Raw genomic sequence first — 62,640 nt, 5'->3', positions numbered from 1 at the left:
GACTCTGAGGAATGGCTGCTGAGTGAGCGGAGCGGATCTTGTTCTCGTCACAGAGCAATGGAGGTAAGTTAACGTTAGGAACCCACTGATTATTCAGCCAAATTTATCAAATGAAACCATAACACATGCTTCTGTGATTTCAGAAGCAGACTAGAGAGAAGAGCAAGCCCCATGCAGTTCTGCAACAACGTCTGCTGGCAGAAAAAGAGGTAAGAAAAAAACCCTTTATTATAGATTATATATATATATATATATAATATATATAACATATTATATATTATACTACTTCTATAATTTACAGGCAGTGCCAGGGGACACGCAAGCAGGAGAGGACATGGGCGTATCGGGGCTCCCGTGGCGGAGCTGTCCGGTTGTATTGTGCTGTATTTTGTATTTATTTTACAATATAATAACATTTGTAATACAATTTCCAGATGTTTTTTTATGTCATTGAAGGCTAAATTATAAAATTCAAATCACAGTTTTGCTTGACAGACTCTCTTTCACAAAAAAAAAGCATTTTTCTCAGCTTTCTAGAAAAAAAGTGGTCTTTTTGGTGAAACTAGCCTCTATTCAACTTCAGATAAATTAAGAACGGAACAAGGTGCAAACCAACGGTTATTTCCATGATGAAATAGAGAGATTCTTCTTTCATTTGAGCTATTTGGTGTTTTCCGAGTCATAGTACAAAATATTCTGTGGGTCTTGAAAGATGACTCAAAACGGCAAAAAAAACGCTGGCACAAGCCACTTCCCATTTTATAAAAGGGCTGGCGCTCACTGAGCTCATAGAAAAACAACACAAAAGCTAAAATTAGATACACATACACACTTTTCTTACACACACACACACACACACCATCATCCAACATCAAAAGTAACACACTTGTTTCAGAGGCATAGTAATGAGTTTGAAATCTTGGGGCATGCTTTGATTGAGAAAAAGTAGCACCATCTGGTGGACAAATATAAAAATTAAAAATTGAAATATAGTAGTCAGAAATTTAATCTTAACATAAGGGAATGCATTAGTTAATGTTAAGATAAATGTGTAATCAAAAATGGCATTTTTAATGGTTTTCAATGGGACATTTTTGTCTTTGGGGACAAATGTGTTGTTTTTTTGTGTAGGTCAGGCAAATTTAGGCTAATTAAAGGAACAGACAATTCTTAATTTTATTTAGAAAATAATATCCTCTGGCAAGTTTGAGTGATATTTATTCAAAACAACCAATGTGTGTTCTTTGGCACTTGGAGTGAACCCCGATGAATGATGCCTGAATGATTAGAATTTAAAGGCAAAAAGTCTACTGTAGTTTCAGTTTACTGGAAATGAACAAGAAAAAACATTATATATTATTTATTTTATTATTTGATAACATTATAAGTTAGACCAACATGAATTGAGGAGAAAAAGGGAACAGTGTAACAATGAGGAAGTAACACATCACTGAGTGGTTATTTTCACTGCAAAGACAGAAAGAAGAAGTAGAGACACGATGGCTGAGTCCAGAAGGAATAAGACGACTTTCTCTCTGATACTGATGCTTCAGTTCACAGGTGAGAGCAATGAAATTAAATATTACATTTACTAAATATAGTTCATTCAACTGGTCCTATCTATTAAGAAGTCCCACATCTATTAAGATGGATTTTAGATCTACCAGTGTGGTTCTATTCTAGGAAAATGCTGGTTTTAGGGGAACTTGAAACTGTTCAGATCATGTTTGTGTGTGTTTTTATGGGACAGTGGTGACTAGTGTTGTCGTTTGTGAACAAGGCGGTTCAAAGAGCCGGCTCTTTGTCGTGAGGTAAAAGATGCTTCAGAGAGCGGTTTTACATCATTATTACTGTTTCTGTTATTATAATTGTGTGTCTGGGCACAGATCGATGTGGTGAAAGCAAGCCAGCAGGGGGAGGAGGGAGGGGGAGGAATCATGCCGCAGTTTGAATTTTTATTAGACATAGTGTTCTAATATGACAAGGACCCAGAGCAGAGCATTAGATGAGGTAGAAGGGTTAAATAAGTTTATTTGAAAACATAAATGCAAATGATGATGAGCTGGCTGGTGATTGGCAGAAGGACTGGCAAAAAAAAAGAGGACAAACTGGAGTTAGACAAGGTCAAAAAACTAGACTCAAAAGTTGAAGAGGAGCCAGGTCACCTGATTAGAAGCTGTAGAACACAGGTGTCTGAAAGTTTAACACCAGGTCTTGATTAACAAGGATTAGCTGCAGCTGGGACAGCTAACGATCTGCAGCCTTGACTGTCTGTGAGTGATGGAGCTGAAGTAAAACTTAAGTGGGCGTGGTTAAAGTTTTATTCCAGCAGAATTTCATCTGTTTTTACTCCAACTCTGGTGGTGGCTGGTGATAAACGCACTAAAAAAAAGAGTAAATTTTACTGCTTTTGAGTAAAATAAATTCTACCCCCTTTCTAAAGTTGCACCTTCAAGTCATTACGATGGCTCAGCAGTTACTTCTTGATAAAACAACATATTTAACTGCGATGGAACAACCTTCTATTATTTATTTAAGTTCAGTCAACAAGATATTTCTAAAGTAGTTCTACACTCTTCTGTTAAGACATCAGCGCTGAACATGCAGTACAAATTTCAACCAAAACAACAGACATCATTTACATAGCTCTGTGCAGCATTTCAACACTCTGATATAGATTTATGAATCGGAAGTTAGTGGTGTTGAAATACCACAGAAATAACTGTTTATTTTGCAATAGATCCGTATTTGCAGAAATTGACAAATACAGTTTGTTGCAACAGCTGCACACGCTTGACTGTGTTCAACCTAAGGTTTCCCTCTGATGAAGACGCTCTGTTACACATGAAGATGTTTGTACAATAGGTCAGTGCTTGCCAAAGAGTGGGCCGGGCTACAGCTTCTGCAGGTGGGCCTCAAAAAGTCATTTACAATAACTACAGTTAATAGAACTGTTAATATAGTAGATTGTATTTTAAATGATCAGGAGACACTTGATTGCATTATCAACTACAACATGTTCAAAATTATTATGCACAACAGAGTTTCAAAACATTTATTGGGTTATAAAGAACTGAAAATGGTCATTTGTTGAATCTGCAGCATTAAAAGGTCATATTTACTGAAATCAAAGCTATTTCAATCAAAATCATCTTAACAGGCAAAGTTCCATGTTAACATAGGAGCCCTTCTTTGATATCACCTTCACTATTCTTGCATCCATCGAACTTGTGAGTTTTTGGTGAGTTTCTGCTTGAATTTCTTTGCAAAATGTTGGAAAATCCTCCCAGAGCTGCTGTTTTGATGTGAACTGCCTCCCACCCTCATAGATCTTTAGCTTGAGGATGCTCCAAAGGTTCTCAACAGGGTTGAGGTCAGGGGAGGATGGGGGCCACACCATGAGTTTCTCTCCTTTTATGCCCATAGCAGCCAATGACACAGAGGGATTCTTAGTAGCATGAGATGGTTCATTGTCATGCATGAAGATAATTTTGCTACAGAAGGCATGGTTCTCTTTTTGTACCATGGAAGAAAGTGGTCAGTCAGAAACTCTATATACTTTGCTGAGGTCATTTTTGACACCTTCAGGTACCCTAAAGGGACCTAGCGACTCTCTCCCCATGATTTCAGCACAAATCATGGCTCCGCCCCCTCCTTGCTAATGTCACAGTCTTGTTGGGACATGGTGGCCATCCACCAACTATTCACTACCCCTTCATCTGGACCATTCAGGGTTTCACGGCCCTCATCAGTAAACAAGACTGTTTGAAAATGAGTCTTCATGTATTTCTGGGCCCACTGCAACCGTTTCTGCTTGTGAGCATTGGTTAGGGGTGACTGAATAGTAGGTTTATACACAACTTCAAGCCTCTGGAGGATCCTACACCTTGAGGTTGGTGAGACTCCAGAGGCACCAGCAGCTTCAAATACATGTTTGTTGCTTTGTAATGGCATTTTAGTAGCTACTGTCTTAATCCGATGAATTTGTCTGTCAGAAACTTTCCTCATGCCTTTATCTGCATAAACCCGTCTGTGCTCTGAATCAGCCACAAATTCACAGTATGATGATCATGCTTACATTTTTGTAAAGTATCTAATATTTTCATATTCTAGGCATTACACTATTTGACGCTTTTAGCAGCAGAGATCCTTTTTCGTTCCCATATTGCTGGAACCTGTGGCCTGCTTAATAATGTGGAACGTCCTTCTTATGTAGTTTTCCTTTAATTGGGCTCACCTGGCAAACTAATGAGCACAGGTGTCTGAGATTGATTTCAGTGATCCAAAGAGCCCTGAGACACAACACCATCCATGAGTTTCATTGAAAACAACAACTTTAATGTTTCCAATCTTAAACTGTCCTGAAGGTGATCGTACACCACAGCAGTAGAACACATTTACAGTTTTATCTGTTTTGTCTTTTAAACAGCAGTGACTGGAGAACATTTACTCCTCATCGTCAGGGATGGAGTCAACGTCACTTTACCTTCAGGACATGCGGTGGATGATGGGAGCAGATGTGTTGGTATTGACTGGTTCTGGAGAAGTAAGAAAAAACAAGCAGATCTGGTGAGAAACGGGCAGATTCTCCCGGATCCTCCATACTCAGACAGACTGGGTCTGGCAGAGAACTGTTCTCTGGTTCTAAAGACAGTCACAGAGGCAGATGTTGGTGTTTACTACTCTCAACTGAACAGTTCAAGACAAGAAAATCAAGTGGAACTCTCCATGCTTCAGAGTGGGTTTTTATTTAATGACAGCAGATCAAACTCTAGTTTCACACAAACAATAAAATAAAATGTACGTGTTTTTGTTCTTTATCAGTGACCAAACATGAAGATGGCGATCAGGTGGTCCTCAACTGCTCAGTGTCAGCGTTTCACCAGTGTCACCACAAAGTGAGGTGGATTTATGAGGGCACAGATAAAAGGGAAACTAAGACGTCACAGACTGAAGTGTGTGTGGATTCTGTGTCGATTCCCTCAGAGAAACTCGGTTTGCTCAAATGTGAAGTGACGGATGGTTACAAACATGTAAAACATCTGTTCAGATTCAGCCCCCAGCCCTTCACTGGTAAACACGGTATGATTATGAAAACCACCTTAAATCGTTTGAATAATCACTGATTTAGAACTATAAACTGTTACATTTTTTCTCACAGCAGTTTTTTGTTTTTCAGAGTTTCAGCAGGAGAATGCTACAACATCGCCACCACCAGCACCGCCATCAACAACCAAGAAAATCCTAAACACAAGCACCGACTCAGAAAAGCCTGATGTGAAAGGTACTTCTAACCGCAGACACAAGCCAGAGGTTTCACATTATAACTACATGAAATATATTTAACACCATCAGAAGGCAGAAAAGGAAACTCAGAGGGAGATTGAATAAAAACAGGCAGCTCTTTTCATGTCCTTACATGAGTTTAAGCTAAATCAAACTCCTACTGAAGCCATGAGAGACGAGCAAAAACATGTTTTAAAATTCAGAACAGTGATACTCAACGTGTGGCTCTGGAGCAGCATGTGGCTCTTTTGTGGTTATTTGTGGCTCTTTCATGTCTTAATTTTGAAAGTTATTCTCCAAAAACACCTTAAAAAGGGAAACTTTTTTGCCCTTTTTTACCTTTTTTTGGCCACTTTTCATCCATTTAAGCTACCTCTTGCCACTAAATACCACATTTTCCTACTTTTTTGTCAATTTTTGCCACGTTTTTCAACTTTTTACCCATTTTTTTACCACTTTAATCCCATTTTTTCACCATTTCTTCTCCCAAGTTTCACAAATTAAAGCTACATTTTGCCATTAAATACCACTTTTTCCCTATATTTTGCCAATTTTGCCACTTTTTTTGCAACTTTTTACTCATTTTTTTGCCACTATTATCCCAATTTTTGACACTTTTCTCCCAAATTTGCTTTTTCTAGTTTTTGCCCATTTTATCTGCTTCTTTTAGCCACTTTTATCCCATTTTTGCCCTTTTTTATCATTTTTTTGACAATTCACTCATTTAAGCTACCTTTTGCCATTAAATACCACTTGCTTTCTCTTTTTTTGCCCATTTTGCCATTCTTGCCTGCTTTTTGCTGATTTTAGTTCTTTACACTCATTTTTTGCCACATTTTTGCAACTATTGGACCATTTTTTGACATCTGTGACTCATTTTTTGCCACTTCTCACCCATTTTTGCTACTTTCTGACCCTTTTCCACTTTTGTCCTCCCAATTTTAGCCTCTTTTCACCCATTTTTGTTGCTCTTTGACCATTTTTGCCACCTTTAACTTATTGTTATTACCACTTCAAGCTGTTTTTGCTACTTTTCACCACTTTGATTGTGGCTCTTGCAAAAGTATTTTTCAACAATTTGGCTCTTCAGTTGAGCAGGGTTGAGTAACACTGATTTAGAATTATAATTTTATAATCTATAGAGTTTTATGATTTATAATTTGTAGAACTTTCACTCTCCAATATCTACAAGAAATAATAACTACCCCTGTATTACATATATTGCAGATAAGGTCTGAAAACCCCAGTTCCAAAAAAGCTGATGCACAAAAGTTGTGTAAAATGTCAATACAATTGAAATGCAATTATTTGCTAATCATAAACCCACATTTTATTCATAACAGAACACAAAAACATATCAGATGTTAAAAATGAGACATCTTAATGTTTCATTTAAAAATCAGCTCATTTTGAATTTGATGACAGCAACACATCTCAATAAAGTAGGGACAGGACCATGTTTAGCATTCTGTAGCATCTCTTCAGTCTGTAAACGCCTGGGAAGTGAGGAGACACAGTTGCTGGAGTTTTTAGAGAGGACCGTTGTCCCATTCTTGTCTGATGTAGCTACTCAACAGTCCTGGGTCTTCTTTGTCAGATTGTTTCCTTTTAACACTGCAAGCAGGCCAGTTCAGCAGTTCTCTTCTACTGTTAAGCTGGAAAATGGGTTTGCTCTATTAGACTGACACTGGGCTGCACTGATCTTCATGTTAGAAAAAGATCAAGCTGAGTCTTTTTTTAACTAGAGGATTTTAAATGAATAAATGCAGCGAAGATGATTTTAATGTTTGTATTTTAATTTCCAGGTTGGCTCAGGTTTACCATCGTGTCTGTAGGATTGACAGTTCTCATAATAACTGTTGTGACGGTCAACATACAGACCAGAACCAAAGGTGGGGGAATGTTCACATTATTCCTTATTTGTTTAGCCTGGATTTATGTTGTTGAACCCTTTTGTCTTCACAGGGAACCAAACACAGACGGATAACAATGCTGTGAGTTAATTAACTGGATTTACAAGCTTGTTCTTTAATGCCTGATGAATAAAGAAAATTCTTTTACATGGGAATCTAAAGTTTGACATTTTTCTTTTCACAGGAACAAAATGGAGATGAAGATGAAGCTTCAGTCATCTATGAAAACTTAAGAGGCCCTGACGCTTCTGTCAGAATCCAGAGAAGATCAGGAGCACTATCATCCTAACCCTCTGAGCTCTCAGCTTGTTTTTTGTAACTATTATGTCTCGCCTGGACTTTTTCTCTTAAAAAGCTTGTCAAACATCAACCCTGCGGTGCACAGTCAAGCTCTAAACAGCCTTTTTTTCAGGACAACATAGGCTTTAAGGATATGTGAGCTGCAGTAATATCACCAGAATTTTCAAAGAAAGGAAAAGTTAAACAATGTTAAATCTGTGGCTGTATTACATTGTTGTATTGTACTGCTGTTCTGCTTTGTGTTCTTCTTTTGTGTCTGAGTGAGTGCTCTGTTGGTGTGTGAATCTTTGTTTTTTTCCTAGGTCGTGGTAGGTGATTGGTCATCGGCATTCTTACGGCCACATCTGTACTCCCTCTACTGAGGTGTGACTAACCTTGCAAAGCAGATGGATACGCCCCTTTCCTTGTTTCTTACTGGCGAATCCATCTTGCAGGTCGAACTAAGGCAGAACTTTAAACTCTGCTTTAGTTGCTCTTATTTGTCATTAATGTAATCAGCACCCGCAGGCCCTCTCGGTCACAATTTGCCTCACCTTTTTGATTTGTAGATATTTTTTTTTACTTCGTTGTTAATAAATAACTTTTGATAAACCACACAATCTGTTGTTTATGTTACCTCCCTTTCCCCTCATGAGCTGGGTCATAACTGAATCAATGGATGCATCTGAAAAGTAAATAAAAAAAAAACACTCAAGTCCTTTACTATCCACTTCTCCTTAACCTTGGTGGGAACTGTCAAAGGGTTGTGTGTGTGTATATATATATATATATAGCTATACAGTACTGTGTGGGAGTTTTAGGCATGTAGAGCACTATCTGTTCTTCACAGGTCCAGGTTCCACAACCCCGGGCTAGAGAGAGGAGGGAGGGTGGCCAGAGTCAGTGTCGACACATTTGACATGTACTTTGCATTCCTGGTAACACGCCCAGCAACCACCAACAGTTTTCAGGTGCTCAGAACATACACATGACAACCGGGGAGTTGTGGCAACCCTCCTACCGGCCCTAACAGTACCCTAGGCTATGTTTAAGCGCCACATCTACCCATAACTCCACCCTTAAGCTGTGGTTTATGTTTTGTTTTCATCAGATTATTTTTCCATGCTCTTGGTAATGTACAAAGACGTCCAGAGCATGACCTGGGTTGTGTCAATCCTCCTTCCTGCCTGATGGCACCCTCAGGTGGGCATACTCGCCATTACACACCTTACTTCAGCCTCACATTTTGGCCCAAACATGCCTAAAACTTCTTAACAGTGCTGTATTTATATATACACAAAACAATTTTTTTAATCATTGTTGTTATTGCAGAGCAAAAGTTCTACAATTACAATAGAATTTGTGTCATAAACAGTGTGTATTCTACATTGTTAAAGGGATATTTTGGGATTTTGAAGTTGGGTCATATAATGTACGTGGCTACAGTAGTAGCATTAGCCTCCAGTGATTTCTGTGAAAGTTGATCCTGTGGTTATTACGAGCTCAGAGAGATCCGCGGCATCGTGGTTGTAGATGGAAATGTTTTATTTGTGTAGTTTAATGAGTTTTACATAAAAAATGGGCCAAGACAATATGTTGTCTTGCCTGTAGGCTGTGTTGAAAACATACAAAGCACTTCATTTCTCCCCCCAAAAAACCCCTCTGTGTCAGGCACTTATTTGCGAAGCTTTTGGCATTTTGTCTCCTGCCGCCAAGTGTGTAACGGGTGTGTATAGGGTATAGAAGGAGTCCATGGACTGTTTTCCAGCATTTATTTGCTCCTGCAGAAGACAATTAAAACTCTTATATTGCCTTCTGGTATCTGTTTCCTGCACTTCTGCTCCCACAGCACAGCATAACAGCTCTACATATTACATACATACAAACATACTAAATTCACATTTCTGCTTGTATTAATCTCAGAGTACACATTACTAGCCAAGAGCTGCTAAAGTAGGCTGAAAAACATCCGTTTTCTATCAAATTTAACAGTACTTTTCTTTAAACAATGACAAACAACACAAGAAATTTTCAAACAGTGACACCTAGTGGCCAAAATAAATGAGCAGACAGCCATTCTGTGAACAGAAAAAACATTTATGACATTTCTCAAAGAAAACGTACCTGCAGAAGATAATGAAAACACTTAAATTGCCTCCTGGTATCTGGTTTCTGCACTTCTGCTCCTAAACATACAAGATGATAAAGTTTACACTTTGAAATTGCTGCAAATGTTACACTAATCATGTAGCAATGGTGGACATGTCCCATTTTTATGGCGCCAAAAACACTACATTGAAATAGCTTTTAAAGTAATATTTTGCTATCAAGAACAAATCCAATTGACTGGTGAAGGTCATAAAATGAGCACAAAACAATGTACTCTTAAAAATTCAACTGAAACTGCATATTTTTCATAGTTAATAACAGAATAGCACAGCAGCATTTTCTCATCCAACTTACCCTCAGCACAGCATAACAGCTCTGTGAGGGAACAACAGTAGGAGCTACGGTAAGCAAAGAGGTACAGAAACCACAGAGGGCAAAAAGAGTTAGTTACAAAAGAAACATGAATTTAAAAATAACAGCCAATGATAATGACTCATTGAGTTAAAATTCACAAATACTTAACAGAATAAAATTAAATTAAATTCTAGAATATTTCTATAAACAAAAGTAAATAATTATGTGTATTTTTCACTCTGTTACACATGCACTGATCCTCTGATCAGCTGATTCGACTTACCTGGTGGTGTAGGAGTGGAAAATGCGAACCCATGCTTGGGATCTCTCCTGCTCAAAACTTTCAAATGAAGTTTCTCTGCTCTCTCTTTCAGCCTGCTGATTCTCCAGGGCCAGATTGAGACATCGAAGTGCCCCTGAGCAAGGTCTTTCAAGAGCCCCACCATAATTCTGCTGCCTACTAAATCCTGAAGCACTTATTGCCCCCCAAACCACAGAATAAGTATAAGAACTGTAGCACACAGTCTGGTGTAGGCTGGTTTTAAATATCCATAAATATCCAAGAGTAGTCAATTTAAGAACTCAAGCCTCACTGTGCAATCTGGCTTTTCAGATGTATGTAAGAGAGCTTGCATGCCACTGTGTCAAGCCAAGGCAACTCAGTAACGTTTCAAACTATGAAAACATGTCAGCCTCAGTTCTCTATCATGTGGCAACATTGAAAACAACCTATAAGTGAAGGTTGCATAGAAAGTGACCTACTTTTTCACTCAAATAAAACTAATCTAAATGCTTCAAACACTTAATCAAATATATATATCTTGAATTTAGCTCAACTTGTAAAGGAAGCTTAATAATAGGGACACTAATCCTAAAAACAGTTCAAAACATTTCACTTTTAAAAATTTCAGTGCATGGATGTTCACAGACAAAAAATGGAATGATAAAAATCAGAATAAATGACAATTGTGTCTTAATTGATTTATAACTTTTTTTTCTTAAACATAAACAGCCTGTCATTCTCACAACCTGACACAGAACTAGTTTAGAATTCTAAGTGCAACATAAACATTTGTAAATGTCCATATTTTTCAAGTACAGTTTTGCTCATTTTTATGTGCCTGCATGCTCTGGAATGAGAATGAATGCTAACATACGGATCTCAATGTTAGCAGTGAAGTGCAGGCATGGGGGATGTCGTTGTGTCGGGCGTCCTATTGCTTGCCTCAACAGTCTCAGGCGCCATAGATGCTGGCGCTGGTCTGCTGCATTCGGCTTGGGAATTCCCTCTGCCAAAGTTGCTAATAATGTTAGCAGCAGCTAACATTAGCTGTCTCACCGATAGCTGAAGAGGCTCTCTCGCTAACAGGAGGAAGACGCTTTCTTGTTAACTGAGCCATCCTCCGCGTCATCTCCTCCTTGAGCCAGGCAACTAGTAAGTGAACTGAAAAAACTCCCTATTTTTGGTGTATTCTACAAGTTTTCGGTATGCCTGATGCCCCTATCTTTCTAAATTTTCCATTTGGCGATCCCACTTAGCTGTCTCCCGATTTCTCCATTTTGGCATTTTTTCGCTGCATAGTATAACTGACGTAGTTCGCTTACATACACTAAGTTGATTGGTTTTTCCTCTGTCACCTTTGACCCACCCTATGCCCCCTGGCCAATGAGGAGGGGTATGTCAGCTCAAAGTGCCACTGTGTGAAAACTACAGTGAGTATTAGAGGACAGGATTATGTGAAGTCCTGAGCAATTATATTTATGCGGTTGGAAGTTTGCAGTATGGTTATGTGGCTACTGCCGTGGGCCCCCTGTGGGTCTCGGGCCTCTGGGCAATTGCCCTGTTGCCCTAGTGGTTAATCCGGCCTTGTCGCCATCTGTATAAGTTCTTCTTCAGTGTACTCTGGTTCACAAACATCCTCTCATAATCACAGTAAACAGCGCATCATCATCACTCGAGTCGTAATCCTTCATATTATCTTTGTTTTAGATTGGTGTGACATTATTATTCTTGTTAAATCCTGCAGACCCACACAGCTGATCAGAGGATATCAGTGTGCAGAGGCGGAATGAGAAAAAGGCCAAAAGCTGCTTCGTAAATTAGTGCCTGACAGAGAGAAATTCACTGCTTTGTACGTTTTTGACACAGCATACAGGCGAGCAAACATACTGTATTTTCTTGACCCATTTTTGCATAAAACACGTTAAACTACATGAATAAAATGGTCCCAACTACAGCCACTATGACGCAGATCTCTCTGAGATCATAATAACCACAGGATCAACTTTTACAGAAATCATTGGAGGCTAAAGCCACTGCTATAGCCAAGTACATCATACCAACCAACTTGAAAAAAATCTGAAATATCCCTTTAACCCTTTAAACCTACCATTGTGCAAGTCTGCCAGGACATATTCTTACATTTTTACATACTGTAGTGCCATTTTTGGGAGTATGTTTGCTTATCATCATTATAACCCTTATATCCCAAGTTTTACTGATACGTAATGACTTATGTCTTAACTACTACAATAAATTGCTTAAAAGTGCAAAAAACCTAAAAAAAAAAAAAAATAGTTTTTGTTTTTTCACATAAATTTAAAAATACAGAAATTGAACAGCTGTATCCCTCAAATTTGTAAACGTAAAAAAGTTGCACAATATCCTTTGGAACCACAGGAAATTTATTTGGAGTCTATACATAACTTGCTTTTTGAGATATAGTGAATTTTGTAACCTGTTAAAAAAAGCGAGCCAGATGAGTAGTTGGACTCTTCATCCAACGCTTTAATTAGTTCAAAAGCTTCGGACCAGCTCTAAAGCTGTTTGGCACGACTGGGGTTTTGGAAATCCATAACTACATATGTGTGGAAGTGTGTCAAAGGTGTGTGTGATGGATGTTTGGTGTGTGTGGGTTGTGTGTCTGAGTGTTTTTGTAAAAAAGTAGGGGGGAAATGAGAGCGAGGGCGAGTATGAGTGCAGGCAAAGTTCTTCAATGTATTCCGCGGAAAAAAATACAAGTCTTGGAAAAATATGCAATCCTGTTGTTGGGGTGGGGAGCCTGAGGTAGGCACACTTAAGAATCACGTGACAGGTCATGCCCACAACGTGATGACGATTATTTCAACATAGAAAGTGCTGCTAATACCCGTGGTCTTGTTTATAAAGATTTTTATGTGCATTTTATTGTGTATTTTTACAAACCATCACTGCAAAGAAAAAGCACTCTGAAACATGGTGAATGTGTGAAATGTTAGTTAACTCCCCAGGTTTTATATGCAAAAAGAATGATCGATCTATCTTATCCGGTTTCAAAACTACCACCAATCAAAAATGGAAATCATATCATAGCGCCAGCGCTATGCTGGGTTCTGTAGGGTTAAGATAGCATTGACGTGGCCGGTTAAAAATAACATCAAAGAGCTGGTTCAGTTACAAAAAGTCACGTTTCAGCTTTTTCCATCAGTTTTCATAAAAAAAAAAAAACCCTAAGAACAAACGTGACTCTGACACTGAAAAAAAGCCTTACATATCACCACTTCTCCACCACTGACTCTGAGAATCATGGGAGAAAAAAAACATTCAAGTTTAGAAGGAAGTCAATCGCTCTTACCACAGGAAGTTGAGGCTTTAAGTCTCTAGAAGAATCGCTTCATCAGTGACTTTAAGAACGCTCGGAAAAGAGGCAGACAGAGAAGAAAGATGGGCCGAATCAGGATTAAAATGTCTTTATTTATGATTCTGACGCTGCTCTACTCAGGTAAGAAGTTAAATATCTACACACAAAGAAACAGCAATCAAAAGGGTAAAGTAAAGACAAATGGTCATGTGTTGAGTAATTTTACATTATTTGTATGTAATTTATTCCAAAAAGATGACAGAAAATGAACATTTTTCTTGCTCATATTCCTCTTGAATATTCAGCAGCAGTAAACAGTGAAGAAACTGTGTCCATCACTGTCAGAGAGGGGGATGAAGTGACGCTTCCTTGTAGAAATGAGATCAAAATTCAGCAGAACTGTAACAAAACTTCTTGGCTTTTCCGTCGGGGTAACTGGACATCTGCAGAAGAGCTGGTTAGAGATGGGAGAATACAAACAAATACGACAACAGCAGATAAAATTAAAAGACTACGTGTTCCAGAGGACTGTTCTCTGGTTATTAAACAGGTGACACGGGGCGATGTGGGTCATTACACCTGCAGATCAGAAGAACATGATGCCTGTTTGGATCTGTCTCTTATTCACAGTGAGTATATCAACCTGTTAATGTTCTGAAAACTGGAAACACTATGAAGTGAACTTTTCTCTTGTGTTCTTTCTCACACGTTTTCCCCAGTGGAGTCATACGACCCTGACACATTTCTCTGCTCAGTGGACACGTATGTAGGGTGTTGGCACTCAGTGACGTGGCAGTACAAAGGACATAGGAACGACACAGAGACTTCACAGCACACGTGTTCAGCCAGACTGGCATTTATAACGCCTCCTCTTTATCAGAAGTTGGACTTGGATGAGTTTCTGTTCTGTGATGTGGCAGACCAAAGGAGCGGGCAAACACTGCTGTGTGGCGTTGGCTCGAATTCCTGGTGTGAGAAAACAGGTACGTGTGTTTTTATCTCTATTACACTCCATATTATGATTCTAATTTAACTTCTGATAAACATGGACAGTCAGACATCTTGAAAGATTATATCACAAGTCCTGCTTCTTTTTAATTTGAGCGGCCAGTGAGAGAGAGAGGAAGGTAACACTGTTGAAAGAGGATGTATAAATAACATACTCTGCACATGGGGGCACTGGTCAGTCAACCCCCAGCAAGAAGGTTCCTGGTTAGACAGAGCCTTTCTGTATGGTGTTTGCATGTTCGTCTGATGCATGCATGGGATCTCATTGGGCAGACCCGACACAGAATTGGCTGAGCCCCCGATAAACCTAGAAAATGGGCCCTCCCAAGCAGTGATTTATTGTTGACATCAAAGCATGTATGGTGGATTAGTAGCTTTGATGCTAGCATCCTGGCTAACAGTTCTCTCCTTCTGGAGCTATTTTAGGGTCCTGTGTTGGTATTATCCTCATCTCCACTTTTTTTTCATCCATTTTTGCTACATCCCTTGCCACATTAAACCTGTTTTTGAACTTTTTCACCAATTTTTTGCCAAGTTTTTTGAATATATCTGGAATATCTTTTGCAACCCTTTATGCTCTTATATTTCAAATTTTGCCAGTTTTGCTGCTTTTCTCCAATTTTAACCACTTTATGCCCATTTTTACCACATTTTGCCACTTTATGCCCAATATGATCATTTTTATCTTGTTTTGCCACTTTTGGCCCATTTTGCCACTTTACCCAATTTTTACCATTTGTTCCCATTTTTCTACTTTTTTTCCTTGTTTTTCCACTTTTTACCCATTTTTACCTCATTTTGCTCATTTTTATCCTGTTTTGCTATTTAATGGCCATTTATGACACTTTTTGCCAATTTTTAACTAATTTTGCCACTTTTGGCCCATTTTCTGCTTTTTACCCTTATTTAACACTTTTCTCTATTTTGACCTTGTTTTGCAATTTTTTCTATTTTTTGTTATATTTGCCCATTTTTACCTGAATTTGCCACTTTACCCAATTTTTGTGACTTTCTGCCCTCTTTGATACTTTTTTCCTTGTTAAGCTCATTTCTCTATTTTTACGCCACTTTTTGCCCATTTTAACCTTGTTCTGCCACTTTTTACCAAATTTTTGTCTCTTTCTGCCCTTTTTGTTATTTTTTTACCTTATTTTGCTCTTTTTTTTTTTTTGCCTTTTTTGCCCATTTTTACCACATTACCACCAGAAAACATCCCAGGCTTAAGCCCATGAAGCCACCCCCCTGCTCTGCCGATGAATGGAAGAATATACTTGATAAATAATGTGTGCTTTATTTTTCATGTTAAACTCAACAGAGTCAGAAGGAAATGCCTCAGCAGGAAGGAATCAAACAAATCCAGGTACTGACTCATCATTCATACACCTTTCCTCTACCTCTTTACTTCAGTTTACACATACTCTAGCCATGCAGCCATCAGTGAGTGAAGCACACTGCAGAGCATGCTCCAGTCTTTCTCCAATGCATGCTAGAAGCGGCACTTTGCTTCACTGGAGATAAGCACCAGGTCCAATTTTATTTTAGTCAAACAGAGTAAATGGACCCATACAGCAGGAAGAATATGCAACGTGCCCAGTCAGCTTAAAAGTGCACTGAATCTGAAAGTAAACCATCACTCTGTCGACATTGCACGTGCTTTCAGTCAGGGCAAAGCTTCTTTTTAAAATCTATAATAGTATAAATGTCAGACTGACACTGGCCTGATATTCAAGTTGGAAAAAGGCTGATTGTTTTTAACACAAGGACTTTTAATCAAATTATGCAGCAAAAATTATTTTAATGTTTTAATCTCTTTTGTCCAGCTTTGCTCAGGTCTATCATTGTATCTGTTGGGTTGTCAGTTCTCATAATCACTGTTGTGGTGGTCTACATGTGGATGAGGACAAAAGGTGAGGAATTTCTCAGATTATTTCTTAAAAAATATAAGATTTATTTAATTTGGATTTATGCTGTTGGAACCAAGTGTATCTACTTTGTCTTCATAGGGAACCAAACACAGATGGACAACAGTGCTGTAAGTTTATAAAGTGAATTGACAAACTCTTATTTTTTTGTATTTCAACATTCATAGTTGTACTTTAAAGAAATATTTCAGAGTTTTTTACTTAGGTTGAATGAGGTGCATGGAAATAGTATCATTAGTCCTCACTGACATCAAACTAACACAGGTTTAGTCATTAGTTTGTAAGGTGAGCCTAATTAAAGGAAAACTACTTAAGGGGGGTTTTCCACATTATTAAGCAAGCCACAGGTTTGATGCAATATGGGGAAAAAGAAAGATCTGCAGATGAAAATAGTGAAGTATATTGCAAAATGTATGAAAACACTGGATATTTCACAAAAACTTTATAGTTTATCAAACTTTGAAAAGATTTGTGTATGATTCAGAGCACAGATGGGTTAGTTTATATGGGAATCTAAAATTGTAGCGTTTCTTTTTCCAGGTACAAAATGATGATGTTGAAGAAGATTCAGTCATCTATGAAAACTCTGGAGACCATGATGCCTCAACTGAGCTATAACTGAGGCTGAGTGTCGATTGAGACAACTGTCAGTTCAAGCTGTGTGACTGAAGTGTGTAAAATACAAGATTGTTGCTCAGAATTAATGTGCCCACACTTTATGAGGGAAATCAGGCTGTGACAAATGTCAGTAGAGTTTCATTTAAAAAGACCAACAAATAGCAGCAGATTTACATCTGATAGGAATGCCCCTATCCTAACTACAAGTCATATTAACCAGTTTTGACACTGGTGTGATATTCAGCATTTTGATATACAGGTGCATCTCTGTAAAATAGAATACTGTGGAAAAGTTAAAACTCATATGTTAAATAGATTCATTAAACACAGAGTGAAATATTCAGTCTTTATTTCTTTAATCCTCTGAGACAGAAGCTGGCATTTACAACAAGAAGACACACAAGTTACTCAAAATTAAATAACTTTTGAACCATAAATAGTAGCCACTTTTTTCCCCTCTGGAAGCCCTATATTTTGCCATTCTAATGACGCTATCCACGCCTTTGTAGCCCTTATGGTAGCTTTTCTAGTGAGCCTGGAATTGGATGGGTTTCCAGGGTCTTTAAAGATTAAATCTACACCTGTAACTCCGATATTGAACTTCTTTTTACCCATTTAGAAAAAGAAATCAGTTTTAGGTCATATATTCCTCTAGCTTGGTATTAACCACTATGTCGCTTTCCCAAAACCGATGTCACATGGGCTGTGTCAACAAATGGCAGGCCATTCTGTCGCCAAGCCATGCTTTGCCAAACAGTGCATGTGTAAACAATAACAGAAGAGAGAGTTTGAGGTGCTCATAACGAAGCAAAAAAGAGACCGTCTGTGATGTGTTCCTCTGTGTCACTGCAGACAGGAACTGCTGAGAATAATGGCTCATTATCCACCAATATTAAAAAGTGAAGGATTCTTTTTCAAATGTAAATATTTTGAAGTCTTTTTTGTCACATAATCAAGAGGCCGCTGGCTGCAGATCACCATGGTGGGGCGTTTTTAGCTTATCAGTTGCAGACCTCTGCAATCTGGTGAGAAGTGATGTACAGAACCTATGCAGGGACCAAAATGACGTACTAAATGATGGATCATTTCTGCTTGCTGTCACAGATTATAGTAGGTGCCTATTTTTCACAAAAGCAGATTTTATAAATAAAAATCAAGAATTTACTGAAGGAAAAAAAATGATTTTAATATACCAAAAACTAAGAATAACCCTAAGAGGATTAGTCACCTGAACCCTAAAGGTTAGGGTTATGGGAAGGGGATGAAATTAAAAATAACACACCTCCAACTCAGGACAACCCAAAGAGGGTTAGGGTAAGGTACCTGAACTCTAAAGGTCAGGGTTAGGGGAAGGGGATAAGATTAAAAATAACACACCACAAACTCAGGACAACCCAAAGAGGGTTAAGCACCTGAACCCCAAAAGTTAGGGTTAGGGGAGGAGAATGGGGATAAAATTAAAAATAATACACCACAAACTCAGGACAACCTGAAGAGGGTTAGGGTTATGCAACTGAACCCTAAAGATTAGGGTTAGGAGAGGGGGACAAAATTAAAATAATACCCCGCAAACCAAGGACAACCCAAAGAGGGTTAGGCACCTGACCCTCTGAACCCTAAAGGTTAGGGTTAGGGGATAAAATTAAAAATGACACCTCAAACTAAGGACAACCCAATGAGGGTTAGGCACCTGACCCTCTGAACCCTAAAGGTTAGGGAAGAAACGGGGGTTTAAATTAAAAGTAACACACCACAAACTAAGTAGAAACTCACCAATGGTTAGTTCCACTTCCAGCCCAGCATTTGAGGTCAACCCATTGTAGAGGTCATGGAGGTCTGCAACAGATGCCTGTCCATAGGATTATTATGATCTTTGCTTTTTGGTCTCCAAGGGATAAGAGAACAAGTTTGTGCAGAGAAAAAGGCTTACTATTATTGTTTACTGTGTGTCTTGCATTTAATTCTTTGAGTTTTAATTGCTATTTAGTTTCTTTTTTTGTTCTACAGCAGACATAGTCTTAAAGCCCAGGTTGTCCTGAAATAAAGAACTGTGCACCAGGGTTGATGTTTTATAACCACCTTTGTTCATGCTAGTTGCTATTTTGTGCAGGATGTTTTGGCTTCTTGAAGTAAGTCATTTGAGAGATAAAGTTGATGCTGTAAAATTCCATTAAAAAAATTCTATAAAAAATTTGATGGTTTCAATCTTGTGTTTAAGAGAGTATGTTTGTTTTAATATCATATTGATATTCTGTCTTTTATTCTGCAGAACTTGAAACATTCATAGCACTTAAAGTACCAGCTCAAATTTGTCATGGCTTAGATTTTGGTCATTCTTTATGATCATTATCACTTCCTTTACATCTCTGGCACGCTCATCCTGTTTGTAAAACTACAAATTATTCCTGTGTGGTGAAAACAAAGCACAGAGACATAATAAGGTGTTCCCCAGGGTTCATTACTCTGTCTTTCAAACACCATCTATGTTAGCATTCCTTCATGCTAATCAGCAGAGTCAGATAAACAGTAAATGTATTTATAACATTATAACCCATTTTTGACACTTTATAACCATTTTTCATCACAATGTTCTCCCATTTTTCCACATTTGCCATTTTTTGCCTATTTAACCCTTTTTGCAATTTTAAACAAATTTTTGCCATTTTCCACCTTTTTTCCTTTCCGGAATCATTTATCCATTTTCAACCTATTTTTGCTGCTTTTTAACACATTTTAACTCCTTGAACCACCCATTCTTTCCACTTGTTTGCCCATTTTGACATTTTTAAACATTTTTGCCACTTTTTAACTACTTATAACCATTTTTTTCTGTCCAATTTTGACCCTTTTGCCTTTCTTTACCATTTTTTCCCATTTTTATCCCATTCTTGTTTCTTTGAATCCATTTTTGATGCTTTCTAAATTTTTTAGCCACTCTATTACCAGTTTTCATAAACTTGTATACCAATTCTTGCTACCGTGTAATCCTTTTTTTTTTTTTTTTTTGCCAATTTTCACCCTTTTTGCCTCTTTTTCAATTATATGATTATGTTTGCCTTAAAATTATTTCAGTTCCTTGTCTTTTTCTTCTTTCTGTCCTGACATTTGTGCACATTATGGCTTGACTTTTAAATCAGACATTACTTCCCAATTGCTTTAGTTAGTGTGCCCATCCACATTTTAAACATTACCAAGAAAAAAAAAAAGAGAAAGTTTAATCTGATTTAAAAAAGGAGTTTGGATTTTGAAAAATATTATATTCTGACAAAGAATAAATCAATCAACTGTATTTTTTGTTTATTTGATCAGAGTGGTTATGACTCAGGTTAAATATGAAGTATGGTTGTCACAGCTTAACTTCAGAATGTTCCATGATCTTTCTCACCTACGTGGGCCCCAGTTTGAGAGGGACCTGGATGCAGCCAAGAACCTCCATTTCACACGGGAAGTTTAAAGAGCGCCGCCATATGTCCTCCTCTAAAACTGGAAGTCTCTTGAACTGAAAGGCTTCTTTGTTGTTTTCTTTGTGCATCACCACCATATTAATATAGGCAAGTTTTGTGTAACCTAGAAGATATGTTGCGAGAATGCGTTAACATAAACTAAAAGTTGTCTAGTCTTACTACATCTACTGTCCTGCAGTGCTGGGGTTGTTTATCTCCTCAGACGGCAAGCACATGGCTAATTATGTATGCACAATGACGTCAAAGCAAATCTATCTCTCTGTGTGCTCAGTATTGCTGGGGACTATGCAGGGAAAGTGGGAAAGTTTGACCAGAGCTTTCTCATGAAGCAAAATTTTAATCTAAGTGAGGTTTTCCTGGTTAACTAAAGGCTTAATATAATCAGCGGTATGGAGGGATTTTGTGTCATCGCTGCAAGTAATGAAGAGGCTGAAACAAAGGGAAGTGTATAGTTGACACAGATGCAGCAGTAGAGAGAGCGAGAGAGGCCTATGCCTAGCAGAGTTTTAGTAGACTTCGATCAACTACCTCAGATAAAGTTGGATTGTAGTCAACACAGAATTACATTGTGCAGAACAGCATGGACCACTTGGAGCTTATAACGAAGGCTCTGTCTCTCTTCAATGTAGCTGGTTGTTAATGCTCGGGATGTCCTGGCTAATTAGCAGAAGTAGTCTTGGATAAGCCGTCAGCGAGAGGAGGACTGGACTGAACTATCTGTTGTGGAGCTTTTATCTTTTTGGGACAAGTCCAAATAAACGAGGATGGTTGGATTTACTGCTTACAGTTATATCATCTTGAGGACTGATATTAGCAACTGACGGTAAGACTCATTTTTCATTTGAAATGTAGAGTTCTAACGCAGTGTCCAGTTAACAGAGCACTTTTGTTATGTGTTTGGATGCTTCGTTGTTGTCGGTGGAGGATGGTATTTGACTGTTGTAAGCTGCTAAGTTATGATAACGGCTAAAATGCTAACAGGCTAACGATGCTGATGTGAAGCTAACTGTTGTCGTTTATGAGTTTAACGTGGGTGTATATTGTGTAACTGACTGCGTAAGGAAAAGCGTGCAGCTTTCATTTTAATACTTGTTAAAGCAAATGTCCGGTAGTTGTTCTAAATGGCCGTAATTCTTGAGGACTGCTGGTCATTTTGACTGGGGACAAAAGAGTCTAGCGGAAACGCTGCCTTGTTGTGCAAGTGATTGGAATAAAAAGGTCAAACAATCAGATTAATACATAAATATGTATATATAGATTCAAAATAAAAATATCTATACATATATGAAACAGTATTGTATATAAAATTATTTCATTTTAAATCATGGAGTGCATCTTTTCATCTAACTGAGAAAATACAAGAAAGTGGATTCTGCTTTTATCTTTCACTGTCAGTTATTATTTTAACATGAATCATTTGTTATAAAAGGTTCATTAAAATCCATGCAAATCTCATTGTTTGAGCATTTAATTCCGAAAACTTGCACAATCCTAGTCTACTGTATTGAATGAAGTAGTGGCTTGCCTCTGGCAACATGGCAGCGACACCAACGCCCAGCCAGCCAGTCTCCCGCCGTATATCATGTCTGTGCCCAGTGATATGTGAATTTAGATCATAAATCAATTCATTATAAGACATGTAACATTATCGCTGTGCTTGTTAACCCTAAAACTCGCAAATTTCTCAACTACTTGTGTTTCTTTACATGAAGGACTTGCCTCTATTAACATGGCAGCAACACACGGCGAAAACAACATAAGAAGACGTTCAGTTCAGGTGACCTCTGGTTAGAAGATGAGATATTGTGGCGATTTTCCTACTTCCAGTGTGAAGTGGAGGTCCTCCGATGCATCCAGGTACTCTTGTCCAGTTTTGCCAGGTCCCTGAAAGCTCTTCCCTTTATCCCCCCTTATGAGCGGGCATGCTACTACATCCAACTTGTAACTGAAAAACAAGTATGCTAAAGAAATGTACTCTCATGCTGTAAAAAATTACACTTTTTAAGAAATCTCTGCCAAAACACTTCCAAAAATAAGTTGGCGACACCCTGATGCTGATGTGGTCAGATGACCAAAAACACATTCTACTCAAAAATGTTTAAAACTCTTAAAGGTCCACATCTTTTTTTTTATTACCCTGCTTTTGTTCCTTACTTTAATAAAGGTATATGAAAGTTTAAAAATGCAATTGCAAGGAAAAGAAAAATTCTGAAGAACCCTTATCTCCGTATCTGAAGAGTGATATAAAAACATATCCTCTTATCGCTCTAAGAAAGTGGCACAACAGGAAGAAGTGGTTTATTTCTCTGAAAGAGGCCTTGCCAGAAATAGCTCCACCATTTTTCTGAACTGAAATAAGATGTCACATGATGGAGCCACCATGACAAACTTGACTCAACCATTGGATGTTGGGTCAAAGACTGGCATATAACTCAGTGGTGAATTATTTGTTTTTCTTGAATTTCATGGCATTTTCATGTTAGTTTAATGCATGAAAGCAAGGCTGCCCATAAGGGGGACAAAGGGGGGAGTTTTCTGGGGGCTTCGGAAGCTTTGGGACTAGAGAAAACATTGGTGAGAGCCACTATCTACAAATGGACAAAACGTGTAACAGCGATGAACCTTCCCAGGAGTGGCCAGCCAACCAAAATGACTCCAAGAGCGCATCGATTACTCATCCAGGAGGTCCCAAAAGAACCCAGAACAACAGCTGAAGACCTGCAGGCCTCACTTGACTCAGTTAAGGTCAGAGTTCATGATTCAACAGTAAGAAAGAGACGGGGCAACAATGTCATCATGGGAGAGTTCTGAGGCCAAAACCACTGCTGACAAAAAAGAACACAAAGGCTCATCTCACATTTGATGATCAACATCCTGATGGTCCCTGAGATGTTTGGGAAAATATTCTGTGGACTGACCAGACAAAAGTTGAACTTTCTGGAAGGTGTTTGTCCTGTTACATCTGGAGTAAAACTAACACAGCATCCATCCATCCATCTTCTTCCACTTATCCGAGGTCAGGTCATGGGGGCAGCCGCCTGAGCAGAGGAGCCCAGATTTCCCTCTCTCTGGCCACTTCGTCCAGCTCTTCCTGGGGGATCCCAAGGCGTTCCTTGGCCAGCCAAGCGACATAGTCTCTCCAGCGTGTCCTGGGTCTTCCCCGGGGCCTCCTCCCAGTGGGACCTGCCCGGAACACCTCACCAGGGAGGCGTCCAGGAGGCATCCGGACCAGGTGCCCGAGCCACCTCATCTGGCTCCTCTCAATTAGGGGGAGCAGCAGCTCTACTCCGAGTCTCTCCTGGATGGCCGAGCTTCTCACACTATGTCTAAGGGAGAGCCCAGACACCCTACGGAGAAAACTCATTTCAGCTGCCTGTATCTGTGATCTCGTTCTTTCAGTCACAACCTACAGCTCGTGACCATAGGTGAGGGTAGGAACGTAGATCGACCGGTAAATTGAGAGCTTCGCCTTTCAACTCAGCTCTTTCTTCACCACGACAGACCAATGCAGAAACCACATCACTGCTGACGCCGCACTGATCCGCCTGTCGATCTCCCATTCCATTCTTCCCTCACTCGTGAACAAGACCCCGAGATACTTGAACTCCTCCACTTGGGGCAGGATCTCATTCCCAACCTGGAGAGGGCATTCCACCCTTTTCCGACTGACCATGGCCTTGGATTTGGAACCAGTCCTCTTGAGCATTTCATCACAAAAACATCATGCCAACTATCAAACACAGTGGTGGTCGTAGAACCATGGATTTTCTAACAGAAAATCCTGAAGGAGAATGATCGCCCATCAGTTTGTGACTTCAAGCTCAAGCGCCCTTGGGTTATGCAGCAGGACAATGATCTGAAACAGCCCAGCAAGTCCACCTCTGAATGGTTTATAACATGAAACCATCCAATGTGGCTGAATTCTGCAAGGAAGACCGGGCCAAAATTCCTCCACAGCGATGTGAAAGACCCAGCGCTTACTTGCAGTTGTTGCCACCATGGATGGCACAATCAGTTATTAGGTTTAAGGGGTGATTACCTTCTCACATCAGGATGGATACATACAGAGGTACTCTGAGAGGTACTTTGGGGCAGGAGGAGAAAGGGCAGGTCCGTGTGATCCTCCAATATGCTGAACTGTTTTGTCCTGAATGAACAGAAGCCTCATGTCTACCAACAAGTTAGTACGCTGTCTACATGGCATGTAAATCATTGAGTCTCTGCATAAAGATGCATACGCACAGGAAAGGCTGCGTCACTTTGCATTTATTTGTGGGTAAATTTGCGCTTTGTATGTGCAAATCAACCTCATTGCAACAAGCATCTAAATCTCAAACACACATGTTGATTTACTTTAACAGAAGCACATCACCATTTGCGTTTTTACAATGTTGTTTAAAAAAGATTACTTGAGAGAGATGAAGTACATTGGCCTAAATGACTCAGGAGGGAAGTCACTTTCTTATCACAGGAAGTTGATGCTAAAAATTTCTGTCAGCAACAGCATTTAAGGTGACAGAAAGAGGCAGAGAGAGAAGAGAGATGGGTCAATTCGGAATGATTAAAATGTCGTTCATCGTGTTTCTGTCGCTGCTGTTTGCAGGTAAGACTTTTAAAAACAGAAACATGACAGAAAATAGTGAAGCAACTCATGAAAGACATTCATTTAACATTCATGTATTTTTTCATGTTCAGCAGCTCAGTCTGAAAGTTGGTCCGTCACTGTCAGAGAGGGAGATGAAGTGACTCTGCCTTGTGGACATGGGACAAAAAATCTGCACAACTGTTCCAATGCCTCTTGGCTTATCAGTCGGCAACCTTTTAGAGCGATAGAGCTGGTATCACACGGGAATGTAAGTGACACATGGATGTCCAAGCGACTGAGAGTGACTGAGAACTGTTCTCTGGTTATTGAAAACGTCGACCATCAGGATGCTGGCCGTTACTCCTGCAGACAGTCCACAACAAGGGGACGAGGTCAAGATGCTAATGTATCTTTGTCTGTTATTCACTGTGAGTATTTATACTGAATATATGACTCATTTTATTCATACTAAATGTGATAATATTAATGGTTAAAGACAGAATGTAAATTTAACTGTGTCCTGTCTTTAAAATGTGTCCACCAGTTGGGAGAGCATGGTTCAAAGAGGGCTCCACATTTTACTGCTCTGTGGACTCAGCCAAGTCTGATCAGTGCTGGCACTCAGTACAGTGGATCTACAATGGCAGTAGGAGTGGCATGAACACATCACAACAAACCTGTACTGCCATTATGACATTTGCAGCTTCTCAGAAGTTAAACCTCACAGAGCTGCTGTACTGTAACGTGACAGATAATCAGAGCGGACAGACACTGCTGTGGGGGGCAGGTCTGTCTGATTTTATCTGATCATTCTCTCTTAGGAAGTTATGTTCACTTGGCAAACATTTGTTGTCTTTTCTTCATACTACTTCATATTTAACAGAATCAAAAGGAACCAGGCCAGCAGAAGGAAATCTAACATCGTCTACAAAGGAACCAGGAAAAGAATCCGAGGGCCCATCAACAGGTCAGGTTTTTTTTGTAGTATTCAGTTATTGGCAAAATGTAAATATAACATGCTATACAACAGCAGAAAGTTCTATTTCTCAGGATTCTGACCACATTAACCATATCAACACAGCCACAAACAATGCATTTGTCAGGCAACAAACATATAATAAGTGTCACAGTTCAACATTAGAGGCTCTCTGTTACCGCTGTGGCCATATCGTGTTCGATTATTGTATTACTGTGTTTTGTATTTTGTATTGTTCTTTTGTGTAGGAGTGAGTGCTCTGTTGTCATGTGGATCTTTGTCGTTTTGTGTGAGAGTGAGTCATTCGTCCCGTGTGTTTGAGAGTGAGTGTGTGGTCGGTCGTGTGAGTGGATCTTAGATGTCTCCAGGTGGCGTTGCGTAATTGGTCGGTAGGGTGACAGCAAGGAGACACGAAGCTGGTTGGCTCTCTACTTGTGGTGGGCGATACCACAAAATTTAATATCGATCCGATACCAAGTAAATACAGGACCAGTATCACTGATACCGATACTCGATACCGATACTTTTTAATTATAAAAGCAGCAGTATACATAATTATTTAATTGATATGAATAAGGCCAATAAAAACTCAAAAAAACATAATCTATCATTTATTTATCAGTCTTAATAAAGAGAACTAATTCTTTTCCGAGTTATCTTTAACTATCAACTAAGTATTCAGGGTAAAACATATTTCAAAGCAGGATTTTAACTTATATATTTTTTGTAATATGGGACTTGTTTTTATCTATTTTGTTTCCCCACTGTACCTACTGGTTGGACTGTTTAAATTCGTTAATTAATCTGTGTACTATTCAATGTGTGGTTTGAGAAAATGCTACATAAATCTTAATAAACTTTTGAAAAAGGCAGTCAAATTATAGGAGAAAAACTAGTAAAGAGTAATAAAGAGGAACAGATTTAGAAGTATGCTCTCAAAGTCAATGAAAATTAATCACACACGCATCAGAGTCAGATACAGAACTTCTTTCTTTCCTGGTTTTTATGACTAACCGCACTAGCTGTGGCTTTGGCTCAATGAAAAACACCATCAATGTCTTTTGTCCGAAAGTGAGCAGTGCAGATTAGATATGACTCTAACATCCTCTTCATGCATCAGTTTTTTAGAACTTTGAGATGAAAACTTGTTGGACACTGGAAATGCTGACTCACCTTTGCATTTTTGTGGAAAGTTATTCCACAAAGCTGCAGCAGTTTATTTCTTCTAACTGTGTGTGCGCTGATGCCTTGAATGTGTATGTGCATGTTTGCTCTATCTGATTGGTCGCCAAAGTCACATGACACGGAAAACAGTGCAGCAGCGAACTTTTGGCACAACAGACAGACGAGAGCAACTGCAAACAAACAGATTAGGTGCATGGTTAGACTGTTTTTTTTTTTTTTTTAAGTACTCATTTAATATCGATACTTTCAAAAAGTACTCGATACCAAATGAGTACTTTGTAAATATCGATATATCGATACTTTAGGATCCATACGCCCACCACTACTCTTTACCTCTTTAAAATACAGCAGCCTGCAATTGACGTGGGAACCTCACTGACAGCAACACCTCTTTTTTCACCCCCAGCCTCCAAATATAGTGATAACCCTGTTTTAATAGTATTTTGAAGTAGTGTAGCCGTAGCTTTGCTTTTGTTTTATAGTCTTAGTTAGTCCTTTTCCAGTAATTGTGTTTTTTGGATAACTTTTTCTTTTGAGTGCTAGATCGTCTCCTTAGTTTGAATCCAGGCTTTTGTTTGAATTTATTGAGAGTGACCTGGTTAATTTCAATTATTGTAAATAAACTTCGTTAAACTTCATCCTAGATCCTGTCTGTTAGTTTGGGGACTGGGAAAAAACATTCGTTTCTAAAAAATATTATGTTATGTACCTTCCCCCTAGACGGGTGCAAAACACTCTGCTATTTTCTCCTGACCATAATATTTCTGCAGAAACAATCCAGTCGACACAATCTAAACCCAGTCAAATGTTTGTCCAGAAAACGGGATTACATCCATAAAGACCCATGGACCCTTTTCAAATTTGCCAGCATTAGTATATAGTCAACTCTGTTAGCTGTAATAATGCCTTTTTTCCAGGATATTATGAGCAGTGTTAAATAGAAAAATGTCTGCCAGCCTCTATCATTTTTTAAGTCTTCAGTTTTAAAAACACTTCAACTTTTCTTCATAAAAAACAAGTGTACAGTCTTCTTTTTCTGTTTTATTGTTATCAGCTTTGAACCTGGACTAGCTAAGGCTTCATGCTTTAGTCCAGTTAAGTTTCACAGCTCAGACCTGTCTGCTGCAGTCATCTACAGGCCTCTGTTCCACAATACAAATTCAAGGCTATTTTTTGTTGTATTACTCAACACCATCAGCAGCTACAGTGAGCCTGACTGTGTTACCTTTCTAAAGATACCATGTTTGTGCTTGTACTCCAGATGGTTCAAACAGCATTCAGTTTAATTTTCCTGGATATGTGTTCTTAAATCATTGTCTCTGGATTCTAAGGGTGTAAATCTATGCTGTAGTTACACCCTAGTGGAACTGTTGTCCCTGAGGTGTTTTACTGCACATTTACACACTGCTCCCCCCTCTCTGCACAGAAGAGAAAAAAGCTGCACGCTCAAATATCCTCCACAAGTTTTCACTGCTTTTTTCTTCTTATATGCACTGTGAATGGTAAAATACATGACTTGAGCAGAGAATGAATTTTGCTGTTGGATCATGCTCAAAATATTGATTTCCTGCAAGTCTCAGGAAATGCAGGAAGATTCTTAAAATCATAACTTTACCACCATTACTTTTACAGTGCCTTGCATGTCATATTGTAAATGTCATGAGCTGAGTAATGAAGCCTATTTCTTATTCTTATTCTTTTCAGCTCTGATCAGGTTTACACTCATGTCTGTGGGGTTGGCAGTGCTCATGATAACTGTTGTGATCATCAGCATATGGACAGGAAACAAAGGTCAGAAACTTATCCATCTTTATAAACCAAGAATGTTATTTAGCTCAGAGTTCTGAAACATTTTTGTCTGCTGTCGTTAAAGGAAACAACACAATGACGGACCATAATGCTGTGAGTGTAAAAATTAAATCACTAACTTAATAACAAAGGTTAACAGGTGTGCTGAAGGCTGCAGGAAGAGGAAGAATGATGGTTCATGATTTTACCTGAGTATCTGAAGTTCTGCTGTTTTTCTTTTCACAGGAACAAAACAGAGGGGATGAATATTCAGTCCACTATGAAAATCTTGCAGGCAGTGATGTCTGTGAGATTTCAATGAGCAGCAACGCCAGGATCACCCTCTCTTCAGAGAGGAAATATGGAGGGAATGCATGTGGCGTCACAGGCAGCGCGAGTCAGTGCGGGTCCAGCTGCTGAGCGGCACAGAGCATGAGCTGGTGACAGAAATCGATAGTTAGTGAACCGTTAGCAGCTTTATTTCAGCTGGAAAGAGCCGTCTTTTCAATAACTACTGTACATCTTAAAGCACAGGTGTCAAACTCAAGAACCGGGGACCAAATCCAGCCTGTGGAACAATTATATCTGGCCCACAAGATCATGTCATATTTGTATTATTACTGGCCCACCAGTATGAGGTCTGCAGATTTCCTCCAGTATAATAATGTAAACTTCAACTTGACTATTTAAAATATCCTTGTTAAGCCATAAAAATCGGGGTTCATTTTTTTCAATTTTGCATTTCAAGATTATTTCTCAAACTTATGATTTTGATTTTACATCTTATATTTTGATCTTTTCGACTCATAATTTTGACTTTAAATGTCACATTTTTATCTTTAACATTCCCAGCTTTAACCTTTAAGTCATATTTTGACCTTTTCAACTCCTTACTTTGGCTTTTTAATCCCATATTTTAACTTTTGAAAATATGATTTAAAATTTTTTTTCTCATATTTTGACATTTTAAACTAATAATTTTGGCTTTTTGTATCATATTTTGACCTTTTACACTCCCAACCTTGAATTTAAATCAGATTTTTCACTTTTTAAGTCATCATTATGAATTCCAGCTCATATTTTGACATTTTCATCTCCTCATTTTGGCTTTTCAATCCCATAATTTGAAGTATCAGACTCATAATTTAGAATTTAAGTCATATTTTGACTTTTGAACTCATTATTTTAAATTTGATCTCATATTTTGATCTTTCAAACTAGTTTTTAACTTTTTCCAAGGATATTTGCCCTTTTAAAACATCACTTTTCCTTTTTTAATATCGCGTTCTGATGTTTTAAACTAATAAGTTAGAATTTTTATCTCAGATTTAAGCCTTTAAACTTATCATTTTTACTTTTTTAATTTCCAAATGATTGATCATCAGTGCTGGTTTTTTATTTTATTACTGGTGAAAATGAGGTTGGCAGTTATGGTTAAATGTTGACCTTGTTAGGCCCTCAGGTTAGACCTACATCCAGAACCCGGCCCCTTCTGTGATTGAGTTTGACACCCCTGTCTTAAAGGGATATTTCATGATTTTATGGGAGAAATGAAGTGCTTTGTACATTTTTGACACAGCGTACAGGCGAGCCAACATATTTTCTTGGCCCAAAACTTGTTAAACTACGTGGATAAAACATTCCCATCTACAGCCACTATGCAGCAGATCTCTCTGAGCTTGTTATAACGACAGGGGCAGCTTTCACAGAAATCACTGGAGGCTAATGCTACTACTATAGCCAAGCACCTCATATGACCCAACTAAAAAAATCCCAAAATATCCCTTAAATGATGTTCACTGTGGTCAGTTCAGATGTTTCAGCTGATTAAATATGTTTATAGAACTGTTTTGAGCTGAAAGGTACCTTAAAGGAAAATTAAGACCTTAAATTTCAGCAGATCAACCAAACTGTAAATAGTGTCTAGGATAACAAGGCTAACAGATTATGTTTTATAGCTGTATAAATAGTCCCGTAATGTTCGATAAACACAGCTGGTTTTATATTTTAAAAAAAGAAGGAAAAAAATGTTGATTTCTACTTGGTTAAAATCTGAAGTTATTTCATGACCGTTTCATGACGTGAACGTGCAACGCTTGCAGTTATACGACAAAATATTAAAGTTAAGAATGTACCATGTGAATTTACCACATTAGAAATAAAATTAATGATGTGGTAGGCTGTTGACTTTGTTCTTAAAAAGGCTACATCCCAAATTTTTACAAACAGATTCAACAACCACACAGCAATCTTTGTAAAGATTAGCTAAAGTAGGAAGAAGAAAATGAAACTCTGAAATTCAGAGAAACAACTGTCCTATAGCCTCGTATTAACAACACGTTTGAATGTTAATTCAGTTTCACATCCCTCACTGATGAACCAATCTGATGTGACCTTTTATAGATTTACCTGGCAATCAATGATCAGTCTCACTGATACTCAATCCTGCAGACTTCCTAGTGTCTGTTGTTGTCCAGCCAGATGAAGCAGGGTTTATTATTTCGACTAAGGCCGGCCACACACTACAGGATTTTAAGCAAGATTTGAACACCGCTAACAGACAGGAAAACCTTTACAGCTCTTTAACATGCTCACAATCAGACAACAAGCTAAGCAGAGGCAGACAGAATCACTCCAACGCTGTGCATAAAAACCGCGCGTAATCGGAACAGCTGAAAAGCTGATTCAATGAAAGCAAACAGAGCTTTTAAACTTACGTTTCACCAGGATGCCGTTCTTGTCCCTTTCATCCAAACATCCATCGTAATGGGGATAATTCCACAGTGGCCTGCTGTCTTCTTTGACATCTCACTGGCTCAACAAACCAACAATGCGCGCGTAATGGCACAGAATGTTTACCTTCTGCTGGCACATGCCAACGTGACTACAGGAAGAGAGAAGGACAAACAGAGCAGATTTTTCAAATAGCGTCTTGATTTCTTTCTCTCTTTTTGAAGCCACGGAAGAGAGAGGAAATTTGGTATTTTTCTTTCAGTAATGGATTACTTTTGTGAAAATGTAACTAATAATGGGATTACGTGAATTGTAAAACTATCGTGTTACGTTACTCCAAAAAGGTAATCTGAGTACTCTAACGGATTACTTTGTAACACGCAACCCCCAACACTGGCTGTAGAAAGCAGGGACCCCAGGTTTGCTAGGGTGCAGAAAACACATGACCAGTATTTGGTACCAGATTAAGATTAGAGAATAACTGTTGGACTAAAAGTATAGACAGTAAAATGTGAGGACTTTCGAAGGACTAAAACTAGACCTGTTTTTGAGTTTTTGTCGACTAAAACTATAAAGGATAGAAAAGACTAAACTGTGACTAAAACTAAAATGCATTTAATCTAGAGACTGAGAAGAACATTAAGAATAGCTGTCCATATTAACCAAGGAGACCAGAGTCTTCCTTCAGTCACTATTAAAATAAGTCAAAGAAAGATAATTACAGTGCCATGAATAAATAACAAGCCAGAAAACATTTAGAAAAGTGTCTTTAAAGGAGTTTTTACTGCTAATTATTGTTAGGACAGAAAACAAATGTGAATACATGTCAAGAAGTTGTTTGTGTAATTTTTGATATTTTCAATCATTAAATAAAAGGAATTTCAGAAATTCTGAAGTAAGCGTTTCTGCATCCAAAGCTAAGAGTCCTTAACACTGGGAGCTCATTTTTGCAGATTAACAAGATACAATAACATGATTTTTATTTTACAAAACATGACATTTCTTTACATATTTACACTCCTTATCTCCGAGAAAACACTGCTCATTTATGGTCTGATTTTAACATTTAACATTTTAAGAACAACTGAATGAATTCTTCGACTCTTTCCGTTCCTTTATCTCTAAAATTTTGAACAGAAATTCGGTCCCTTCGGTGATTTTTTTAAAAGTTTATTTATCCTTTTGAAATTATATGTTATTAATTTTTATTACTATTATCGTTGTTGTGGTTGTTGTTGTGATTGCAGAATTTTGACCAGAGCAGCTGCAAATCCTTTCTTTGTACTTCTGATGAATGATGGGAGTCTGTCCATTAAAACATGTGTCCAATGGTGAAATAATAAAGTAAACATGTATGAATAAAACACAGTCAACATTACAGATAATCTTTAGAGTATCAGGACAGCGAACCCCAGCTGTTCTGTGATGAATGAATCTGCAAACATCAGTGAGTTTCACATTCAAAGATGATTCTCCTCTGAATCTGCCTCCTCCTTCATTTAAATCAGTCTGACATGTTTGTGTTTATTTTACTGTTAGAGAGGTTTGTGATGATTTGGCTCTATATGCAGTAACACAGAGACATATAAACACTGCAAAATACACGATCCAGTAATATAAAAATATACATGAGTGGATATGAAGCTCTGCTTTTAGAATCATAAATTCTTGTTAAATAAAAAAACTGGTTAAAGGAAGAAACGTCTTCAAAACTGTGAAACGAGGTGAACCAAACAATGAAAGATCTTCATCTTAACATAAGAATCACTGACTTTGTTTTAAACACAGTGTTTAGGAAGCTGAGGCAAAGGTATGTCTTTAAAGAAATGTTTGCAATATCTTAAAAAATGGATTTAAGTTCATAAAATACAAAAGACTGGATATTTTGTCACATCTTTCCTAGTTTTCCTCTTCTTCACTGTCACTCTGATCTCAGGGTCGCTGATCTTTGGAGGCGGACAGAGGCGTCACAGCCTCCAGACTTGTCAAAGATGACTACATCATAAACTTCATTGTTTTGCACCTGTGGAAACAACAAAAAGAGATTCTTAAACGAATCAGATGTAAAGTTTGTTCTTGAATTCTTGTGTTAAACTCACAGTGCTGTACGCCATCTGTGTTTCCTTCCCTGTGAAGACAAGAGTCAGCCTTAGTCTCAGCTTCATCTAATCTTGTTTGAAACTACATTTGATCCATCTTACCTTTGATTCTGGTCCAGATGATGATCGTCACCACAGTTATTATGAGGACTGACAATCCCACAGACACCATTATAAACCTGAGCCCACCTGATCATTCAGGAGAAGCAGAAACATTTCAGACATTAGCTGAACAATGACAGATGAAGCAGCAGAGGGTCAGAGCTATGACGGCACATTTAGTCTTTGAATCAGTGCTGCAGGTTCCTCAGATTCATAGAAGAGCAGAGAAGAACAAACATGGAGGGAAAACATGACTACATCATCAGCTCCAGTGTTTAAAGAGGACCAACGTAAGTGTAACATCACCACAACATTAAAATCCTGCTGTGAAGTCATGAAATGATGTCTGGGAATGTAATGAAAGAAAATATTAGAGTTGAACAGTCAGAGGGAATTCCTTTGTTTGCTTGTTTGTTCTTTCTTTTATACCAGGAGAAATTTTGAAAATAACTCAGGGAAATTAAGTTAAGTTCAGACTGATAAGTCAGAGTAAAAACTCATCTTATTTTCTATTTGTCTGTTCTTTTTATTTGTGTTTTATAATTTTCAACTATGTTTTATTTAATTCAGATTAAAACTGGTACAAGTGTAAAGTAGTGTGCTTTCTTCAGATTTGGTTTTCTTGGACAAAGGCCTAACAGTGTCAACAAATAACCAAAATCTGTCCATCTCATTTACCAGCAATGAATTTTGTGGGAAATTAGCATTGATGGCGAATGATTTTGATTTACAAAAAATCAAAATGATAAGTTTATCTGAGATAAAAAAAAAGTCAAACGTAGTACTTCAGAAGTTCAAAACACATTTTCAAAGCTGAATATTTTTTTAATAGGCAAATATGTGAGCTACAAAGTTGAAATCATGACTTTGAAATGTCAAAATATGAGTTAAACTTTTTAAAATTACTTTAAAAATTCAAAATAAGTACTAAAATTTGGAATTGTGACTCTAAAATGTCAAAATGGATTTAAAGCTAAAGTTAGGAGTTTAAAAGGTAAAAATTTGAGATAAAATTATAAATCATGACTTTAAAAAGACAAATATGTGTCAAAAATTTGAATTGTGAACTAAAACATCAAAATATGGGGTTAAAAGTCAAAGTTAGGATACGAAAAGGTCCAAATGTGAGATAACATAGAAATATTTAGTTTAAAAGGTCAAATGTAACTTAAAGTTTAAGATTGTGAATCTAAACGGTCAAATCATGAAACAATGAAACAAAAAGTCCAAATCTTACATTTAAGTCAGTGGTTTTCAATCTTGTTTTGTTTTGTTTGTTTTTTTCTTTTTTCGGTAAACACTCCTAAGATCAAGACAAGATTTCAAGACACACCAAACCATTACTTATACATTAGTTTAGGCAGGCAGGTCACAGAGTCAAGCCCTGCCATATAACTGAGATCAGCTGATCTCACACAAGCCCTCAGCTGAAGGCAAGCTGATTCATTCTTAGCACGCTATTGGGAAATCACACTCATGCTTCCATGCAGGGCACGGATACAACATGCAGCATCCACTGATGATGAATGTATAAATCTTGATGACTCCATATAAATATACATTACAGAGTTGTTGACACATGAAATCTGTACCTTGGCTGGTCTGATGGTCTTCTGATGTCTGATTCCTCCCTGTTGATGGACTTTCTTTGAATAACACAGAGAACAGAACAAAATGTAGTGAAATACAACACTGACGATGGGAAAAATTAAACAACACGGACCTCATTCACCAACAAGCTCTCAACATTTTTCTCAAATAAAGTGCTAAAAAGTTTCCCTACAGAAACCTATGTCGCAGCCATGATGTGTTCTTAGTAGGCTGCAGTAATAGATTCTTTTTGTAGTTGACTACTCTATCAATTCTTCTGGCGATTAATCAAGTACTCTAATAAGAAATATTGCATTTTTTCTATCAGTCACTTTTGCTTTTTTCAAGAGAAGTAGTCCTAGACAAATGAGAAAAGAAGATTGGTCCCTTAAATGAACTACTTCTATATTAAAAATTGGTATTAAAAAGTTCTCTAAAGAAAACATATTTACAAAGTGCAATGGAGTTCTGATGACAATTTATGTTTCTTAAAGTTAAATGGAAAGGAAGTGAAATAATTACATTAGATTATGCCATATTTGGGGTTTTAGGGATCCTCTCCCAGAAATGTTTGGTGCTAACACTTTATTTTTTTCACTGTAGTTCATATTTATTTTCCAATTTGTCATTAAAGTTAAGGGGCACTTAATCATTTTAAAATCCTCTACTTGATGCATGAATATAATATTTCACATTCTAGCAAGAATAAAGTTTCATCATTCACACAGCAGTCTGATGATGTCTGAAAGGTGAACCTTTAGATTACAGGAATATGGTCTACTTTTCAAAGGGTGTTCACTTTTAATTTTTGCACATTTTTGTTTGTGAGTTCATCCACCATAAGATAAAAAAAATGACCTTTTAAGACCATCCACTGACATGGAACCACATCTCTCTTTAGTCTCAGTCACTGTCAGTGGCAATAGCATGCTTCTATTTCATTTGTGTCAATTTGTTAACAATAAAAGTCTTATCAAATCATTCGGGATGCTAAACCATTTTGAAAATACGCTGTAATCAAGACGTCAGTGCGTTGAATTTTAGATCATTTACATTTAAATGTATATTCTGCACACGCGGGAGAGAGAGAGAGAGAGAGAAAGCATGCATGTTAAGTTATAGTAACAGGGAAAACAAGTGCATTGTGCCACACAAATAGCCGCCTGTGCGAAACATAGCACGCTGTGCAACATATGGTGCGATGTCAAAGATTACAGCGTGGGCGTATATGGATAAATGACTGATTTAAGCGAAGCTTCGAGGCAGATAATTTGCCTCAAGGAATTTTTTGAATCGAATCACCCGCATAATCAAGGAATCGTTACCTGTGTCATGTGCAGACAAGGGCATGTCAAACTGGGAAATGTGGCTTGAAAACTGGTAGAAAGGGTTAATAGTGGCAATAATGTATCAATAGAGCCAACAATAGGCAGAGGGTTGGCAAAAACAGGCAAAAAAAAAAAGAGGTGGAAAGGATTTGAAATTGACAAAAAAAAGGGGGGGGGGTTTAAGATGAAAAGATGTGTTAAAATTTGGCAAAACTGGTGTAAAGTGGCAACAGTATAATTTTAAAAATGTTCTTAGTTTTTTTAAGGCATTGGGAGACTCCCTCTCAGTGTCTTGTGATCCCTAATGGGGTCCTGACCCCAACATTGAGAACCCCTGGCATAGGGAGGCCCCATGTCCTTATAAGGGCATGTGACAGCATGGTTACACAGAAGGTACAGGGGCAGGGGTGTTCCTCTCTCCTACAGTATCCATTCAACCTGAGACGCCACATTGAAACAAAACACGTGATGTTGTCACCACTACTGAGGTGCGCGTGCGCAGCTACCGAGGAATAAACTCCATATAGAACTGCATAACGTGAACCATGGCGACGATGGACATGCCCGTTCATGACTTTTGTCGTTTTTGAAAAGAAAACAACCCACTGCCGTTCTTTTTTCTTCTTTTAATGAAGAAATGTTCTGATAAAACTGGCGCCTTAGCAACATCCACGCTAATGTCTCCCCCACTAACTGCACTGGTCTTTTGTTGCTGCTCGCTTACACCACGACTCCGCCGCCCCCGAAAGTACTGCCCCTTGAAGCTGATTGGTCCTGTCACTTTCTAACCGGGCCCAAACAGTTCAGAGGGGAGCTTTGCAAGATGGATTCACCCGTTAGAAACAAGGAAACAGGTGTATTTATCTGCTTTGCAAGGTTAGTATCCATTACGATTACATTTACGTGGTGAAATATGCAAATTAGGTTATGATATCATGTAGCACATTTGAGGACAGCCAATAGCTACTCTCTTTATGAAGAGTTGGCAACACTAATTATGTGTAAAACACATGAAGGAAGCATCACCTGTAGAATACTATGTGCACAACATTGCATTTGTCTGAACTCCAGAAATGTGCATTTTCATTGCTGCAGCCTCAAAGTTTCCTTCAGAAATGTCTGTAGGTTTGAGAACATTACAGACCTAGCTTAACCTGTGTGAATACGCCACGCCAAACACTGACGTGAGAGGGTAATTCATAGATTATCAGAGCTCCACAGGTAACATTAGTCCAGTATTTTTGAAGTTATGTTATGAGGTACTTGGCTACAGTAGTGGCATTAGCCTCCAGTGATTTCTGTGAAAGTTGACCCTGTAATTATTACGAGCTCAGAGAGATGCGGCGCATAGCAGCTGTAGGTGAGAACATTTTTTCAAGTTTTACATACAAATGGGCCAAGAAAATATTTTGGCTCGCCTATATGCTGAGTCAAAAATGTACAAAGTAGGTCACGTTAATGTCGCATTAACTCAAATTACTTGTAACGCTATCAGCTTGTAACTAATATTTTTGTTGCAACAGACCGAGACTTTTGCATGACAGGTTCAGCTCTCACATCATGTCAGATAAAATTTAAGTTATTTTCTTCTACTGTCAACATGAACTGAGTTACCAGGAGTTCCTAGAGTCTTAAATAGCCCGTACCACCGCTAATGCAGAGAGCCGCCCCCTCCATGCTGGATTTGTTTAAAACAGAGACACTCAGACAACACTGCAGACAGGGATGGACTCGCTATCTGGCCAATGCACTTTTGGGCCTGAATGATTCATTCATTTATCTGCTATGAACCGGCACTACAGCTGCGCTGACCATTTATATTGACCGTTGACTGGTCCGATCACGTCTCCTAAAGGTCTGTTTACCCCCCGCCCCCATCCCCACTCAGCTCCTGCTTGAAAGTGAAAGCGGAATGCCGGCGAATTGAACTGCGGAGCACTTCGCTCCCTCTCTAGTCTATCAGAGCATTTCCATAGCCAGCGCTCCAGACCCACAGCAGCGCGTGCCTGGAGCGCCGCTCCGGCCGCTGCCAAACCTCGTAAATTCACTGTCGTTCAGAAAGCACCAACCATGGAAGTCACAAGAGTAGAACATCCGTTTCTTTCAGAATAAAACACAATGCACCGACTCCTAACCGCAAATCATCACTATATCAACATTATGTCTCATCCTGCAGCGAGAGCAAAGGGTCACCGAGAGGTCAGTGGGCCACAGAGCTACAGTGGCACCTTTGACGAGGAAAAGTTAAGTTCTGGGGATATTTAGCCAAAGAATTTTCCATAAAACCACAGATCCTTGAAGCAAACATGAACCTTTTGACTTCCTAATGTACTTACTCAATGGAGGAAGCAATAATAAATAAGAAAACTCGCTTCCAGTGGGCGATGTCGCTCACCGTTCGGTCAGAGCAAACCCGCGGCGCTTCGGTGCGCAGCGTGCACGCTGTATATGAAAATTCGGGGTAAAGTTCTCCACTGAGACTTCTTTTGCTTTGTGTGTTCATGAGTTTTGAAAAGCAGCTTCACATGTGTGTTTATTGACATCATTCCAGTAAATCTACTGGACTGATGACAGTCATTTCTTACTGTTAGCATTTATTTTACATTTGGGCTTTTTTTTTATTTGAAAGTAAAAATATGATAAATAATAGCAGACATTTTTGAAGTAATTACTTGCTTTTTCTCTTGAGCAGGGCAGATGTGTCCACCTTACTCACATCAGAACAGTGAAACACCATCAGATGTGTCTGTGCCTTACTGCTGAGCTCTCAGCAGAGACTTGACTTCTCCCAGTAATCTGTAGTGTAATTAAAGGGATGTTTCAGTGAGCCTTTATTTCCCTCATGTGAGGCTGAAATTCTCTGCTTTAGTGTGAAGGATCAGGAATGATCTTTAAATGATTTAAACTAACTGACAATGTTCTTTATGTCCATGTGTGATGATTAGATCTGTTTGGTGTTAAGCTGCTGAGAACAGAGGAGTTAACTTCTAGAAGTCTTAAGTTTGACTCTACAGTTTGGTATTATTCAGTAATGTTACATTAAGGTCAGTATCTCTATCTGTTGTGGCTGTTGGGCTTGAGTTTATCATGTTATGCTCTCAGTATATTTTTGGAGCATTCAGTATCTTTGAGCTCAGACTAGAGAATTTTCTGGACTTTATCTGTTGTTGTTTTGGGTTGTTGACATGAACAAACTTTGCATAAAGAAAGCATTTTTGTCCACTTTTATTGATAAGGGTACTTTAAATCTTGAGAAACAGTACTGTAAGGTACATTTAGAACAGACAAAAAAGTGTGATAAATTTGTGATTAATCTAGAGTTAACTGGAATTTGTGAGATTAATCACGATTAAAAATTTTAATCTATTGACGGCCCTAGTACAAAGCTATTAATTTCTCCCAAAAACCCCTCTGTGTCAGGCACTAATTTACGATGCAGCTTTCAGCATTTTGTCTCCTTCTGCCTTCACGCTAACATTCACTCAAGGCTAATGTGACTTCTTTAGCCAAGAACCTCATATGACCCAACTTCAGAAATTTCAAAATGTCCCTTTAATAATTGTTGGTGAACAAGGCCAACTGAAAACTGTCTGCTTTAAATTGCAAATAGAAAAATTACTCTGTACCTGGGATCTTGCATGAAGGCCGAGGACCAACATAACACAGCAGTCTTTGTCCACTCTGTTGATCCATCACGTTGCAATACGGCAAGTCATCAAAGTTTGAGTTTCGTTGAAGACGAGAAGTTGTAAATATTACACGGGCCGGACAGTAATGTTTCAGGGTCTCCATTCCTCCTTTATACACCCAGTGTACTGTGTGCCTGCACTGGTCAAATGCTTTCACTTCGCAGAAAAAGGTAAACTCACCATTTATCCATTGTGTATAAACTGGTGAAATATTGCGAGAGAAAGAAAACAGTTAAAGTAACTCGAACACTGGAATCATTTCAATCAATTCTTATTCATAGTTTTAGGAGGATAAGGACTTTTGAACTGAGAGTATCTGGTATGAATACTTACAGCCAATAACAGACAGAGAAACATGAGCATCTTGAGCATGTTCTCCTGGTTTGAACTGTCTGCAGGTGTAAAGACCACCATCATCTTCTTCGACCTTCGTTATGACCAGAGAACAGTTCACTGTGACTCTAAACCTGTCTGATTTTGAGTTCTTCCCTTCAATTTTGTTCCCCTGTGTAAGCAGCTTCAATGAGCTATAAGGCCACTCTCTGATGAACCAAGAAATGCTGTCACAGTTCTGCTGGTTTTCTGTCACATTTCCACAAGGTAGAATCACTTCATCCCCATATTCGACAGTGAAGGAGGGAACGTGTTCTTCAGTTACTGCTGTTGAATAAGAGAGATGAATGTAAAAACCAAACGTCAACATTTTTGTTCTGAATTTCTTAAACTTATTTATAAAAAAAAAAAAAATCTCATCTTGTGCCACTGATTTAAACAGATTTTTCAGCATGAATAATGACAGCAACATGAGACAGAAAATATAGATGGCTTAAAGCATTACAAGATTGATAAACGTTTAAATCTCATCAAGCTTTTTTATCCTTATATTAGAATTAAACCAGTGTATACATGCAAATTTTCATAGTTTATGTGAATTTTTAATTCACTGTTGATATTTGTGTTGACAAGTATCCAACTAAAGAATAACATTACTCATCTTTATCAGATATGAGTTCAACCTAACTTTATGAAGAAAACTTTCCAAGTAAACTGAAGGAAATCTGGGTAAAGTCTAGGAAACTAAGATCAGCCATTAACATGCACACACGCAGCGCATCCAGACAAATTTAAAACTTTTTTTTTTCTTTTAGTTTTGACAGCACTAAGACGTGGAAACATGAAGACTTTACCTTTGTTGATTGGAGAGTCCTCTTCTGCTGTTTGATTTCTCCCTGATGATGGACTTCCTTTAGATTAAGTTGAGGATGTATCAGAATGTTGCTGTTTACATGTTTATGAATTGATATAGTTATTAATATGTTACCTGGTTTCCTGCATGAAGATGGAAATTTGACGTCACACAGCAGGGTTTCTCCACTCCGTTTGTCTGTCACATTACAATACAGCAGCTCATCAACATCTGACTTCTGCTTTAAATATGAGATTGGAAAGGTTATCTTAGCTGAACAGGAGTCTGACGGTGTCGTCGGATCAGTCATACTGCCATTATACAGCCACTTCAGTGAGTGCCAACAACCGTCATATGTTTCGACATTGCACACAAATTTCACCTCCTCAAAGCTCCACCATCTCTCAACTGGTCAGAATATTGTGAGAGAAAAACAAATGGAAAAATCAGATTTCTTGTTGTCATCATTATTTAGACATTACAGTTCATTATTCTAAAATAACATGAAGTGAAATCATTTTGTATCAGTACTTACTATGTATACCAGACAGAGAAACATGAGCATCTTGATAATGTTCTCCTGGTTTGAACTGTCTGCAGGTGTAATGACCAGCGTCCCCTCTTTTGACCTCTGTTATCACCAGAGAACAGTCCGCTGTGACACTGGACCTGTCAGATATTGAATTTGTTTTTCTGCTCATATTCCCCTGTGTAAGCAGCTCCATTTCTCTACCAGGCCACTCTCTGACAAACCAAGAAGTGTTGACACAGTTCTGCTGGTTTTCTGTCACATTTGCACAAGGTAGAGTCACTTCATCCCCTTTTTCAACAGTGAAGGAGGGGATGTGTTCTTCAGTTACTGTAGTAAAAAAAAATGAGAAATTAAACATCAACATATTCTGGTTTAAATTAGTACGTAAAAATATACATCACATGATTTTAAATGTGTTTAGAACTGATGAAATAATCAGCAAGTATTCACACAGTGTTTCCTGCAAAAGCAACTTCATCTGCCATAGCTGAATTTTAGTTTTCAAAGGTGTGGTTTTAATATTCTTACCTGTAAACAGCACAAACACAAATAAAAACATCTGAATCCCTCTGATTAGGCCCATCTTTCCTCTCTGTCTGCCTCCTCTTCTTATGTCCTTAAATGCAATGAATGATCACTGACTGTGTCCTTAAGAGATTGAGGGCCACCTCCCTTTTGTGACTTCCTGAGACGTGTTCTCAGATTTTATCATCTCTCTGAATTTCTTGTAAACATCTTCACAGTTAAATGTTGATGTGATTCTGTGTGGATAAAAGGAAATCTGTCTCTGATGTGTCTCATCCTCAGAATCTCTCCCGTTCCTGACATTGAGTCAGGTTAGACAAGTCAAAATGTAAACTTGTGTCCAGAGTCAGCACCAGGTTAGGACCCCATTTAGGGGTGCACCATGCACAAGGGGGTCCTAGCATTGTAAATGAAGCCCAAAATATAAAATGACTCCTCCCTGCCCAGAGATGCTTTAGATAGTGTTTTAAGCACACAGTTTATTTATAGTTTTCTCAGAAATGATTGCCTCTCGTTGCAGCAGGTTATCATCTCATCAGAAGTGATGAGGAGGAGTTTCTGTGTGAGCTTTGGTACACCATGATCAGATATCTTTAGACGCTGTGGGTGGAGGTTAATCAGTGGTAGGTTTGTGCTTAGAGTCAGAGGTTCGATTCTCAGAGGTCACATGCCGAAGTGTCCTACCACCCCAAATAACTGCCAATGCTGCATCAGTGGCATGTGAATATGGAAGAATGGGATCAGTGCATACTAGGGGTGTGACGAGACACTTGAGATGAAACGAGACAAGATTTAGGCCCATGAGACATGAGACGAGACGAGATTTTACACTTTTTTAAATTTTGGTAAAAAAAAAAAAATACATGGGTGGATAATATGTCCTTTATACAGCTGAAAGTCATAATTGCAACACATTCAGGTCTACTCAAAAATATTTGAATTAAGTACTGAATAGGCTATTAATGCTTCCAAAGAGTATGTTTTGTCTAACTTTGACTCAAACTGTACATTTTAATGCTCTTCAAATCAAACCTTTCATTTAACAGTCTACAAAAACTTTAATTTACTACACTATGCACTCATCGCTACAATTACAATAACTATATTTAATATTATACTTAATTATATATAATAAAAGCATTTAGATTATTTTAAAAGTACTTTAAGCACTGTTTACAACAGACTGAAATATAAAGAGCTGCAGCAGTAAAATCAAACTATTTTTCATCCTCTTTAAGGACATCCATATTTTAAACACTCAAAATAAATCTTTAAGTCAAAAACACGTTGTAATTTGAAGAAATAGATTATTGTATTGTTTTGTGGTCTTTTTTTCTCATATGAGCTTTAACAGTGTTGGACCCGGCGCACAGATGGGTGTGTGTGTTAATGTGTGTGCGTTGGTGAGTGTGTGTCTCTGTCTGCTGTCATACAACAGGGCGCGTTTAACTGAAGCTCTAATTTCACTTTTTGGAGCTAACAGTGGACTTATGGCGCTCAAACAGAGTTAGTTGAGCTAAGTTTACCGCTGCAGTATGCAGACCCGTTGCGCTACACGTTAAGCTTCTGACTGATGATACACGCAGCCAACAGCTGATCTCGTGCCACAAGATCTCGTCACACCCCTAGTGCATACTCATGGACTGTGGTGGAAATTTCTAAAGACAGGAAAACCAAGGCACTGACTTTTTGGGTTATTCACACCTGCGGGTGGACACAGCAAACATGACCACAGAGTGGCCATGGCTGAATGTACAATGTACACTCCAACCAGTCATCTGCTATGCAGACGACACACAGATGTACCTGCCCCTGAGACCTGAGGACCCTGGAAGCCTGCTGTTCCAGACTGAGTTATCAACTGCTGGATGGCTCAGAATCATGTAGCTCAATAACTCAAAATCATAAATAATACTGTTTAACACTCATAACTCCACCTAATTAGATTCAGATGGCTTTCACACTAGGGGCCCGGACCCGGATCCGAGTGCACTTGAGCCCAAAGTGTGATTCGTTTTGGTAGTGTGAATGCAAACAAACCGCCCCTGGACACCGGGCCTGGGCCTGCTTGGGGAGGTGGTCTCGGGCGCGATTCAAGTGGACTCTGGCACGGTTCAGATGAGATATGAATGCAACCGCGCTCGGTTACGGGACAGAGCGCCCTATCAGCTTTATGATGTCATCATAAAAACTAAACTTCTTTAAACAGCGCGACAGTTTGTTCACATTTTTCCTCAATAAAGGGCGGAAATCATCAGAATCCAGTCAATAAATGGTCTGCTGTGACTCACCTTACAGAAGAACACAGGTTGGAGTCAGTGAGAGGAGATGCAAAGGCAGGAAAAAGTCTCCTGTCACCTCAAAAAATGCTGTATCTGCGCAGCGTGAGCCCATTTAATCCTCTGAGCTGCACGTAGATGTGCAGATACGAAGAGTGAAGTTGCTGGCATCTTAAAGTGATTTTAATCATCCATGGATGCAGGATGGACTTTTTGCCAGGTCAAAACAAAAACAATCTTCTTCTTTCTCCTCTTTTGCGGGGTTGTAAACCAGCTACGTGCATACTGCCACCTGCTGTTTCGGACCAAGTAAATACGCAAGTGCGCCCTGGCACGGTTCGATATGGCTACTGTGAAAGCAAGCCTGCAGGAGAAGGGGGAGGGGGAGGAATTGCGCCACGGCGTGGTTCTTATCAACTAGGCCTAGTGTGAAAGCATACTCAGTCTTTGTACCCTCTCAGAAAACCTCAGACCAGCAACCAGAAACCTCTGAGTAATATTTGATTCAGACCTCACCTTCAAAACCCAAATCAATAAAGCTGCTTTTTCCATATCTGAACCATCACCGAAATAAAATGAATACTCACCCAGTCAGAACTGGAAAAGTCATCCATGTCCACATTTTCTTACGACTTAACTACAACAATGCCCTCCTGTCTGGTCTCAATCAATAATCCCTCTCTCACTTACAGCTGGTCCAGAACTCAGCAGGTAGGCTTCTTACTGGTAACAGATGACATCACATCACCTTTTAGCATCTTCACACTGGCTCCCTGTATGTATGTTTTAGAACTGATTTTAAGATTTTACTCATTACTTTCAAAGCACTGAAAGGCCTGGCTCCAAAGTACTTAAAGACCCTGTAAAGTGAAATCCAAAATCTGTAAAGTGAAGTCAACATATTTAGTCTCATCACTCTAGATATGTTGGATGTAGTTGCTGCAAACCTGTGAAAACACTGAGATGTACATGTGACTGAATTCTGGATTTAGACTGTCAGAAAGTTTTTCTCCCCTTTCCTTGCTGGGTTTAATTTTGGCAGGGCAAATATGTGGACCCAGGATGTCACGCGCCCACAGTAGGGAATGGCCCTGCCCCTCTAATGCAACAATATAAAATCACAGATCAGTTCATCTCAGTCCAGTCTGTTGCTAGCTGATGTCACTGTCTTTATTCAGAGTTAACAGTCAGTTAAATGCTGTTTTTTTTTTTTTTTTTTTGTTCATTGTGAGGTAAATTTGCCAAATCTAGCAACCACAGTGGTGTACGGATCATTGAAAGCAGGGGGTGTCAAACTAAAGGCCCGCAGGCTAAACCCGGCCCCTAAGATCATATCATATTTTTTTTATAGCTGGCCCACCGGAATGAGGTCTGCAGATTTCCTCCAGGATAAAAATGTAAACTTAAACTTTGATTTAACATATCCTTAAGTCCTAAAATTTGATAAACAGTAAAACTCAAGAGTATGAAAAGTCAGGATGTAAAGGAAATTAAGGCACGCAGATTCAATCACCTCCTTTAAGTCACTTCTTAGGATTCATTTTTATAGACTTGCTTTTATGTCGTCTTCTGTCTTTCACCATCTCCTTTGGCCAGTTTTCTCTCTTTTAATTTTTCTGCCTCTAATTTTCCTTAGTTTTTGAATTTAATCTTTAAGCTTTTATGTCTACGCCGTTCAGTATTTTATGCCTTGATTTGATTCTTATTGTGCCCCTGCACTTTTAACCCCTCCCTCCCTCCACTTTTATTGTTTTGAGCCAAGACCTGGACATGACCAAGACAATAAAAATCTATTTAAAAAATCAGCACAGGGTGGAACAGTAAAGAAGCACTCTCTGTAATTTTAGGGCTTCTCTTTATTCTCATATTAACATCAGAATCACTGACTTTGTTGTATACAAAAATAGTACCACTGTAAAATACACAATCCAGTTATATAAAAAATATACACATATAAAGAGACTTGTTAAAGAAAAACATTCAAAACTAAAAAGCGAGGCATACCAAACAATGAAAGATCCTCATATTAACATCAGAATCATTGACTTTGTTTTATACATGTTGTTTAAGAAGTTGTGGCAAAGGTATGTCTTGATGAAATGTTTGCAATCATCTTTAAAAAAAAGGGTGGAATAAAGTTCATAAACCACAAAACCCCGGACATTTTGCCACCTTGTTTTCCTCTTTTTCATGGTCGCTCTGATCACAGGGTCACTGATCTTTGGAGGTGGACAGAGGCGTCACGGCCTCCAGAGTTGTCAAACATGGCTAAATCATGAACTTCATGGTTTTGCACCTGTGAAAACAACAAACAGAGATTCTCAAACAAACGATGCAAATGTTTCCCTTTCTTCTTGTAACAAATCAGACTTAAAGTTTGTTCTTGAATCCTTCTGTTAAACTCACATCACTGGCATCCATCTGTGTTTCCTTCCCTGTGAAGACAGGAGTCAGCCTTAGTCTCCTCTCTGTTAATCGCTTCATCTAATGTTGTTTGAAACTATATTTGATCCGTCTCACCTTTGATTCTGGTCCATATGATGATCGTCACTACAGTTATCATGAGGACTGACAATCCCACAGACACCATTATAAACCTGAGCCCACCTGATCATTCGGGAGAACCAGAAACATTTCAGACTCAGCTCATTCTGACAAAGCTGAGAAATTTTCAGATGTTTGTGTTTGTAGATGCACTCTGAGATGTTGAAACAGGAAGACTGTACCTTTGTTGATTTGAGCGCCCTCATCTACAGATGATGTTTGAGACCACAATGGACCTTTAGATTAAAGAGAAAACAGGACAAAATTAAATAAATCCACATTGTATATCTGAGGAGAGCTATCAAAAAGGGCCTAATTTGTTTTCAATTGTGTTATTTTAGCCCAGATACATTAGAAAAATAAAATAAAATAAAATTTCTAAAATATTTATGTGTGTCTGCCCATTTAAGAGTTAAAGTAATGGCACAGCCACAGGCTTAGAAACAATTTTCTGCATTTAGGCGGTGGGCCAACGGGAGATATCGTGTATTTAAACGATCCCTGGCGAGGGAGTACCTAATCTTTTGACTGCCGAATCTTCATTCCATTACAAGTAAAGATAAAATTGTTGTCACTCTCACTTCTTGCACATATTTTTGTAATCGATAAGTTTTAAAAGTTATTTTAACCGGCAAATAGCGCGGACAGCTACGTTTGGGGTCCGATATGCCTGACATAATAAGGCTTCTCATCCAATGGCGTGTTGGAAAACTGTCTCGAGCTCAAAGATCTGTTGTAGCTGTCAGACGAATGAATGGACTAATTATCGACCAATTTGATGTAGATAGATGTGTAAATCCATTTATTTGACTACATTTAACTACACAGGAGGTTACAGTAACTAAAAAATCACGAAAAACACACTGCAAATTACATACCGCGATTACAGAAATCATTTTAAGTAGCAGTGTTGTACATAACTTCATTGCTAATCGGCTAAAGGCTGTGTTTACATTCACGTCTATGCATATTTATATACATTTATATCCTGATTTTTAATATATACATATATATATATGTGTGTGTGTTTCAAATTACTATCCATAAGATTTTAAACTGCATCTTCATCAAACAATAACGATAAAATTAAAATTCCTGTGAAGCACGTTCTGGGAAGATTTACGTTGATTATCTATACACTTAAATGTTATGAAATGATGTGAAAAATGACCCATGTACTACTCTTTCTGGAGTGTTGTATGCACACAGTGGAGACCAATGGGCCCATCACCCCATTCACAGACACAGGCTGGGAAAATTGTATTAATTCTGTTTTTCTATGAAATGGCTTAGCATCAGGGAAGAGGTAGTAGTACATTTTAAGTTGTATGGGGATCTGCTTAGGGATATGCAGACCCCTGCAGCTATACGAGCTAACACTGGTTATCACTACAGCTATTTCACAAACATTACCAAGATAAAAAAAAAAACCCCAGAAGAGATAATAAAGGGTAGTCTTTATTCAGAGAGAGACTGCCAAACAAGGTTAGTATCAAACATTCAAGGAAGTGATTCATAGATCTTTAATTCAACCTTTGATTCAATTTGAGACTTGGAACTTTTGATCTGAAGAAGACAAGTAATGGAAATAAGGTGCAAACCAAAGGGAAATATATTAGACTACCTTTTGATTTTAATTTTAATGTTAAAGTACACACTTTCTATTCAGTTCTCAGATAAACACAACTTAGATATCTCAACTGAAACTGCAGTTTTTAGCAACAAGATAATTATGATCCAATAATAAATCATATCACTTTAACCCACTCGTGTATTTCTAAAAGGACTACATACAATCAAGTTTAAATGCTCCATATGATGCACTTGAAAAGAGTTAACCAAAATTTAAAGTACCTTGGCAGGATACAACAGTTACAAAAATGACATTAAACAGCACAGAATTAACATGGCATTAGCAGAAGACACATCCGAATTTTTCAGAGCAGTAAATCAAACAGCAGCTTTCATCAGGCATGTGTTTGATCAGGTTTAAGGTGGACTACTGTGTTCCTGTAGAGAGCTCATGTTTGATCAGGTTTAAGGTGGACTACTGTGTTCCTGTAGAGAGCTCATGTTTGATCAGGTTTAAGGTAGACTACTGTGTTCCTGTAGAGAGCTCATGTTTGATCAGGTTTAAGGTAGACTACTGTGTTACTTAAGAGATGCCTGTGTGCATCTAGTTGGTTACCACTGCTGAGATGAGAAGCACAGCCATCATTACACACCTCACTCAGTCATTGTGTATTCCACTGACAATGAAGCGCTGAACCGGGTTTTTTAAAAAAAGCATTCAGTGTATATCTCCATCACAATATGATTATATACATACAAACACATAAACAGGATCAGTACCAAAGCAGTATGAGTATCTGGTAATGTACTTTCAGGCACGGCAGAGTCGTGACGTAAACAAGCAGCAGCAAGAGCTGGTGCAGTTATGGGGGAAGAGATTAGCGTAGATGCTGCTAAAGCGCCAGTTTTATCAGAACTTGACAACATTTTTTTGTTATAAGAACAACAAAGAACAGCAGTGAGTTGTTTTCTTTTCAAAAACAACAAAAGTCGAGTACTTACATGTCTATAGTCGCCATGTTTCGTGTTATTCCTCAGTAGCTGCTCACACGCAACTCAATGGCAGCTGCGTCACATTTTGTTGCTCTGATTGGCCCGTAGAGATGTGATAGACAGAACGTTCATCCAATCACACTCCGAGTTTTTTTCAGAGCCTCTGCCTTTTCTCAGACGTTTCCTACTGAAGCTTTCCCAGATGGATGTGTGAAGCAAATCCATCTGGCATGTACGGTTAGCAAAAATGGGGTGGAAAGCAAAAATTACAAAAAAGCAGCTAAAGTAGGCAAAAAATCACTTAAAGAAATGGGCAACAATTGGTAAAATAAAAAAGGCAAATTGGCTAAAAATTGCAATCCGAGCAAAAAGTGGGTAAAATGGGTTAAAACAGGATAAAAGTAGCAAAAGGTGTGGCAATAATGGATGGAAAAGAAAGTAGTGACCATAAAAACTATATTTCAACATCAAAATCTAATATTAGTGCCAAAATGAGTTAGCTTTTAGCCCAGATGCGAGCATCGATGCTACTGATCCAACACACATGCACTGATGTCATCAGTAAACCCAGACTAGGGAGGGCCCATTCTCTGGATTAGTCAGGGACCCAGACAATCCTGTGGGTGGACCTGTTTATCAACCATTGCACTGCACGGTGGCACACAGGTTAGCGCTGCTGTCTCACAGCAAGAAGGTTGCCGGCTTCCTCCCACCACCAAAAACATGGCCATTACGTTAAGGTAGGTGTGAGTGTGAGTGCGCCTGGTTGTCTGCCTCTATATGTCAGCCCTGCAACTGGCTGGTGACCAGTCTCTCACCTCTCACCCAATGACAGCTGGGATAGATTTCACTCCCCCCAAAGAGAATGGAAGGAGAATCATTGCATTCTTTTTTTCTTTTTTTTTTTTTTTTTTAATTTATTTATTTATTTATTTTTATACATGTTTGCGCACCAGCTTTTTTGGAATTGGGGTTGTATTTCTAATTAAATATTTTAGGGGCCAAGTTAGTTGAATCATCTAGACTCCCCCCATAGGGGCCCCAGCAACGTGCATGCATGTTCGTGTAGCTGTAGCCACATAGGTGTGGCCTCAGAGATGCTGCTAAACTTGTGCCACATCATGAGTTTACTTTTGAAATTTGACTATTGAGAGGCAGAGGAACCTTCCTTTAAATCCCATCTCTTGTTCTTTTATCCACACAGAACCACATCAACTCTCAGAGATGACATAAAATGAGAGATAAAAGGGCGCAAGTCACTGGACGGAAATTACACTTTCTTACCACAGGAAGTTCATGCTGTAAGTCACTAAAAGAGACGCCTGTTCAGGAAATCTTACCATTGAAGGGTGTGAAAACAAAAGGCAGAGAAAGAAAAACAAGACAGGACGGGTTAAAATGTTTCCATCTGTGATGCTGCTGATTCTGTTTGCAGGTAAGAATTTACAAAACACCACTAATAATCAAGAAACACGCTGAGGTATGGCAGAAAAATCTGCTGGAATTTGCTTCAGTCATCATTTATTCCTTTAGTATTGCCAGGTACAGGATAAACACACTCTTCTGTTTCTCTGTTTTTAGCAGCAGTGACTGAAGCGAACATCCTCTCCTTCACAGTCAGAGAGGGAGATGATGTGACGCTGCCTTGTGCAGATGTGTTCAAAAATCAGCAGAAGTGTGACGAGACTTCTTGGCTTTTCAGTCATGATAAGAGAGAGAATGAGACTGCTAAAGCTCCATCATGGAGACTGACTACTGCAGCGGACTGTTCTCTGGTGATCAAAAGTGTCTCACGGGAGGATGCTGGTCGTTACGCCTGCAGACGCTTCAACTCAGGACAAAAACATCTGGACGCTCTTGTGTATCTTTCTGTTGTTTTCAGTAAGTATGAGGAGAAAATGTCACACTTCACAAAACAAAGCATGAGAGTTGACTCTACTGCTCTTTTCTCTCTCTACGTTTCCACCAGTGGAGTCCCATGGTGCCCTTGGAGTCGTATTCTACTGCTCTGTCTTCAGGTACGATACATGTTGGCACACGGTGCAGTGGCAGTATAACGGCAGTCAGAGCGACATAGGGACGTTAAAGAGCACCTGTTCAGCCAGGGTGACGTTCAAGACTCCCCATGTTGTTCAGAAGTCAGACTTTGCAGAGTTGCTTTCCTGCAACATCACGGACAATAAGAGCAAACAAACCCTGCTGTGTGATTTCAACTCCAGGACGTCGTGCCAGAAAACAGGTACTGTTTACTAATGTGGTTAATCTGTTTAAAGATAATATTCTGATTTATTTACTCTTTGTGGATCGTCACAGTGATGATTTTTATTTTCTACTTAAAGAAAGTCAGTCGACACAGAAACCGCAGACAGTTTCTACTGAGGAGGACAAAGGTACAGACCTCATTTGAACCTACAACACCTAGAGTTCTGCACTGAAATGACTATTAACTTTAAAAATGATTCTATTGAGCGCCGTGAAACTAAAAACAGAATGCAATTATTTGCAAAGCTAATAAACCATATTTATTATTACATATTTATTTATTTATATATTTATACAACTGGAGGGGATGGTACAGAATGTTAAACATGGTCCTGTCCCTGCTTTTTTGAGATGTGTTGCTGCCATCAAATTCAAAATGAGCTAATATTTTTCAGGAAATTTTAAACATCTGCTATGCGGTTTTTGTTTTATTGTGAATAAAATATGGGTTTATGAGATTTGACAATCATTGCATTCTGTTTTTTTTAATTTACATTTTACACAGCATCCCAACTTTTCTGGAATTAGGGTTGTAGTTTTTTTAAAGCACCAACTGAAATCTTAGCAAGAAGTTTTAACTTATGAGACACTTGTTTTTGTTTTTCAATTATTTTTGTAGTCTGATGTATAGAACCAGTGTTACGGTTTTACTGGTGTTAAGTTAACTGGTGACACTCTAGTATTCTACTGTTACTTATTCCCAATAATAAGAATTTATCAGTGTCTCTGGAGACATTAATGTCACTAGGTGAGATGTTCAGGGCTCATAGATATGCACATTTAAAGAGGTGAGTGTTAGAAAAGAAGACTTGGGTGATGTTTACAGATGCCTGACCACTTCCTGGAGAACTGAGTGATGTTGGCTCATCGTTGTTGTTTGGTTTCAGTTGCAGGGCTCATGCTCAGGTTTATCATTGTGTCTGTGGGATTGTCAGTACTCATACTAACTGTGGTGATTGTCAACATATGGGCGAGAATCAAAGGTAGGAAACTTTTCATAGTGGCATCATTCAATTCAAAAATGAACACAGTAGAGACTAATGTGGACTCTTGTCTTTACAGGAAACAAACCCCAGAGAGTTCACAGTGTGGTGAGTTTAAACACTGGATTATTAACCCTTAAATAGTGTAAAAGAAATCACTGCCTGGCAGTGATTGTCCTCTGGACAGTAGTCATGTCAGCAGTCTTCCCCAGGATTGTGGTTGTGTGAACTGAACCAGAGTGAAAGAATCATGGTTCAGGAAACTTTTGCAGATTGGACTTCTCCACATTATCCCAATATTTTGAGGTTGTGGATTTTAAGTTTTTGTGAGCTGTAAGCCATAATCATCAAGACTAAAACAAAAAAAAAACGTCTAGTTATATTTCACTTTGTGTGAGATGAATATAGAATTTATAAAAGTTCCACCGTTTGAAGAAGATCACAATGGAAAAAAAATAACTTTGACATGGTATTCTAATTTCCTAAGATGCACCTGTACTACATACAAACTGGATTACCTTGAGGGGGATTATCACTGCCTTGAATTTGTTCACTATGAGCAACAACTTAAATTTTTCTGCAGCATTATTTTTTGGAATTTAAAGATTTTACTACATTTTCCTAACAGTTCTCCTGTAAAAATCAAAGAAGAATGCACACAGTTTTTCCTCATCCCAAATATGGGAGGATGGCGGAAATTTAGTGGCTAACACGAAAAACTGCAAATTTGAAGCAATGGCTGCAGATTGAAAGCCTAATATCATAATATGTGTTTTTATCACTGTGATGGCTGGAGGATTATAATGTTGCTTTGATGGGTGTAAATGGGCCATTCTGTTCACCAACACCTTAAGTGTACAGAGCTTATTACTGACCTGTGACAGGCTCTGGTGTTAAAATTTAGAAATTCGATTTAAAAAAACAAGTCCCTTCAAAATATACAGTGTTTAACAAATTTATTAGACCACCCTAACCCTAACCAAAGTAAGGTTTATGCCACAGCTGCCCTAAATTAACAGCATTGGTAATTACCAAAATCATTTTTTATGTTTCTGCAATGGTTAATACACCAATATATAGAAGCTCCTTAGCCAAAATGATATTTTTAATGCTAAAATATAATTATTATTGTTATCCATGAATTTTCAAATTTACTGATTTACAAAAGAACTAAAAAATCGTAAAGCACATTAATATTTCTTGGTTAATATGTCAAATTATAGTTATTTACTTGCATTCCTGAACAGAAAAATGAGTTTTAGTGGTTGAATGTTATGCTTGATTCATTTCTGACTTCTCAGAGAAGCCCAGTGAGCCAGCTCAAATTTGGGTGAATTCAGTTTGAAATTCCTCATCCCTGTTCAAAATGGTACCATAGCAAAACACCAGAAGTAACGCTGACAGAGAGCTGAGAATTTGTGCTTTCCAGCAATATATGATGTGTGGTATATATATTACGGTAATGTCGAACAGCACCGCGAAAATGGCAGCTCTGGCAGAAGACGAGTGAGAAAAGGAGAGTGAAGGAAGACAGTAAAAGGAGAGCGAGCGAGAGTGGTGTTTTGTTTTCAAAAAATAGCGTTAGATAGTGGCATTTGTGCGTGTCTGTCATGTGCAATAACAATATGTTACTTCAGAATGTTGAGAACACATTTTTCCACCTTTATTTCCACTAATTGTCGCTTATGTATATAGTTATCTTTTGCACTGTGTTTTGCACACCCAGAGTCCTAGACTCAAAAAATGACTGTTGATTGTTCTAAACATGTATAGGTTCACATTTCAAATGTCAAATCAAAACTTCATGAGCAATAACAGAATTTCTTTTTATAAAAGCCATGAAAAACAAATCTGTTTTTGTGTTTTTCTTCTTTTAAACTGCTGACAATTCCATATAATGTGCAATAATCATTAACCAGATATTGAAAAGTCATGTTCAAGTACTCCTGGGAAAAGGGACCAAAGCTCTCAGACTTAGGGCATTTCCTGACTATTTTACAGCCATAATAACAAAATATGTCCAAATCGCCATTTTTAGACTCAGGAGGTAAAGGGTTGAGCACTGTATGTTGTTAGCATTAACACTGTCCAAGTAAAAATGTAAAAAATGGCCAAAAGACCCACTTAAAGGGCTTCAACACCATCCATAGGTTATACTGTTGCTCATGTTTATGGAATATTTAGGAGTTTAACACCATCCTGTTAATTGAGTGAAAATTAACAGAGCTGTTTATTTTCAATCTTTTTTGCTGCAGGACTGGAACAGGATATTTCAATTATTCAAGTCTAGACTCTAAACTTCGTCATTTTTTTTCCACAGGTACACAATGAGGACATTTTTTATTCAGTTGCCTGTGAGAAATCTACAAACCAGGACACCTCTGTTAGACTGCACAAAGCAACGACTAAATGATCTGTACAACCTTGAAAACATGTAAAACAGTTATGCATAATTTTAACCATTTAAGATTGTTTCACTGATTTAAAACTACTGCTTTGCCTCTGCTTTTTTAAATCTGTAAAAGTACAGAGAAAATTTTTCTAATTTTTTTTTCTTCATACAGTTCCTATAAAAAGTCTCTACCCCCTTGTAGGATGTTTAACACTTTAATTGATTTTATAAAACAAACATGGTCAATATGATTTGGCTTTTTTTTTTTGACAAAATAAATACAGTGAATTAATTACTGAATAAATATTCATCCCCTTCTAGTCAGTATTTAGAGTCACCTTTGGCTGCAGTCACAGCTCTGAGTCTGTGTGGATAGGTCTCAATCAGGCTCAAACATCTGGACATGAGACTTCATTCTTCTTTGTAAAACTGCCCAAGCTCCATCAGGTTGCACAGGGATTGTGTGTGAACTGCTCAATTCAAGTCAAGCCACAAATTCTCTATCGGATTGAGGTCTGGTCTTTGACTCGGCCACTCCAGAACATTCCCCTTGTTGTCTCTAAACCATTTCTGTGTTGCTTTCTCTGTATACTTCAGCTCATTGTCATTATGGAAGATAAACCTTTTCCCAAGCCGTAGTTCTCTTGCAGACTCCAGGGCCGGCTGCTGAGAAGCATCCCCATAGCATGATGCTGCCACCACTGTGCTTCACAGTGGGTATGGTGTGTTTGTGGTGATGTGCAGTGTCTGGCATCTTGTCTGATGGCCAAAAAACTCAATTTTGGTCTCATCAGACCAAACAGTATGGAGTCTCCCACATGCCTTTTGGTGAAATCTAGTGCAGATTTAATTAGAGCTTTACCAAAAAGCTTTGACTGGTGAAGAATTCGGCCAACATTTGTCTGCAAAGTCTCTCCTATCTCAGCTGCTTGAGCTTAGAACTCCTTCAGAGTAGTCATAGGGGTCTTGGTGGCCTCTCTCACTAGTCTCCTTCTTGAACGCTCACTCAGTTTGTGAGTACAGTCTGATCTAGACAGATTTACACGTGACATATTCCGTTCCATTTCCTGCTGATGGATTCAACTGAACTCTGGGGGATGTTGGGTGCCTTCGAAATAATTTTATAACCATCCTCTGACTAACACTTTGCAATAACCTTTTCTTTGAGTTGCCTGGAGGGTTCTTTTGTCTTCATGGTGTAATGGTAGCTAGGAATACTGATTGGACTGGACTTTCCAGACTTTTTTCATCAAAGAGGACAAGTTATATTGGCCGTTTCTGATTTATAAAATCAATAAAGGGTTTAACATCCTAGGGGGTGAATACTTTTATAGGCAGTCTGTAATTTACTCCTTGTTTTCTTTGTTTTGTTGTTTATAAAGCATTGATAGACTCTATTATGTTTTATGCAAATGGGTGATGCTTCTCAAATATGAGCTTTTTAATGGGCATCTTAATTTTTTCATTTTCAAAGTAAAGCACAGCCACGTTTGTTCTTAGTTTAGTTATGTTTGTTTTCATATGTGTTGATGTTTAGACGTTCGTACCTCGGTCATGTCAGACTTCCTGTCCTTGAATGTCTCCCTCCTCAGTGATGTGTTTTTCAGGGCTAGCTTCCTTTAAATGACCCGGCCTTCTTGGCTTGCGTAGACCGCTCAGGCCGCTCCGATATGAGAGGATCTGGTCTACACAGGATTTCCTGTCAGAGTCGCCAGCTAGTATGCTCTTAACATTTCTAAGCACTGCTCCAGTCACGAGCAACCTTGACAGGAACTAACTGACATAAGCAGCATTATGTCACTTTTAAGTCTGAAGAAATCAAAAACATTACATTTGCTGCTCTGTTTGCCTGGAATGATTCTCAGAAAGACCTGAAACTCAGAGAGCTGGTCTCACTGGAAGCTCTGAAGAGGAGGCTGGTTGGTTTGGAGGCAGTCACATCTGCAGACAGATGTTTTCAATGATTTATTTTGACGATTTTAACAAATACTTGCTGTGTCTCTCTTTTTTTTTTTTTTTTTTTTAACATTTTTTTACACAATGTACCAACTTTTTGGGGAATTTAAGTTTGGACATCATCTACCTATGACCTGTTGGTCATGTTGCTAGGCAACATAGGTGGGGTGGGGCTGGGGGGGGGTGACTTTAACAGGGACTCTTCTTGACCAGATGGTCTAGTGTCAAACTATGAAGGACACCAACTCTGGGTCCTCTGAAGGATGCAGCCCCTGAAATGAGACACAGCTTGGATATTTTGATATTCTGTTTTCCCTGTGCGTTTTCCTGTGATATGTACTTTATTTAAACATTTATGTTGGACTCTGCTGTTTAAAACCTGAACTTTTGGTTTTGTCTTCTTTGTAATTGTGTTTAATAAATGATTACAGTCTACATGTGGGTTCTCCAGCTTTGTTTACATCAGGATGCCTACCCCTGTCTTACAAAATGTAATAACAGTAAAGAATTCAATTCCAATCCTCCTCCAGACTCTGGGACCTTGAAGAGTGGAGAGGCCCAGAATCCATGTTGCTTGAAGTCCAGTGTGAAGTTTCCACAGTCAGTGATGATTTTGGCTGCCATGGCATCTGCTGGTGTTGGTCCACTGTGATTTCTGAAGTCCACAGTCAACGCAACCATCTACCAGGACATTTTAGAGCACTTCATGCTTCCTTCTGCTGACAAGCTTCATGGAGATGCTGATTTCATTTTCCAGCAGGACTTGGCACCTGCCCACACTGCCAAAGGTACCAAAAAGCTGCTTCAATGACCATGGTGTTACTGTGCTTGATTGGCCAGCAAACTGGCCTGACCTGAACCCCATCGATAATCTATGGGGTATTGTCAAGAGGAAGATGAGAGCTACCAGACCCAACAATGCAGATGACCTGAAGGCTGCTATCAAAGCAACCTGGGCTTCCATTACACCTGAGCAGTGCCACAGGCTGATCGCCTCCATGCCATGCCCCAGTGATGCAGTAATTCATGCAAAAGGAGGCCCAACCGAGTATTGAAGGGATAGAAATGAACATACTTTTCAGAAGCCTGACATTTCTGTTTAAAACATCCATTTTTTATTGATCTTATGTAATATTCTAATTTTTTGAGACACTGAATTTTGGGTTTTCTTATCTGTAAGCAATAATCATCAACATTTCAAGAAATAAAGGTTTGAAATATTTCACTCTATGTGTAACAAGTCTAATATATATGGGTTTCACTTTCAGAAAAGAGTGACAAAAAATGTTGAACTTTTTCATGATATTCTAATTTTTTTTAGATGCATCTGTATACAGAAGAGGTAAGTGAAGTAACACTTAAAAGTTCCATGAACTAAAAATGAAAATGAATAAAGTACATTTGAATCTCTAGTTCAAAAAATAAATATTGGTTCATATGAGGCGATTAAAAAAGACAATATTTTCGCGACCATTTATATGAATGAACAACGCTACTGAGTGCAGCATTGACTAATTTTATTGTCTTTTTTCGTGTGTAATGTGTATTGAATGGGACGCGTTTTAGAGCAGAAGCAACAGGGCTAACATTGCTTAGCTCTAATAATGGTGCCTTGATCGCGGATATCAGATAGCTGACATTGTGTGTTGAAGATATTTTATGAACTAAGTATCAAAAAATAAACTCAGTAAGTTGAGTCAAGTGCCAGGAAGCAAGAAAAAGATGCAGTGTTATCCGGAAAACACTAAATGAGCAACGTGACATTCTCATTGTTTGGATAGCATCTTCGTAAGCAGGCTAACGTAATGTGGCATATGGTTTATACCAGTGTTTCCCAGCCATTTTTCCTTGAAGCCCCCCCTACATGCACCTAAGAAAAGCAGAGCCCCCCCAGGACCCAAGAGTGACGACAAAGTGACACCAAAAATCAACAAAGATTTAATTGTTTCAATGATAAAACCCTAAAAAGAGGTCTATGAATGCTTTTATTATCTAAAGACCTTGCATAAACTACTTACTTACTGTTTTATCATGGTTTTAGTCAATCTTTGCACATCTATTTTTGGCAGCCTCAAAGCAGACTAAGCCTCGCGTCCCCCCTTGAGATCTTTGACTTTTTGATGCCCCAAATGCATACCACATGATGTTAATATCCCCACAAGCACCAATAAATTGTTAAAATAGAAAAAACGGGCGATATTACTGCATTTTCAGCGCTATTTGGAAGGTAAACACAGTTAATCTGTGACACCCATAGACTGTAGAAAGAATTGGACAAACCCCCGTGTGACGTCAGTCTCCTGCTTACAAAAGGCGGAGTAAAATGGCTATTGAAGCCAATCCGTGGATGCTTCCATATTGAAATCGTGGTCTCAACCGAACTTTGGATCAACCTAATGGCCCGCCCACTAAGCGCAACTTCCTGTGTTTTGAACCAGGCTGTAAACCAGTTTATTTTGTGTCTCAAAATCGGCTGTTTAACAGATGGAACTTCCGGCTTTCCTGCAGCCAGCCTCGAGTGGACAGTTGCGGTATAGCAATTTTTTGCACTTCCGCATTGGCTTTATTTTTCAGGACCGGAGGTTGCCACTTGGTGACACCGGCCGATGCACAGACAACAGCCAATCATAAGAGACGAGGACCGTAACCAATTACACTTAGGGATACGATGATGACTGGGTCCGCCCACTTACTGCCAAAAAGAAAATCTCCTCTCGCGCGAGCAGGTTAAGGTTTTGAGAGCAGAAGAGCATTGACAGTAGTTGTGTGTTCTCTCAGATTCAGAGTGCGCTCAAGGCATGATTTTGCTCTCTCAGGCCACAATATTGCGTGAGTAGAAACACTCGTGTGAGCGCTGTGAAAGCTCTCGCAAAAGTAATTTGCACGTGTGAATGTTTGAGCCACGCACATATAAAAACATTCAGTCTATGTGGCAGCATGTGGGCCCATCATGAGTTTGGAAAGTGTAAGAAGGCTACGGGAAAATTCTATCTCATATTTGCACGTGTGGATCTCACATTTGCTTACGCTCGCTCTCGAATTTTGACAGTATTATGCCGCTATATTTATCCTCGATTTCCCGCTGCGTCGGTCACACTCTTTTAGCTTGACGGGCTTCAGCAGACAAAACTATCTGAATTTTTTTATGTTTTCACAGGGTTTGTGTGGGTGTTTGGGCTGAGCTAGCCGGTCGTTTACTTGCGGAAGCAGCCTTCTCAATTGCCGCTTCTCTCTCTCTTCTCCATTCAACACGCCGTTGTCAGGTATAAAGAGTGCAAGGGGGTGCGCACATTACGTAGTACCCGACGTCACTTCCGTTGAGATTTCGTGGAAAATTCGGCCTGAATTCTTCACAGAGAAACAACTCCACAGGCTTATACAGGCAAACAAGGAAGACATGAAGAGCCTCACTCTTCACATTAGGATAAAGTGCGCACCAATATATACTCAAAAGTGGGAAGTTTTAAAGCAAAAATCTTACATAGAGCCAGCTTACAACCAGTCAGCTGTGGACGGCGCAGAAGGTAGACAGGATAAGAAATAATATATGGACAACAAAGTTGTTGGGTCTTGATGGCTTTACCTTCTAACAAGTGAGTCACACTGGTACAGAGAACAGCTGATACGAAAATGAAGAACCATTTTCTTTAATCAGTGTGATTTTGAAGCGACATGTTTGACTGTCTTTTGAGCTTGATCTTGAGACTGTTAGGATGAGTATTTTATGCCATAAAAGGCATCAAATGTTCACAGCTCTGCTGATGACTTTCACACTCAAACACTCCCCCTGTGGTTATGAAAAAGATTAACCACTGTGACCAGGAATGAGCAATTCTCAGTATTAGCAGTAGTAACTCTATCAGCCCCTCCTATGTTTCACCAGACTACAGCAGGAGTCTGAGCTGTCAGTCTGATCACTGAGGAGTCTGACTGTCGACTCGAAGGACTACTTTAGTAGAAGAACTCCACATTTGAAAAAGATGAAAAGTTGCTCTGTTAGAAACAGCTTCTCTCAAAAAGTCATAAGAGTACAAAAAGTGGAGAAAAGGCTCATTATTTGAGATAAGTACAACAGGAACTTTTAGAGAGTAGAGACTGAGGATGAGGGGCAAGATTCATCAGATCAGGAGGATTAAAATGCTTTTATTTGGGATGCTGATGCTTCTCTGTACAGGTAAGGATAAACATAAACTTATACCAAGACAGATGTTAAAGATGTTTAATCAGTATTTACAGTGTTGATATTTATTTAAGTTGGACAGACAAGTTTGCAGCTCATTTATGATTTTCATGTATATATGATCAAGGCCAACCATAGGGGAGGATAAAGGGTAGAGCTGTCTGGGGCCCAGATAAACTGGGGGCCCATGGAGGTCAGCAAAATCATGGTTAATCATAAAGTTCAGCTGTGAAAATCATATTTTACTTATAACCTGAAAAAGCACCGCTATTATAAAGAAACAGTAATATTTGTTTTTATTTAGTTATGCTGTGGTACAATATAGGCTTTTTACAAACTTAACCCATTTTTCTTAAAACAGAATAACCTTAAGTAATGATTATTTTAGGGCTGCAAGCAGAACTGGAGCACCCTCACACCCTGACACACATCGGTGTGTGTCGCAACCACAGCTATGTGGAAATTGTTTGGTGTTGGGTGTGGTGACATTCATCACGGCAGAGAGACCATGTAGATCAGGGGTGTCAAACTCAAATACACAGTGGGACAAAATTTAAAAAATCCTCCAAGTCAAGGGCCAGACTGGTT

General features: G+C 38.7%; 3 protein-coding genes across 3 annotated transcripts; 2 read left to right on the top strand and 1 right to left on the bottom strand.

Moving 5' to 3' along the window:
- The first annotated feature begins 1,499 nt into the window (after positions 1 to 1,499).
- Positions 1,500 to 8,065, top strand: LOC121521170. The gene is made up of 7 exons (XM_041804924.1): positions 1,500 to 1,560; positions 4,430 to 4,738; positions 4,825 to 5,082; positions 5,180 to 5,284; positions 7,092 to 7,178; positions 7,252 to 7,280; positions 7,384 to 8,065. Exons 1-7 carry the CDS (start codon positions 1,500 to 1,502, stop codon positions 7,486 to 7,488), a joined length of 954 nt encoding a protein of 317 aa, XP_041660858.1. The 3' UTR covers positions 7,489 to 8,065.
- A 32,866-nt stretch (positions 8,066 to 40,931) lies between these two features.
- Positions 40,932 to 42,970, bottom strand: LOC121521169. The gene is made up of 5 exons (XM_041804923.1): positions 42,895 to 42,970; positions 42,370 to 42,693; positions 41,970 to 42,242; positions 41,836 to 41,892; positions 40,932 to 41,308 (listed from the first exon to the last, which is right to left on the bottom strand). The coding sequence occupies exons 1-5, from the start codon at positions 42,947 to 42,949 to the stop codon at positions 40,932 to 40,934; spliced, it is 1,086 nt and encodes a 361-aa protein (XP_041660857.1). The 5' UTR covers positions 42,950 to 42,970.
- An 8,666-nt stretch (positions 42,971 to 51,636) lies between these two features.
- LOC121521930 lies at positions 51,637 to 56,225 on the top strand. The gene is made up of 7 exons (XM_041806139.1): positions 51,637 to 51,714; positions 51,861 to 52,160; positions 52,249 to 52,518; positions 52,619 to 52,669; positions 53,429 to 53,524; positions 53,604 to 53,632; positions 55,845 to 56,225. The coding sequence occupies exons 1-7, from the start codon at positions 51,678 to 51,680 to the stop codon at positions 55,935 to 55,937; spliced, it is 876 nt and encodes a 291-aa protein (XP_041662073.1). The 5' UTR covers positions 51,637 to 51,677; the 3' UTR covers positions 55,938 to 56,225.
- The last annotated feature ends 6,415 nt before the right edge of the window (positions 56,226 to 62,640 follow it).

This window comes from Cheilinus undulatus, linkage group 14 (genome assembly GCF_018320785.1).
Source record: "Cheilinus undulatus linkage group 14, ASM1832078v1, whole genome shotgun sequence".
Lineage (NCBI taxonomy): Eukaryota > Metazoa > Chordata > Actinopteri > Labriformes > Labridae > Cheilinus > Cheilinus undulatus.
The sequence above is the reverse complement of the archived record's forward strand: the minus strand, read 5'-3'. Positions and strand labels throughout refer to the sequence as shown.

Excerpts from the sequence above, each read along its gene's own strand:
- LOC121521930 (XM_041806139.1), top strand. The coding sequence starts at position 51,678 with ATGTTTCCATCTGTGATGCTGCTGATTCTGTTTGCAG. Across the intron at positions 52,519-52,618 it reads GACGTCGTGCCAGAAAACAG|AAAGTCAGTCGACACAGAAA; the intron begins GTACTGTTTACT and ends TTCTACTTAAAG. Across the intron at positions 52,670-53,428 it reads TTCTACTGAGGAGGACAAAG|TTGCAGGGCTCATGCTCAGG; the intron begins GTACAGACCTCA and ends GTTTGGTTTCAG.
- LOC121521169 (XM_041804923.1), bottom strand. The coding sequence starts at position 42,949 with ATGGGCCTAATCAGAGGGATTCAGATGTTTTTATTTGTGTTTGTGCTG. Across the intron at positions 42,243-42,369 it reads TTCTCTGTCTGGTATACATA|TTGAGAGATGGTGGAGCTTT; the intron begins GTAAGTACTGAT and ends TATTCTGACCAG. Across the intron at positions 41,893-41,969 it reads ATCTTCATGCAGGAAACCAG|GAAGTCCATCATCAGGGAGA; the intron begins GTAACATATTAA and ends CTTAATCTAAAG.
- LOC121521170 (XM_041804924.1), top strand. The coding sequence starts at position 1,500 with ATGGCTGAGTCCAGAAGGAATAAGACGACTTTCTCTCTGATACTGATG. Across the intron at positions 7,179-7,251 it reads CATACAGACCAGAACCAAAG|GGAACCAAACACAGACGGAT; the intron begins GTGGGGGAATGT and ends TTGTCTTCACAG. Across the intron at positions 7,281-7,383 it reads CACAGACGGATAACAATGCT|GAACAAAATGGAGATGAAGA; the intron begins GTGAGTTAATTA and ends TTCTTTTCACAG.